Raw genomic sequence first — 72089 nt, 5'->3', positions numbered from 1 at the left:
ACATCCCATTTATTATTTCTTAAAGCCCATTTTCTTGTTAAGCCTAATGCATCCCTCCTAGGAAAGATTTGCAGCCCAGCGGGGCGGAGAATAACAACTTGACCTTGCCTGGGTATTCCTAAAAAAAGTATAGCTGGGCTAGCCATTTTCAGCTTGAAAAAAATTAATATCTGGGCTGGATATCTGGCCTAGGCTAGATGGGCCACAGCCCGCCCAGTTAATACTTGCAGTGATGTTTTCGTTGTTGTTGAGAGGAGAAAAATTAATATCTGGGCTAAACATCAAAAAACTCTGCAGTGCTCACACCTCAAAAAACACAAATACTGCTCGAGCTGCTTGGTCCCAGCTGTCGGGCGCTTCTTGTGCAATTCTCTCGTTTATTGACTACTACATAGGTTGACAATGGTGTGGGACCGTGATGTCAGGAAACCAGGAGGAAGCAAAATACGTGAGGCTATGGACCTGGTGGGTCCCCATTGTCATCCTCTCCAAGTAAAGTCATCTCCTCGCCCACACGCGCTTTCCGCCCGAAACAGTCAGCGCCGCCTGCCCCGCTTCCCGGTGCAGGCAATTGCTCCGCCTTCAAACGACACAAGCGCCGCTGTCCGTCCATCCATCTGCCGCCCATATTAATGATACACGGTTGCCGAGGCGGCTACTCCAGCGCCACACGTCCGTCCCTCCGCCCGCCCCCAATTGCTATATAAACTGCTGCGCCGGCCATAGCCGCAGTCATCCGCATCCGTTCCCTTTCTCCTGTCCACACCACTACTGCCCACCGTGGCTTCCTCGCGCTCCAGCGCTCTTCGGGACGGGCGGACGACGGATCACAAGGAGATGGCAGCCATTGCTGCCGACCGGCTGGCCGGCAGGCAGCCAGAGGACGACGACGTCCCAATGGAGAACATGGTAGTCGACGATCCGGCGCCAACCCCCTCCTCCGTGCCATCCTCGCCGGTGCATTGCACCATGACCATCGGCGAGGCTGGTGCCCAATATATGGATGGGGTGAGGCAGATGCGTGAGGAGCAGTTCCGGGAGGCGCAGGCCGACGCCGCCTACAACCACCATCTCCTCCAGGAGCACCTGCAGGCGGAGGAGCAGATCGCCGTGGAGTGGGCGGAGCAGGAGGCGCTGCTCGACTCGTACCGCTCCGCCCGCAAGGGCCGCCTCGAGCGCTGGCGGTACCGCATGTGGGTGGCAGAGGCTGCGGCCGCCTACAAAGAGGCTAGCACAGAGGGCGATGAAGCGGGCGAGGCGATGTTTGGCGAGACCAAGGACGAGGCAGAGGACAATGCCGGCTCCGACGAGTCCCCGCCCTGCTGGCGTCGACGAGGCCCTGCTCCGCCGAGGCCCCGCGGCGCCAACAACGAGGCAGAGGACACCGCCGGCTCCGCCGAGGCCCCGCCCCGCCAACAACGAGGCAGAGGACATCGCCGGCTCAGCCGAGGCCCCACCCTGCCGGCAACGTGGGGGAGGATTTCCACCGCTCCGCTGAGGCGCCGCCCGCCGGCAACGAGACAGAGGACATCGCCGGCTCCGCTGAGGCCCCGCCCCACTGCCAACGAGGCCACGCCACACAGAAAACGAGGAAGAGTAGAACACGGTAGGTCGTCGCCGCTCGGGTCCAAGTAAGGCCACCGCTGCTGCCCTCCGGTTGAAGCCAAGCTAGGCGGGTTGACCATTGACGACCAGTTAGCTTCTTGGCGGCGACGTGGAGTCGGAGAGCTGCGCTGGAGAAGAACGCTGCTTCTACTTAACTGCTGGTGTAGTTGGCTGACTGGCACGTCGGCCCAACAGGCAACATGTCAGTTACGCAACTGCACCTGCAGTTAAGTCACTGAAGCTTCTGTTCGGCTCAGCGGGATACAGGTGGGTAGCTTCGGTTAATTAATTATACCTCCAGCGCACCCCTTTTTATTTGAAGAATGTATGAAATGTAATGAAATCCGGCATGTTTATATGAAATCTGACCGTGTATGAATGAATTTATTTCGATTAGTTCCAATTCCTGTATCACTGGCATTGGATGAACATGCAAAACAATACGTACTAGCATTATTCCCAGGGTGATCACCTCGTTTGCAGCAGTTTCACATGTACTCCCTCCGGTCCTTTCTAGTCTACATACAAGTTTTGTCTGCAGTCAAAGTATCTCTACTTTGATCAATCTTATACAAAAAAGTATGCACTTTCACAATGTGCGAAGTAAAAAGGAACAAAAGGAGTACAAAGAGTTTGAGCAGCTTTTTAGTGTTTCTGTACATTGCAATCAAACACACAGGCCTGGCAATTCATAGAGAACATTCAAAACAATCGATGATTATGCATCTCAGTGACTCACATGTCAGAGGCAATATTTACTTCACAACTAAAGAATAAAGAAAAAATTGATCGACGCTGCTGATAGCAAAGGGCGTCCCATTCGAAAATATCAAACGCATGTCTTGCTAAAATCAATGAGCAAAATTTGACAAGGTTGTCCCATTCCAAAATACCAAATGCCTACGATTGTGGAATGGGCAGGGTTTCCCATCAGTTCGGACATTGACATGGCACCTCGTGCTAAATAAACCAGCTGTTCTTTTTGTGCAGTTCCACCAAAATCAACCAAATTTGCGCGTAGCTTGTATGATTTCGCCCTCATATGTTGCAACACCTTGAACTTATCGGCACCTCCTTTCTTGTGGTGGAAATGAATGATTTGATGTATTCATGAACATTTTGTGCAGTTCCCATTGAAATCAAGCTGAGCACCCCTGTTTGCACAAATACAAAAAAGTGATTAGTATAAAGCAAACTGTACTATGAATTGACAGTTTCAACAGGCACGTACATGGTCCATGTAGAGCACACTTTTAGAAAAACGGAACTCATCAGAAAGAATCCTAGAACAACATTATACTCGCGCATCACAGCAAAAAAATGGAGATTTGTCAGTCCTTCTGAGCTGAAGTTAGTTTGGTCTTGTCATCAAAAAATGGAGTAATGTAACCATCCTTCAACTGCTCCTTCTGATGAGAAGATAGACAGGGCTTCTTCATCCTGGCATAATTGGAACTAGTGACTTCACGTACTCCATATTGTTCTTCAGAGGAAGATGATCCTGTTGTGCAAAGACAAGAGGACTACTAAATGCTAGCATCCCTGTTTGCTCAAAAAAAAGGAAAGGAAATATTTAAAACATCACAGATGACGCACTTCTCAAGGACAATACCACTTTTTCATGACAGTATCTAAACAGTAGCACAACACCAATAGAGATGACAAAGCTCAATCATATGGATGAAATCAGTGGGCGAGTACCAACCTTTGTCTGGAGGCTTATTGTGTAGAGCATACAGATGAAGCACTTCTCCAGAACCATCTGTTGCTATCTACGGTGGTGGCCATGCTTACTATATACTCCTTTTCTTCGATTAGTTTAATGTTTCCAACATCTTCTTGTGCAGTTCCACTAAAATATATGGTATCTTCAAAGAAGATCCCTGTTTGCACAAGTAGAGATAATTACATATTACATTAAGAGTGGCATCAAATCAGTGGCAAAACAATTGCTCGTTCCAGCCATAGCAATAAATTAAGATGCAAAACTATATCATTACTTGTGTCATCACAGTTCCAGTGCTTCATTACAGCATCGGGAGTTGATTTTTGTTTTTCTTCCGCTTGTTCTTCCCCTTCATCACTTGGTTCAATAACAGACGAGCTTCGCCTTCAATGTAAGATTTGTCATGTCAATTAGGGAGCACAAGTATAGTACTAAACTTAACTTTCTGATGAAAGTGGCAAAATACAGGCCAGCAGTTGTGAAATATCCTTATCTTACCTTAATGGGATATTACAATGCACAAACAGATTGGAAGTCTTGTCTCCATTTGTGCAGTTCACTAAAATCAAGCAACATTATCGTACAAGTAGCACAACATATGAAAGCACACTGCAGAATCATGTGAAAGAAGGCTAGTACTGACCTCTCATGATGCGGAATTCAAACAACTCACAAGAAGAAGATCTGAACCAAATTCGCCTTAACGGATAGGAAGTAAGATCTCCTCTTGTGCGGTTCCACTAAGATCAAGCAATCAAGCAACGTTGTCGGTGTGACATTTTGGTTAAACTGCACAAAACACTCTTAAAACAAAAGTGTTTTGTGCAGTGCAACAAAAGGTCACAATGGCAACGAGGTGAAGTAGATAATCCTTTTTACATAGAGGTGCAAAGGAAACAATTAGTGGTCAATAACGGTGGATGACACAGAAGCCAACAAAAAGAAGCATCTACCTTATCTAAATGGGAAAGAAAGCAAGACAGTAGCATTTCTCAAACGGTGGCATTGATTAATATTAACATAGAGATTATATTAACAATAAAATTCGTTAAACATGTAATTTGCTTTTAACTGTGGCATTGCATTTTTCCAGTGGCATTATTAGAGGGTGTTTGTTTACAGGGACATTTTGGTGTAGGGACTAAAAAAACTCCGTGTCAGTCCCATCTAAACCAAAGAGGAGGGACTTTTAGGGACTAAAAGTGGGCATTTGGGACTAAAGAAAGAAGACCCCAAGGGAGTCTTTTTGGGACTTTTTCCAACAGTTGCCCCTGCCACGCATCGCACCTTGTCTATATTAGTTCATTACTAGGGGTAACATGGTCTTTTAGCATGTCATTTAATAACCTCTAGTCCATGTTTAGTCCCTGGAACCAAGCAGGTAGGGACTAGGGAGTTTTTAACCAAACAAGGCCTTAGATTAACAACAGCTAATGAGTTGCACGGGACAGTGGACGCACCAGCACCATGTGCATCTACCAATGTACTGTGGTCATGCACAGTCTGTTGCAACAAAGAACAAACAACCAAGGAGCATATTTGTGTTGGTCCCAGTTTTGTTATCTTTAGACACCTTTCCCTATGTGAGCGCAGCAAATCTAGTCCTGCTCAAACTCTACAGCCTTGTCCCTTCCTTTCCTTTTTGAACTAGTGCTTTCGCCCCTTCCTTTCCTCTTTGAACCACGTCCTAGATTTATGCGATACAACTTTCCCCACTACTTTCCCCCATTCCTTTCCTCTTTGAACCACGTCCTAGATTCATGCTATACAACTTTCCCCCTTCATTTCCTCTTTGAACCACGTCCTAGATTCAGGCTATATACAACTTTTCCCACTACTTTCCCCCACTCCTTTCCTCTTTGAACCACGTCCTAATTCATGGTATACATGCAGCTAGAGCAATGCATGCGGAGTAAGTAAATTATACCTTAAGGTTCTTGGGGCGTGGTTCGGTGGGCGATGGGACAGCGGCGAAGAAGAAGGGGTCGGAGGCCCTCCCGCGCCGCCGCTGGGTGGAAAGTGAACAGCTGCGCCGGTAGTCCCTCGCCGACGATGACAATGTTAAGCCTCCTTCCCTTCCCGGCAGACGGATCCTGTCGGCTCTTTGAGCAGCAGTGAGGGGAGAGAGACGCCAACAAAGTCTTGTTTAGATCTGGAGAGGGCGAGAGAGTGTGAAGAGATCAACTACAAGCGCTGAGGCTCCAGCGAGAGAGGGCGAGAGAGTGTGAAGAGAGCAACTACAAGCGTTGAGGCTCCAGCGTGTACATATATACTGGAGAGAGAGTGTGAAGAGAGCAACTACAAACATTTTGACCAGTCAAAGAATCCTCCTGGCACAAATTATGCTCAAGTGTAGTTATCGAACCCGAGACCTCAAGTTTGATGAGCGAACAGGCTAACCATCTACACAACCCACCCGTTATGTTCAACGAGAGGGAAATAACCTTTTATACATTCCTGCATTCGTGTGACAAGCATGCCGTGTTTTTTTGTGTGTGTGGGAGTCATTGGGATTTCAATCATAATCGTGTCATGTGGCTTTGGTGGTAAGACTATCCACAGTGGTGCAGAAATAATGCAGCCTTAGTCACCTTACCTCTGTCCACGTAGTACGTTGGGTCCCACCAGTCAGAGGGTGAAACAGACAAATTAATAAGAAAAATTAAAAGCGCCAGCGGTGTATCTTACCTCACACATCTCGTTACTGCTCGGGAACACTATCCAATTGATCCCTCTGTTCGCTCACGTACTATTTTAAGTGAATCCTTATTATAACATGCACACAAATTTTGGGCACTTGTATTCGACTTAAGTCAGTGTGCCACTGTATCTCATATACTTACTACTCCCTCCGTCTAGGTGTAATAAGTCACATTAGAAGGTGCAACGGGACCAAGGTGCGTGCGCGCGCGTGTGTGTGTTTAACAGCATGTGTGTGTTAGAGAGAGCGACAGATCGACCTACTCCTACAGAGAGATGTTGTGTAGTGTAGTACGATTTTAGCCGCGAGAGTCGGTGCAACCTCTCGTTTCCGGGCGTGTCCGGTAGGGACATGTGGACAGCTGCCATGCCCGCTCCTGACCAGCCTGGCCCACCCAAAGCCCCTCCATCGCCCGCGCGCGCTTCCTGCCCGAAACGGTCAGCGCCGCTCCAAAGAATCGGTGCCGCATTCATGCCCTGGCAGAGCGGACGCGGTCTCTCACTGGCGCAAGAGTGATGGTTGCTTCTCCGTCCAACTTACTGCTGGGTCTATGTGATTTGACGGCTCATTGGTCTTTATTACTGAGGTGGTAGGACTGCTGGATGTCCCACGCTTTCGGCGAAAGGAGGTACTACTACTAGATTACAATTTTCTCCATTCTTACAGCGGAGGTGTGCAAGAGCAGTGAAAACACACAGGCTCAGTGATTACATGGCCCACCTCACACTATCACCGTGCGACACCTAACTCTTTACATAGTACTCCCTCCGTTCCTAAATATTACTAGATGAGTCCCCGCGCGTTGCCGCGGAACGGCGGTATATCTCTCTGCGCAAAATTATCGATTTTATAGAACAAAAAAAACTCTATGACCACATGACAAATGTGGTAGCCAAACTAAATAAACTCCCATCATCACTTAGATCATCCCACGTAAGGAAAAAAGATCAGCCAACTCCTACTGCATAATGGGATTATATTTTTCTTTTGACATGTTAATGGGACTTAAAAGCTCACTTACATGCATGCTACCGGTGCATTCTTGCATGCAGACATGTTGATGTGATTTAAAACCCACTCACATGCATGTGCCACGGTATTTCTGCATGCTTGCATGTGGCTTAGTGCGGAGCCTCTCAACGTCTAGATCAGACGGCTATTATGGACTGATTTACTTCATCTAACAGCTACATCAATTTTGATGATGTGGCTCAAGGAGAGGATAGAGAATTCCTAGTAGTGGGGGCTAGCTATTACTAGTAGATAAGTCTTTGTAGAGATTCCACTACATACGGAACAAAATGAATGAATCTACACTTAAAATGCATCTATATACATCCGCATGTGGTTCATGGTGAAATCTCTACAAAGACTTAATTATATTTAGGAACAGAGGAAGTACTAGTATAGTACGTACTGTAATTTATCAGCGAGATAAATTTGTACAATGCTATGAAGCTTCCAGCTTCTGTTACATGTATCTTGCATCCAAGGTTGCCCGTTGCAACATTTCATCAAATACAAAGGAGACTAACATGCATGCTATTGCATCTCAATGATTGACAGATCATAGCAAATATGTACTCCCTCCGTTCCAAAATAAGTGTCTCAACTTTGTGCAAACTTTAGTACAAAGTTGTACTACTGCTAAGTTGACACTTATTTTGGAACAGAGGCAGCTAAAGAAAAAAACGATCCATGCAGTCCCTAGCCCTTGAACCGTGAACCCTGACCAGGCTTCAATTTGCTGGCAACGTTCGAGCTTCCTAGTAAATGAAGTTTGCAAACTTTTGACCATCGGATCATTTTGTGCAGTTTCACCAAAATCGAGATGAGCATCCCTGTGGCAAAGAAATTGAAGAAGCATGATTAGAATAAGATTACTGGGACTAGTTGATGAGACATAAACTCATCACAAATACAGTACGTAGAAGCCAGTAGAGGTATGTGCGGGGCAAAGAAGTAGAGAAATATCCACAGGGAGTGATGTGGGCAGCTGGAGCAGTGGTGCAAGCCGGCTGTAAAGGGAGTTGTACCTGAGGGACGTAGCTCAACCTTGAGGAGGGAGGCGGGAGGCGGCAACTGCCCACGTCGCGGCAGTGAGCAAGGGACGAAGGCAACCTCATCGGATATGTGAGAGAGAACGGCGGGGACCCCTGATCGGGACATGCCGACAGTGGGTTTTCGCCGTCGGCGACGGCCACCGCATCTACACTAAGCATCCACCCCTTCCCCAAGCGGACATGATCCGCCGGGATGTTAGAGATGTGGCCACAGTCGTTTTGTGCGAGAGAGTGTGAAGAGAGCAACCCCAGCAAGCAACCGTGTAGGGTGGCCCGTCCTGACTATGTATATAGTGGAGCGGTTTCCTTTTCTCTCCATATGAACCTATCATATTGCGTACGTGCCACTGAAGAAATTAAAACTTTATTTATAAATGACGCGGCACCTACTACTCGTTCTCCACCTTGCGCTTGGCATCTCCAAAATATTAACCTTGCAATTGGCTCTTCGCCTCTTCGGGAAGTCGAGCAATAATGGTAGTGCAATATATATCGTTCTGGCTATATGAGACCGAATGAATTGCTGCACGTCCACCACGTGGGCGAGGGTCGAGGAGCGAGGGAGAGTGCTACATACGGAGCAAAATGAGTGAATCTACACTCTGAAATACGTCTATATACATCAGTGTTTGGAGTATGTACTAGTAGTTCATATTGAAATCTACTAAAGGACATATATATTCCAAACAACATGATATAATCAGTGTTTGGAGTATGTACTAGTAGGGACGAGGAGTAAACGGAGGGAGTAGTAAATTTTTCTCCTCGTCCTGCGAGCCACCGCGCGCATGGGCGAGGGAGTGGGTGTAAGGCGGAGCAAGCTTCACCTCATCCTGCGAGCCACCGCGCCCATGGGCGGGGGAGACGGCGTACTAAGCAAACTTCTCCTCCTTCTACGAGTTGACGGGACACATCAAAAGTACTCCAGTGTATAGAGCCTTGCCTCTAAGGTAGCCCCCACAAGGTTTGCCTCTTTTTTTAACATAACACGTCAAGTCGCAATTTGTTTGTTCACTCATGGTAGACGATCCTCCCTCCACCAAGTGGACAACAAGTACACGTGCCAAATTACCATGTGGGCTGCCTTTTTCGTACAGAAATGAGCTCCAACGTGTACCCGCGCGGGTGTGGTTGGGAAAGAGACGGGAGTACGTGTGCCGTGCATGCACCACTTCTCTTCGTGCATGTCCCCCACCTACGTGGGTGTGTGTGAGAGATACAAACCGCGTTCGTGAGTGTTTTTTGTTTTGGGGTGGGGGTGGGGTGGGGTGGGGGGTTGATTTCGTGAATTATTTGTGGGAATATGTGTCGATGACATCTCAAACAAATTTTTGCATGCAATGTGTGTGAAATGGAGGCCTATCCATATCATACATAGAGGGTCGGGCAATCCACGAGAAGAGAGGGAGGGGTCATAGCTATCGATAGAGTCGAAGAGAGGATCAAGTGGGTGGGTGCGAGATCAATGAAGAGAGCCATCGAAATTGTGTGTGTGTGGAAGTCAAAGATATAGGGCGACTGGCCTATCGGAACGTTAGAGGGCACATGTCAAGTTTGTGTGTGGCAGGGAGACATGACTAGAGCGCTCGATGTATCGGCAGAGGCCTAACTATAGAGGTAGAACAACTCGTATATGTGTTGAGAAGGAGAGACCCAACTATGTCTTGAGGGAGATCGGTCGACATCCATACATAACTGAAGGACGGGAAATATGATGGGACAGAGAGAGAGAGAGAGAGAGAGAGAGGAGAGAGAGAGAGGGAGGGAGAGGGGTAGAGTGCTGGATGGGTGATGGAGTTGCTTCTCGAAGATGGTGGGAGAGGCCTACTAGACAAACTGAGGGTGGAACTGCAATGTTATCAATAAGAGTGGGGATGTGTTTCTGTGTGTGCCTGTGCGTGATAGATCTGTTGGGACGCATCCATGGATGATGAAGGGGAACCATGTGTTTGGTAAGCAAACCTAACTAGATCGGTAGGTCAATTGTTGTTTGGGAGGAAGGGAGAGACACAACTAATGAGGTAGATCGATTGACGTGTGGGTAAAAACGAGTTATAAGGACCTAGCTAGCTATATGTATAGCGAGAGATCGGTTAGTGTACGTCCATTTGTTAGAGGCAAATAAGGCCCAGCGAGATGGATAGACAGAGAGAATGGAGCTAGGAGGTGGTGCGAGAAGCCCAACTACTAGCTAGATAGGGGGAGGAGTGTGCGGTTGTGGGATCGATGAAAAGAGGGGCGAGAGTTTACACGTGTGTCTGACCGTATGAGAGACACGAGGCAAGGACACATAAAGGAGGAGATGGAAGGTGTGTGTGTATGTTGTAGGTAGGCATCGCCGGAGAGGTTTATCGATCGGTGTGTGTAGGAAAGGAGTTGTGGAGACTCTGGGAGAACGACCTAAAGAAAAAAATGAATGTGCCCGGTGGATAGAATGCCGAGGGAGGGGGAGGGCGAGGAGGGCGTGTGCATGCACGAGAGAAAGTTAGTGGTAGCTACAAAGGTTAGAGGATTGTGTGGGTGTAAGAGACTAACAAAGATCATAATTTGATATGAAAGCGGATTCATATATTTGAATAGGAGATCATAGTGTTTTAAACATTGCATGCATGAATATAGCGGTGATACACGTGATGTGCACATGTTATCCATAATGTGATAATGCATGGCATTTGCAACTCACAGCTAAATGCCGAACAATCTAAACCATACTATACATCAAACAATCTCACATTTTATTTGAATTTGTGATAATGTGTGGCGTTTGCAGCTTACAACTAAATATCGAACAATCCAAACAATACTATATATCAAACATTCTCACATTTTATTTGAATTTGTGGTAATGTGTGGTGTTTGCAACTCACATCCAAATACTTGTAGGCGTAGGGGGCGGGGCACCATACATAATGTGATAAACACATTATACATATGAGACATGGTTTAGATTATGAAGATCTAGCTAGAGCTAGAAATGTAATGTGATTTGATATCAAAATAAAGTGGATTCAAAAAATCTAGTTCGAGTTCATATAGTACACATAGTTCATATGTAACTCGAGACTAATCATGTGGTGTGCTGTGAAGATAATACACAAATGATGGTTTAACTTGACAATAATGATGATTGTAGATCTTATTAAAACAGAGAAATGAATTCAAATTCTTTGACTTCACAACAATCATTACTGTAGATCTTATTCAAATAGAGAAACGAATTCAAATTTAGTTCATATTGAAGCGGTAGTATGTACGTTTGGAATGCACTAAAACGTTCATTTGAGTAGTAGGTTGCATGCATTATACACGTAGCAAAATATTTTAATTGAACATAACATGAATTCAAAGTTTTGAATGACATTTGTAGTGCGCATTGATTTGGTACATTACACGCTAGGCTTGTCCGGAAATTTCAACCCGCGCCTTGTTAGCCCGAAATATTTAAGATATATCTTTGTCTCGTTGTGCTCCGACAACTCCCTCCATCTCAATCCGCGCCTTGCTATTCCGAAATTACAACGCGTGCGAAAACTCCCACCTCCTGTGAAATCCCGACACGCGAAATGCCCGTGGTACCCCTGAACCGAAAGAGCCGCCTCAAATCGGTGGGGGTACTTTCGTAACTTACCCCACATTTCGGACAAGCGCGTCTCTAAGCCATGGTTCCCCACTGCCATCCCATCCGCCCACCCATTCATACACTGAGGCCGCGAAAACCCGCGACGAAACCCCACACCCTGCTCCGTCCGCCACCCAGCCGGAGCCTCTTCCGCGATGACGTCGTCCACAGCAACACCTCGACGTCCCTCATCCACCGTACCGGATGAGGATCCGTCGTCGATCTCATCGTCCCACCGGTTCAGCCACCCCGTCCTCCACCTCCAAGGAGCTGCCCCGATGTTCCCCTTGTCTTTCGTGCCACCTCCATTCCCACACCGCCGTCTTCAGCCGCACCACCGGAAGAGCATCATCATCACCGTTTCCTCGGATGAAGCTGCGGCCTAATCGGCGCCACCAAAGAGGTTGTACACTAATCGCTGCATTTTCTTCTTGATTCGATCTCACGGTGCTGCCGGCGCTCGGTCCCGAGCCGACACGGCGCGGCTCCATCCACGGCGGCGTCGCCGGCCACTTCCTCCACGGCGTCGCTCCCTCGTGGCGACGTCCACATCAGTAGGAGCTGCTGCTGCTTTAGCTCTCGCTCGCGCTGCTGCTCTGCTCTTGCTCTCGGTCCCCTGCCTGGTCTGCTCTTGCTATTGCTCTTGCTTGCGCTGCTGCTCTCGCTCTTGCTCTTGCTCTTGCTTGCGATGCTGCTCCGATTTAGCAACACTTCAGTCGACTGAATCGACTTTTGGGTCAGTCGATTTTCAGGGGGTGGGGGGCTCTCCGGGGTGAAGGAAGAACCAGCCGTAGTGGGGAGGGGGGCTCGCTGGAGAGGTGCCCCACTATCTATCTTAGGGTTCAGGATGGGGGCGGTGGTCGCCGGCGGTGGCGGGGCGTTGGCGGGGCGGTGGCGTGGGGATCGCCGGAGAAAAAGCTCGGCACGGGGGGGGGGGCCTAGAGGGATGGCCGGGGCGGCGACAGACCAGCGGTGGGGAGTGTTATCGGGGCGGGCGGGGCGGCGCACTGCCGGCCGCGGGCGGCGGGGGGCTGCTGTTTGGTCGGTGGTGGCTGGCGGCTCAGGGGGTGGAGGTTGAAGATGAACTGCAGGCCCTTGATTTCGTATCCATCGGCTGCAAAATCGACTGACCAGAGATGAAAAAGTCAGTCGACCGACGTGTAGCCTCACCTTGCTAGTGCGTTCAGTTTCGACAGCAAAATTCAGTTTCGACAGCAAAATTCAGTTTCGACAGTTAAGTTCAGTTTCGACAGTTAAGTTCAGTTTCGACAGTTAAGTTCAGTTTCGACAGTTAAGTTCAGTTTCGCAGTTAAGTTCAGTTTCGATAGTTAAATTCAGAGATGAGCGGCTGATGTATTTTACATCTAGCACTTTTTGGTTATGTATTTTACGTCATGTATTGGAGATCCTATTAGAATTCCACTCAGGTTAACGTTGTTCGTTGTCTCTCTTGTCCTGCTTCAGCCTCGGCGTCGTACAACTCACCGTAGCTGCTCCAACGACGAAACCCTCCATCACAGTGGAACAGTACCTCGGGCTCCATCTCCAGACGCCTAAGATCTTCTTCCCCTCCTCCGAGAGCAAAGTCAGCCGGAGCATCCTCACCGGCCAACCCAATCACGCTGAGATCGACATGGCTTTGCCAAAGAGGTTGTACACTTGTTGCATCTCTTTTTTACTCTACATGTTATATATATTGTCCACTGAGCACACGGATTTGTTCCTTTAGTGTCTCCTTGAAAGAAAAAACGTAGGAATTTTAATTTTCACTTGTCCTCCTTTTCAAATTCCTATTCATGAAGCACAAGACTAAGAGATAGTAGCATAATAGCATTATAACTGTACATTTTCTTGTGGTTTGACTTAATCTCACCATGCTTCTTTGCATCCTGTGGTCTTCCAATTGTTGTGAATCAAACACCCAGATTGGCAGAAATCCTGTGTTTTTAAATTCTCTGTTTTGCACGTGCATTCCTATCCTATTCCTATCTATTTCCTATCCCTGCATTGTTGGAATCCTCCAATTCAAACGAGCCCTTACAGAATTACTTCTCTTACAGATAGTTGTTAAAGAAAACCTTGTGTGGTTTGTCCCGCTCCTGCTGCACCGTCGTCCACCCCAGCTCAGCTGCTCCAACGACAGAAGGGTCCAGCACAGCAGGGATCCAGCCTCCAGACTGTCTTTCGCCGCCTCAGATCTTCTTCCCCGCCGCTGGCAGCCATGAAAACTGCATTACCATCATCAACCGAGCAGATGACCTCGAGGACTACACGGGTCCGCAAGAGAGGTCGCACTCTTTCGTGTCTGCTTACGTTATGCATCGCTTAATATTACATGCTACTTTATCGTCCTGTTCACCGATTAGACTCTGAGTCAGCTCCAAACTAATGGTCAAACTTGAGTTTTTAAATGGTTGTGGGGTACATATCGGGGCCGCTATCAATAGTATCTATCTACTATCTGGTTAATCTCCGGTGTCTAGTATGAGTTTCATGTTGGGTGGGAAACAAACAGTAAAGAAGCCATTATCTGTATTTTTTAACTGAAGCCATTATCTGCCTGCTATTATTGGTTTTGGGTCTATCCACAGGTTGCTACCATCACTCTGGATTTCTGCATGCACTCCTTACATAATCTCACTATGTTTTATTCCTATGCATGACAGTTATTGTAAACAATGGAACTGAACATGTAGAGCAAAAGAGACGAGCCTTGCGTGGCAATAAAATTTCATGCAGGCATCGCTCCATGGTAGGCGCAAAGGCAGCCCCCTCCACGCATTTCAGATTGTAATCGAGAGGAAGATATCTGTTCTGAGGGGGATTCAGAAGGAGAAGACAACTCCTATTTACCCCCTGAGGTCTTCGCTCTAACTTGGCATGCTGATGTTGGTTATATCATGCATATGGTGTCTTGCATTCCTTACTTTATACATCAAATATGTCATCTGCTTAGTTTAGACATCCTTTGTGCGAATGCCATCTGTTTAGTTTATTCATCGTTTATGTGAATTATGCAACGCCATCTTGTTTAGCCAGGCATCATATATGTGAATTTTGCAATGCCATCAGGCTTAGCCAGTCATCTTATATGTAAATTATATCAGGCCATCCTTTTTTCCGTTACATATTACATTTGTCAACAATGTTAGTACATTCAACTGCTCTTCGTGTGCATCAGCCATTTGACATGGTGATGGCAAATTCTGGAGTGAAAACAAGGTCTTCATAGCAGACTATGCTATCTGACGAAGCGCATATCTCGCTGGTTACGGATAGCTCCTGAGAGGAGGATTCAGGGACAGATGACCAGTCCTATCCCCCCCCCCCCGAGGTGTATACTCTAACTTGGCAAGGTTATGTCGCTCATATCGTGTGTATGGTGTCTCGCATTGCTATGTCATTTGATTAGTTTAGACATGCTTTGTGTGAATGCCACCTGTTCAGTGTCTAATTACCATATATGTGAATTATGCATTGCCATCTTGTTGCAAGACATTATATATGTGAATTATACAATGCTATCTTGTTGCAAAGGGATTATGTATGTGAATTATGCAATGCCATGCTGTTTAGCCAATCATCATGTATGTGAATTATATCATGCTATCATTTTTTTGTATTACGTGTTCCATTTGTCGACGACGTTTGTATATTCAACTACTCTTCCTATGCATCAGCCATTTGAAGCGGTGATGGAAGTATCTGGAGTGAAAACAAGGTATTCAGAGCAGACAATGCTACCTGCTGAAGCAGACATCTTGCTGGTTACAGAGAGCTCCTCAGAGGAGGATTCAGAGACTGATGGCCAGTCCTATTTCCCCCCTGAGGTCTATGCTCAAACTTGGCAGGGTTATATTACCCATGTCATGCATGTTTTCTTGCATTGCTTAGTTTTTACATCATATATGGATTGCCATCTGCTTACTTGCTTACTATATAAATCATATATTTGAATTATATCATGCCATCATGTTTACATAGTACATACACATCATCTATCTGAATTATGGCATGGCAACCCATTTAATAAAGACATCATATAGTTATAGCATCTCATCCTGTTTAGTGCTTACAGTCATCATATTTTGAATTATGGCATTCTATCCGTGAATGTATGTGAATTATGGCATGCCAACCTATTTAATAAACACATTATATAGTTATGTCATGTCATCCTGTTTATGTAGTCTCATATTTTGAACTATGTCTTTCCATCTTTTTTAGTTAGCCATCATAATGTGAAATTGTGTCATGCTATCCTGTTTAGTTAGCCATCATATATGTGAAATTGTGTCATGCTATCCTGTTTGGTTAGACAACATAAATATGAATTATTTCATGCCCTCTTTTATTCCCCACTATCCATTGCACCTGTCTATCATACAATGTCTACACTTTCAATTACTTTTCTTGTTTATCAGCCATTTGAATTGGAGAGCGTGATGGCAGTATCTAAGGGAGTAACAACACGGTCTTCAGAAAAGATAGTGCTACCAGTTGATGCAGATAGAACCACGGTTGTACTTGCCCAAGGACCAGATCCACCACACATAACCCAGACTCTCGCAGATGTACCCCTACCTAGTTGGACAGAGAACCAGCTACACCCCTTCTAACCCCAACCCCGGCAGATAGTAACCCAGTTCCAGTTGACATAGCACCGTCTCCACCATAGAGCACCCAAACATGAGCAGTTAGTAAGGGAACTGCAGTGCCCAAAGCACGAGGACCACCACTCCGAATCCCAACTCAACGCTTAAAGGAGAAGAAGATTTGTTCTCAGGTCAGGTTCTGTAGCTATGGTTCATACTCCTTTGCTCTTGCATTACTGTATTTACTCATACCAACTATTTCAAATTTGAAGGATGGAATTGAAACTCCAATGGCGCAACAGGTGTGTTTTAAACCCGTTTCTTTCACTGGTTTGCTGTTGTAACCTGCTCTATGTTGATTTCAGTTTCAATTGAATAAATAGTTATGTTCTCATGTCATGCACATTGCAAGTGTTGTTATTGCTCTATAGTTACCCACACTTATATTCTATCTATTCTTCTTTGTCTTGAACAAATATTATTTGAACTGTGTCTCTATCTTGATTTGGCAACAAAAACTAGAATGATATAGACCATAAAGTGACCATGGTACATAGATATATGTTTGTTTCATGCTGTTATCCTGTCCACTTTACTACTGAACTCATTTACCAAAATGAGTTTCATATACAACATGGTAAACATGTGATGTGTCTGCTTGTTTCTCTTTTAGAATGTGGACAAAATATTGGAGAACAGTACCGCGTTATCCAATGGTAAAGGAAGTAATGCAGATAAGGTTCAAGATAGTGAGACATCCCTGTTGGTCTCGAAGAAAGCTGATAAAAACTATCTTGACGACAGTGAGGGAACCCAAAAGTCCTGTCTTGATGTAGTGTTCAAGTTACTGGCCACTACTGCTGGCACAAGCTCTTCGAACTCGCTGCCTAAATCAGTTCGTCTTCTTGAGTCTCAACTTCAAGTTGAAAGACATCAATCAGATGTGCTGCGACAGGAAGCTGAAGGACTGAGGAAGTCCCTGCAGAATTCAGATGCATATTTTCTGGTGCAACAGCAAGCGCTGGAGGATTTAAGCGCCAAACAAGAGAAAGTTAATAAGCTTGCTAAGCATCTTGCTAGCATTATGGGTACCCAGGATATTGTTTCTTGAGATCTTCTGAAGTGGTTTCAGTTCAGGATTTGTTTTGCTGCGGCGTTTATTTGCGCTGGTCGCGAACTTTGACAACCAGTGTATATGATATGCTGCTTTGTTCCCTATATTTGCACTGGTGGCGAACTTTGATGCCCAGTGGATGTAATATGTGTAATAGCCGTGATAGCCTAGCGTTAGTTGATTGCTTATTTATTTCCCTGTTGTCTTGTTTATTTGTTTGCTTGTAGTCATTGTAGTTCTTTTTCTGCGGTTAGCTAGTGGTTGCAATAACCTATTTTTTAAAACTAGGCCACAATAACCATGGGCTAATATTTACTATAGTGACACTGGGCCTCCTACTGGCCGTAGAAATAGTGGGCCTTCAACGGGCCGTAGAAACAATGGGCCTTTTACGGGCCATAGAAACAATGGGCCTTCTGCGGGCCGTATCATCAATGGGCCTTATACGTGCCGTATGATCGATTGGCCAAACATGGGCCAAACAGACCGCATTATGGCCGTAAACGGGCTAGAGTTGGAATCGTCCGTTCATGGGCCGACCACAACGGGCCATCGTTAATAGGCCGTATTTGATGACGCTATGAAAACGGCCCAACGTATTAACGGACCACAAATGGGCCGACTATAACCATGGGCTGAATTTGGCCCACAAGCAGAAAATGACAGTAATGGGCCGTAAGTAAACGAATGCTGGAAATGAGCCCAAGAATAAATGGGCTCTGAGAAGGCCGAAAGATAAGATGGGCTGGAAACGGCCCAACGGAATAATGGGCCGTTAATGGGTATAAAGTGATACACTGTTCATTGAGGGCCAGTTTCACCACGGGTCGTTAATGGGTGTAAAGTGATACACTGTTCACTACGGGACAGTTTCACCACGGGTCTTTAATAGGCCAAGAGTTACATAGGGCCTCGTATGGGCCGAAAGACGTCATGGGCCATACATGGGCCAGAAGTGAAAACGGGCTGGAATCATATTGGATGGCCCAGATGACGCTACTGGGCCTAATTCGGATAGGGCGTAATGGGCCTTGGGTTAGTGGGCTGTAAATGGGCTATATGCGAACAGGCCGTTAACAGGCTTTCCATGGGCCGGCCCGCCACCTTTTGACCAAGTCAAACGGGCCGGCCTTTCCACAGGAATGGGCCTCTGTTGGGCCATGCCACGTGTCGACGTATCATAGGCGCCTTCTGTCCAATGAGTGGATGACATCTGTCCCAACGATGAGCCGACACGTGTTTCCTCCAGCCAATGATGATTTTACACGTGGAAAATCCCCATTGGTCGGGGCTGTTAACGGGTTATCGGATCCAAAACCTGACCCGATAGCTTAATGGCGTTCCGTTATGGTGGATGCCACGTGTCGGTCACCCTTGACGAAAGCACTTCTGTGACGCGCGATTTATCGTCATGGAAGTGCACACTTCCGTGATAATAATTTTGGTAATGTCATGGAACACTTCTATGACAGCACAGGTATGACTATCTTGATTCTGTCATAAAATCGTCATGGATGTACATGCATGACAAAAAAGCGACCTACTGTGACAAACACGTATCATAACGGAAGTGTATCTTTTTTGTAGTGCAAGGTTTCTTGTGAGGCTTGCTCCCGAGCCTTGGAGGAGGCTCGCGAGGCTGACTGCCGTCGCCAGGTTGCAGAGAAGCGTGCGTGGGAGATCCAAGCCTGGAGTGCATCCCTCGAGCATCAAGTGGAGGCGCGTAGAGCTGGCCTTGCGTCGTTGAGGGGGACGCCTGCCGAGGAAGAGGAGGTCCGAAAGCGCGAGGAGGCGTTGGCTCTGGAAGCCGTGGAGCGCAGCCTCGAGCTTGAGCAACTGGAGACGAGGGAGCGTCAAGTTGCTCAAGCAGAAGACGCCATTGGGGCTCGCGAGGCCAAGGTCCTGGAGGAAGTCGACCGTCGGGTGGCCGAGGTTCGTGCGGATCTAGAGGGTAGGTATGACTTGAAGTTGAAGCTTGCGGGGAACAGAGGACGCAGGTAGGGCCGCCGCCCTCAGGCCCAAGCTGGCCGAAGTGGAGAGGCGCGAGGAGGCCACGGCAGCCGCCTTGGTTATCGCGCAGGCAGAACTGGCTTCCGCCCGTGCCGAGCTGCTCTCCCTTCAGAAGCGGGTTGATGACACCGAGTCCATTGCGCGCAGAGTCAGGAGGACTTGCTCCTGCGGCGGACACTGGAGCGTGAGCATGCCCCCATGCTCCAGGACCTCAGGGTCAAGGCCAACACGGCGTTGGGCCATGTCTGTGGCGAGAATGCACCGCAGCCGCATTCGAACGACTACGCCAGTCATCTGCGCTTCTTTTGTGACGTGGTGACGCGCCTGGAGGCCCGGTCCGATAGAGCTCGCCAGCTCGTGGAAGAGAGAAGCCATGGCCTGCTTGGGCACGCGCTCTCCCGCGTCTTCAGCCATCTCCGGAACTCCTTCCCCAACTTCGACTTTGACGCCGCCATTGCCCCAGTGCCGCAGGGCATTCGTGGTGACCTGGCGCGGTGGGTGGAGGACAACATGGACGCTCTGGTCAGGGCCTTCACTTCCGAAGACGAAGCGGTGGTAGTCGTGGCAGACGAAGGTGACGTGGTCAATGACGGTGATCTAGGCGTCGCCGAAGGCGACGATGCCGGCGAAGACGATGACAACGCGAGTGACGCGTCTGAAGGCGATGCAGCGAGCGACATATCTGGCTGATCCCAGGTTCCCCTTGTTGTTTTATCTTGTATGAAAAAACTTCGGGCATGGACCCTAAAAGATTGTGAGAGCATTTTGAGAGGGGGAGCCCCTCGTGTAAATAAACCGCCGCCTTCATTCTCTTATGTCAAACTGAGTGTGCGCCTTCGCGAAATCATGAATCTGGCGGCTAGTTCCCATCGTGGCTTACCTTAGCCGGGGCGGGTCGCGAACCGGATCGTGAGGTCATGAGCTTTTCGGGACTCCTGGGGAGCCCCTCGATCCACCCGAGGGGGCCTCGTGAGAGGCGAGCACCATCTGTGGCATCATCGTGCGTGCGCGGCACGTGTGTGCCCTGCCCAATCCAGCTCGTGAGGGGATCGTGAGTGGAAGGCGTGGTGCGTGAGTCCAAAACGAGGCACGAACCAGATGGCAAGAAATTGCTTGAACGAGAAAAGGCACCCCCCCCGGCGCATCGATAAAAACTCAACTTCAACTTAAACCCAAATCCAGAAGGCAAGGCTACAGAAAAAAGATCCAAAGCAAATGGCCGCGTCCGGCACCTAGTCTAGTCTTCTTGTCTTCAAGTCTTCTCACCAGCGCGGAGCTAAGTGCTGCCACTAGGCGTGGGAGGGAGCCCCCGAGGCCCGAGGGCGGCTTTCCGGAGACTCCGGGGCGTGTACAGCCCCACTCATTATTATGTGAGAGTGTCACGGGCGACGATCTTCACAGGCACTGGGCCTTCTTAACAGGTACCGGCCTTGCTTCATATCGCCAGACGAGGGCCCCGCCTTGCGCCGCCCTTGACTACCTTTGGACCGACCGGCAGCCAGGACGACACAAAGGGGGAAGAGGGGACGCCAGCGGCGACCACGGGTCCTCTGCCGGGGGTAGGCTTTTCAGCACCTCCCCGGCAGAGGGCCTACCTCCGGGGGGACCTTGCTCTGTGCGATGCGGCGAGGGATCTGGCTCCCGGCTTCTCTCCTGCTGCCCCCAGCGCGATCCTCCTGGCGGGAGGGGGTCGCAGTGCTAGGGCCGCCAGCTGCTGTGGTGGCCTGATTCTCCTGCGACACATGGTTAGCGTAAGCTTGCTCCTGAGGGATTAGTGGTACCCTGTATCTATTGTCGATGGCGCAGTTGGCGGGGCTCTCCGGAGACTCCTGGAAGGCTTCAGCTCCTAAGGCCTCCTCCCAACCTGGCCCGAGAAACGAGCCAGCGTCGTCCTCCGGCGTGTACTCCTGGTCCATCATGCGGGGCACATAGGCTTCCAGGGCTGTCACCCCAAACACCTCGCCGTAGTGCCCCACACTCCACGTCGCCCGGCCCAGCGCAGCGTCCTGAGGATGATAGCGCGACGCCTCGCTGGGGCCATGGGGGCAACGCTTGTGCCTGTGCTCATTGGAGGCGGCGCGGGGCCAACGGGGCCCCCGGCGCCGCCGGCAGTCCTGGTGTCGATGAAGCCCCCAGACGCACCCGAGGGCGCGTGATTGCGGCGAGGCCTGCCGTGAGATCCCGTAGTGGCCTGAGAAGGAAGCAGATAGCAGGAGGGCGGCGCTCCCGACGCTGCCACATCCAGCAGTTCGGCGATGCGTTCCAGCAGTGCATCCCGGCCGCTCTCCATCAATCGGCACCGTAGTAACTCCCGCGCCACCGTGAGCGCGGCTCACATGTTCGCCTGATCCCGCCGTGTATGCGGCGCCGTTGCTGCGGCGTGGCTTGCGGCCCTTGTAGCGGCTCGCGCTTGTCGCGGAGTGAGGGTGGATGGCGCCCCGCTACGCCGCCCGCGCCCTGCGGCGTTAGGCGGCGCTCGGGCCGCCTGGAGCGCGGGGTTGAGGTCTTCATGGGTAGGTGGCGCCGCCCGGGCTGGCCAGGCTGCCCAGTGGTCGGAATTGGCTTTCGGGTCGCCGGACATCGGGGCCGCGTAGCGTCGGCGGGTCGATTGGCGGGGAAGAGGCTCCGGCACACCCCTACCTGGCGCGCCAAATATCGGATCACGGGTTCAGGAAAAACCCTCAAGTTTCGAACATTGGGGTGCGCGCGGAGATTTCCTCCTTACCGATCTACGCCCTAGCTCGCAAGGATCTCGCGGACGAACTCGACGAACTCGCAACACAAAGACACAAGATTTATACTGGTTCGGGCCACCGTCGTGGTGTAATACCCTACACTAGTGTGGTGGTGGCGGATTGCCTCTTGGGCTGATGAAGAATAGTACAAGGGAAAGAACAGCCTCCCGAGGTTGAGGTGTTCTTGTGCCTGGAGAGCTTGTGTGGGTGAGATGCCTCTGATTGAGTTATCCCCTACGGTGGTGGCTAGCTCTACTGATATAGGCCCTGGTCCTCTCCCCAAATATTGAGCGGGAAGGGAGCCAACAACGGCCAATTTGAAAGGGGACAGCTAGTATAGCCTATCTTGACAAAAGTGGTCTTCGCCTGCAAAAGGCTCTGGTGGTGACGCCGTCTTGGGCTCCATGGTGACCTCTGTCCTGCCGTCCTGCTGGTCTTGGTCTCGTTGCACCAATATGGAAACCTTTGCGTGATGCCTCGGTACTCCGCGCATGCGCTTGCCTCCTTAGCACCAAAGAGGAAACAAGGACGCTGCGCGCGCTGGCGCCCGCCTGATCTTGATCGTCATGGCTCACGTCATGAGAGCCTCGCGAGGTTTGCCCCACCTTTATTTCTCCGCTCCTCGCTAGGCAGCCTGGTGAGGCAGATCCTGAGGAGGTCTTGCGCCGTCCGCCTCGCGAGGTTTGGCCCCTCGCGACGGTCTTGGATGCCTTGTTGATGAAGATGGGCCGTACTGGCCTGCTATCACAGCCACGCCATGGGCCGCAGGCAGGCAAGTCTGGGGACCCCCGTTCCTAGAATGTCGACAGAATCGATGAAATATTCATCCAGCCGCCACAGAGTCCAGAACCACCAGATCCAATCTAGACACCGTCACGGAGGGGTTCACCACTTCCATTGGTGCCTCTCCGATGATGCGTGAGTAGTTCTTTGTAGACCTACGGGTCCGTAGTTAGTAGCTAGATGGCTTTCTCTCTCTCTCTTTTGATTCTCAATACAATGGTCTCTTGGAGATCCATATGATGTAAGTCCTTTTGCGGTGTGTTTGTTGGGATCTGATGAACTTCGAGTTTATGATCAGTCATATATTTTTATATCCATGAAAATTATTTGAGTTTCTTTGATCTCTTATATGCGTGATCTCTTATAGCCTCGTATTTCTTCTTTGATATTTGGGTTTTGTTTGGCCAATTTCATCTATTTGTCTTGCAATGGGAAGAGGTGCCCGGTAGTGGGTTCGATCTTACAGTGCTTGATCCCAGCGACACAAAGGGAACCGACACGTATGTATCGTTGCTACTAAGGATAAAAAGACGAAATCTAATATCTGCCGCAATAGATAAATGGATCTTGTCTACATCATGTCATCGTTCTTATTGCATTACTCCGTTTTCCATGAACTTAATACACTAGATGCATGCTGGATAGCGGTCGATGTGTGGAGTAATAGTAGTAGATGCAGGCAAGAGTCGGTCTACTAATCTTGGACGTGATGCCTATGTAATGATTATTGCCTGGATATCGTCATAATTATTTGAAGTTCTATCAATTTCCCAACAGTAATTTGTTTACCCACCGTTTGCTATTTTTCTCGAGAGAAGCCACTAGTGAAACTTACTGCCCCCAGGTCCTCTTTCTCATATATTTGCCTTGCGATCTACTTTTCCTTTGCGTTTTTTATTCAGATCTATTAAACCAAAAGCACAAAAATACTTTGCTACACTTTATTTTATTTGCGATCTATTATTTCAATCTATTACAATTTTCTCCCGTCTCCTCGCCAATTTCTGGTGCCGTTACCCGAAAGGGATTGACAACCCCTTTAACACGTCGGGTTGCGAGTGGATGTTATTTGTGTGCAAGGGCTGTTTATGTTTTTTTTGCTTGGTTCTCCTACTGGTTCGATACCTTGGTTTCATAACTCAGGGAAATACCTACCTTCGCTGTGCTACATCATCCTCTCCTCTTGGGGGAAATACCGACGTAGTCCTAGTAGACATCATCAAGGTAATTTCTAGCGCCGTTGCCGGGGAGGATCTTCAAAACAACCAGGTTCCTAATCACAAATATCATCTCGCAATTTACATTATTTTCCTCTCGTTTTCCTCTCCCCCACTTCACAAAAAATTGTCGTTTTATTCGCCCCTCTTTTTCCGTTCGCCGTTTTCTTGCTGGATTTGTTTTCGTGTGCGATCTTGCTTGCCATTATTATCATCATGGATAGTTCCTCCTCTATTGCTTGCACTCCTTAGAACGACGTTCTCAACTTTAAACAAAGGGGAGGAGAAAATTTAAAAGATGCTTGGTACAGAATTTGCAATGCTCATAAAAGATCTATCCGTAAGCAATCTACCATAGTGTTTCTGCGTTATTTTTATGTTGGCATCACCACTTGGTATAGATTCGTCCTTGATACAATTACCGGTGGAAATTTCTGAATGAGTCCCCCTTCGGATGCTCTTAATGCTATGGGAAATTTAGTAGGCTCGCCACCTCTTGTGGTTAATGAAACAATTTTGACTCTTGCGCATGTTATGGAAAGACTAGATGCTATTGAAAAGAAAATGCTCACAGAAGATCATATGGAAATTATACATAAAAAGATGCATAATTTTGCTACTAATCTTGGGTCAAAAGCGGGCGAAATTTTTAAGTTGTTAAACGAAAGGGGTACTTTAATCCATGAAAGAATAGAAGAAAGTCCGTCTCGGATCGATAAATTGGAAGAAATCTTTAGTAATCTAAGAACGAATTTTACTACCACTAAAATTATTGAGGAAACTCTCGTAAAGAGTAGGAGATCCAAAGACAAGGGTGCAACTTCTAGTGATAGCAATAAAGGAGATCTTAAGATGATCAGTATCCACCCTGATTTTGTTGAAGTGATAAGAGATCCTTTTAGCAAGAATGAAATCTTTGAATTTATTCCTAGGAGTGTTGTTATTGAAAATCTCTATGCTAAATCTTTGAGGGATTCTAAGTGTTTGATTAAAGAGTTGAACAAAGATGACAAAACTTAGATCCTTGCCTTACGCCTAGCTAAGGGCGTAAAACTATAGCGCTTGTTGGCAGGCAACCCAATTAATAAAATTTATTTTTGCTTTTTACTTTCTGTACTTGTGTGTTTGCACAATTATGCTACTTGTATGATTGTGTTTTAATTAGTGTTTGTGCCAAGTAAAACTTTTAGGATCTTCTTGGGTGATAGTTGTTTGATCTTGCTGAAAAAGACAGAAACTTTGTGCTCACGAAAATAATTTTCATAAATCACAGGAAAGAGCTTCTACCCTAATTCTTTTTGCAGAAGATTAATATACAAATTTCCCTAGACTTCCTAATTTGGTAGAATTGTTGGAGTTCCAGAAGTTTTCGAAAGTTCCATATTACTACAGACTGTTCTGTTTTGACAGATTCTGTTTTCTTTGTGTTGTGTGCTTATTTTGATGGCTCTATGGTTTTCTTTGATGAGTTTTTTCCATAGAAAAGTTGGTATACAATAGATATAATACAAAAACAAAATATGGATTGGTTTGACACAACACTTATAGTAGTGGTTTGCTTTCTTTTACTAACGGATCTCACGAAGGTTTTGTTGAGTTTTGTGTGATTGAAGTTTTCAAGTTTTGGGTTATCTTACGATGGATGAAAGAAGGATAGAAGAGCCTAAGCTTGGGGATGCCCCAGCATCCCAAGCTATTATCTAGGAATGAGCAACCAACTAAGCTTGGGGATGCCCCCGAGTGGCATCCCCTCTTTCTACTAACGACCATCGGTATTTTACTCGAGGCTATATTTTTATTCATCACATGATATGTGTTTTGCTTGGAGCGTCTTGTATGATATGTATCTTTGCTTGTGTTATTTTGTGTTTTTAGTCTTGATCCCTTGCTGGACACACCTATTTGAGAGAGCCAAAATTATGTCATGACTTGTTAGAATTGCTCTCTATGCTTCACTTAAATCTTTTATGAGCTAGGACTTGCTCTAGTGCTTCACCTATATCTTTTTGAGCACGGTGTGCTTAGTACTTTTGAAGAAATGCTCTCTTGCTTCACTTAGATTTATTTGAGAGTTAGTAAAATTTTAAAGAAATTCTCTCTTGCTTCACTTAAACTATTTTGAGAGAAAGAAATTTTGTTATGCTCATGATCTTCACTTATATTTGTTTGAGCTTATGAAAAGCAACACATGAAAATTATCCCAAAGTGATAGATATCCAAGAAGGATAAAGTGAAGAAAAAATTTCATGATGATCATTGGACAAAATAAACTTGATTCTTAGTAATAGTTTTGAGATATGATGATGTGATATGTGAGTTATGTTGATGAGTAATTGTGCTCTAGTAAGAATATTGGTGTTAAGGTTGGTGATTCCCTATGCATGCACGAAAGTCAATAATCATGCAATGAAAATTATATCCTACTTGTGCTGCATTATTCGGTGTTAATTATGCTTAATTCTTGCTTTACGAAATTATTCATTTCTTGGTTGGTCGCTTCTCAATCTTTTTGCTAGCCTTCATTTTGCACCAAGTATGACCTCTACTTGTGCATCCGAAATCCTTTAAACCAATTTTGCCACATGAGTCCACTATATCTACCTATATGCGATATTCTTTTGCCGTTCTAAGCAAATTTTCATGTGCCATCTCTAATTTTCAAAATAAACTTCTCTTTTGTGTGTTTGTTTCGCTCGCGGAACGGTAATGGGTGGTTAATATTTTCCAAGTTGGATGTGTTATTCTCACGTGAGTGTTTATTCACTTGTCCTTACAGGACAGTAAGGCGAAGGTTTTAGGGATGCCCAGTCCCGAAATGCAAAAATGAATTTACTTTATGTTGTCTAATAATAAATTCCTTGGAAAGTGTTGGTATGGAAGGCAACCGTGGATTCAGCTAGCCATGGAAAGTGAAAGTATGGTGGAAAAAGGAATAAACTTTATTTTCTGTTTGGGAACCACCTATGGCATATCTAGCATGGAAAGTGTTCTAACTCTGCATCTTTTTCGTTGGTGGGATGGATACACCTCCCAAAATGTTTTTATCTCTATATTTTTTGTTTTGAGCTCTGGCACCTCTACAAATCCCTACTTCCCTCTGTGAAGGGCCTTTCTTTTTACTTTATGCAATTTTTACTTTTGAATTTGGGTCTCCATCTTCTCTTACAAAAGCACCAACTAGGTGGCAATATGATCATGAGTAAGTATTGGGTGTAGCTAATATGCGAGTGTGTTTCATGAATGGATCAATGTTTGAGCATGATGGGCTAGGGATAACTTATTTTAGCGTTGATATTTTGAAAGACATGGTTGCTTGCTGATATGCTTGAGTATCTAAATTATTATGTGAAAACTAGACTATTGCTTTGAATCACATAAAAGTCCAAATGTCCATGCTATAAAGAAAATAATATGATATGACTTAATGAACAACACTCCACATCAAAAATTCTGTTTTTATCACTTACCTACTCGAGGACGAGTAGGAGTTAAGCTTGAGGATGTTGATACGTCTCCAACGTATCTATAATTTTTGATTGTTCAATGTTGTTTTATTATCAATCTTGGATGTTTTATAATCATTTTATAGTCATTTTATATCATTTTTTGGTACTAACCTATTGACATAGTGCCAAGTGCCAGTTGCTATTTTTTCATTTTTTTTACATCACATGAAATCAATATCAAACGGAGTCCAAATGCCCCGAAACTTTACGGAGATTTTTATGGGCCAGAAGGAAGAAGATGGGCCCTGGTTGCACCTGGGGGGAGTCCCGAGGAGGGGACAACCCACTAATACGTCTCCAACGTATCTATAATTTTTGATTGTTCCATGCTATATTATATTCTATTTTGGATGATTAACGGGCTTTATTATACAGTTTTATACTATTTTTGGGACTAACCTATTAACCGTCGGCCTAGCCCAAATTGTTGTTTTTTTGCCTATTTCAGTGTTTCGCAGAAAAAGAATATCAAACGGAGTCCAAACGGAATGAAACCTTCGGGAACATGATTTTCGGAACGAACGTGATCCAGAGGACTTGGAGTCTACGTCAAGAAATCAACCAGGAGAGCACGAGGCAGGGGGCGCGCCCTCCACCCTCGTGGGGCCCACGTTGCTCCACCAACGTACTTCTTCCTCCTATATATACCTACGTACCCCCAAACTATCAGAGACGGAGCCAAAAACCTAATTCCACCGCCGCAACCTTCTGTACCCGTGAGATCCCATCTTGGGCCTTTTCCGGCGCTCCGCCGGAGGGGGCATTGATCATGGAGGGCTTCTACATCAACACCATAGCATCTCCGATGATGTGTGAGTAGTTTACCTCAGACCTTCGGGTCCATAGTTATTAGCTAGATGGCTTCTTCTCTCTCTTTGGATCACAATACAAAGTTCTCCACGATTCTTGTGCAGATCTATTCGATGTAATCTTCTTTTGCGGTGTGTTTGTTGAGACCGATGAATTGTGGGTTTATGATCAAGTTTATCTATGAACAATATTTGAATCTCCTTTGAATTCTTTTATGTATGATTGGTTATCTTTGCAAGTCTCTTCGAATTATGAGTTTGGTTTGGCCTACTAGATTGATCTTTCTTGCAATGGGAGAAGTGCTTAGCTTTGGGTTCAATCTTGCGGTGTCCTTTCCCAGTGACAGCAGGGGCAGCAAGGCACGTATTGTATTGTTGCCATCGAGGATAAAAGATGGGGTTTATATCATATTGCATGAGTTTATCCCTCTACATCATGTCATCTTACTTAAAGCATTACTCTGTTCTTATGAAATAATACTCTAGATGCATGCTGGATAGCGGTCGATGTGTGGAGTAATAGTAGTAGATGCAGGCAGGAGTCGGTCTACTTGTCGCGGACGTGATGCCTATATACATGATCATACCTAGATATTCTCATAACTATGCTCAATTCTATAATTTGCTCAACAGTAATTTGTTCACCCACCACAATACTTATGCTCTCGAGAGAAGCCACTAGTGAAACCTATGGCCCCCGGGTCTATTTTCCATCATATTAATCTTCCAACACTTAGCTATTTTTATTGTCTTTTATTTTACTTTGCATCTTTATTCTAAAAATACCAAAAATATTATCTTATCATATCTATCAGATCTCACTTTCGTAAGTGACCGTGAAGGGATTGACAACCCCTTTATTGCATTGGTTGCGAGGTTTTTATTTGTTTTTGTAGGTGCGAGGGACTTGGGCGTGGCCTCCTACTGGATTGATACCTTGGTTCTCAAAAACTAAGGGAAATACTTACGCTACTTTACTGCATCACCCTTTCCTCTTCAAGGGAAAACCAACGCAGTGCTCAAGAGGTAGCAAGAAGGATTTCTGGCGCCGTTGCCGGGGAGTCTATGCAAAAGTCAACATACCAAGTACCCATCACAAACTCTTATCTCCCGCATTACATTATTTGCCATTTGCCTCTCATTTTCCTCTCCCCCACTTCACCCTTGCCGTTTTATTCGCCCTCTCTTTTCTGTTCGCCTCTTTTTCGCTTGCTTCTTGTTTGCTCGTGTGTTGGGTTGCTTGTTTGTCACGATGGCTCAAGATAATGCTAAATTGTGTGACTTCACCAATACCAACAACAATGATTTTCTTAGCACTCCGATTGCTCCTCTTACCGATACTGAATCTTGTGAAATTAATGCTGCTTTGTTGAATCTTGTCATGAAAGATCAATTCGCCGGCCTTCCTAGTGAAGATGCCGCAAACCATCTAAATAGCTTCGTTGATTTGTGCGATATGCAAAAGAAGAAAGATGCGGACAATGATATTGTTAAATTGAAGCTATTTCCTTTTTCTCTTAGAGATCGTGCTAAAGCTTGGTTTTCATCTTTGCCTAAAAATAGTATTGATTCCTGGAATAAGTGCAAAGATGCTTTTATCTCTAAGTATTTTCCTCCCGCTAAGATCATCTCTCTTAGAAACGATATTATGAATTTTAAGCAACTTGATCATGAACATGTTGCACAATCTTGGGAGAGAATGAAATTAATGATACGTAATTGCCCTACACATGGTTTGAATTTGTGGATAATTTTAGTAACAACGCGTATAGAGGAAACTTTCATAGGACATTCCCTAGTAATTCCTCTAATAATTATGGTAATTCCTACAACAATTCTTATGGAAATTTTAATAAGAGGCCCTCTGAATTTGAGACTAGTGTTAAGGAGTTTATGAATTCACAAAAGAATTTCAATGCTTTGCTTGAAGAAAAGTTGCCTAAGATTGATGAATTGGCTAGGAACGTTGATACAATTTCTCTTGATGTTGATTCTTTGAAACTTAGATATATTCCACCTAAGCATGATATCAATGAGTCTCTCAAATCCATGAGAATTCCATTGATGAGTGCAAAGAAAGAACCGCTAGGATGCGTGCTAAGAAAGATTGCTTTGTGAAAGCGTGTTCTTCTAGTTTTTATGAGAATAAAGATGAAGATCTAAAAGTTATTGATGTGTCCCCTATTAAATCTTTGTTTTTCAATATGAATCTTGATGATGATGGTACTGAATATGATCCACCCTTACCTAGAAGGCGTTCCCAAAATTCGGAGTTTTAGATCTTGATGCTAAAATTGGTAAAAGTGGGATTGAAGAAGTTCAAACTTTAGATATCAATGAACCAACTATTTTGGATTTCAAGGAATTTAATTATCATAATTGCTCTTTGGTAGATTGTATTTCCTTGTTGCAATCCGTGTTAAATTCTCCGCATGCTTATAGTCAACATAGAGCTTTTACCAAACATATCGTTGATGCTTTGATGCAATCTTATGAAGAAAAACTTGAGTTGGAAGTTTCTATCCCTAGAAAACTTTATGATGAGTGGGAACCTACTATTAAAATTAAAATTAAAGATCATGAATGCTATGCTTTGTGTGATTTGGGTGCTAGTGTTTCCACGATTCCAAAAACTTTGTGTGATTTGTTAGGTTTCCGCGAATTTGATGATTGCTCTTTAAACTTACACCTTGCGGATTCCACTATCAAGAAACCTATGGGAAGGATTAATGATGTTCTTATTATTGCAAATAGGAATTATGTGCCCGTAGATTTTATTGTTCTTGATATAGATTGCAATCCTTCATGTCCTATTATTCTTGGTAGACCATTCCTTAGAACGATTGGTGCAATTATTGATATGAAGGAAGGGAATATTCGATTCCAATTTCCATTAAGGAAAGGCATGGAACACTTTCCTAGAAAGAAGATTAAATTACCTTATCAATCTATTATGAGAGCCACTTATGGATTGCCTTCCAGAGATGGCAATACCTAGATATATCCTTGCTTTTATGCCTAGCTAGTGGCGTTAAACGATGGCGCTTGTTGGGAGGCAACCCAATTTTATTTTTAGTTTTTTTGCTTTTTTCTTCTGTTTAGGAATAAATATTTGTTCTAGCCTCTAGTTAGATTTGTTTTTATGTTTTAATTAGTGTTTGTGCCAAGTTAAACCTATAGGATCCTCTTGGATGAGAGTTATTTCATCTTGCTGAAAATTCCAGAAACTTTCTGTTCACGAAAACAATTGTTAAAAATCACCAGAACGTGATAAAATACTGATTCCAATTTATTCTGATCAATAAACAAATTGTCTAGGTCTTCCTATTTTGGTAGATTTTTTTGAGTTCCAGAAGTTTGCGTTAGTTACAAATTACTACAGACTGTTCTGTTTTTGACAGATTCTGTTTTTCGTGTGTTGTTTGCTTATTTTGATGAAACTATGGCTAATAAAATAGTTTATAAACCATAGAGAAGTTGGAATACAGTAGGTTTAACACCAATATAAATAAATAATGAGTACAATACATTACCTTGAAGTGGTGTTTTGTTTTCTTTCGCTAACGGAGCTCACGAGATTTTCTGCTAAGTTTTGTGTTGTGAAGTTTTCAAGTTTTGGGTAAAAGATTTGATGGATTATGGAAGAAGGAGTGGAAAGAGCCTAAGCTTGGGGATGCCCATGGCACCCCAAGATAATCTAAATACACCAAAAAGCCAAAGCTTGGGGATGCCCCGGAAGGCATCCCCTCTTTCGTCTACTTCCATCGGTAACTTTCCTTGGAGCTATATTTTTATTCACCACATGATATGTGTTTTGATTGGAGCGTCTTGTATGATTTCAGTCTTTGATTTTTAGTTTACCACAATCATCCTTGCTGTACACACCTTTTGAGAGAGACACACATGATTCGGAATTTATTAGAATACTCTATGTGCTTCACTTATATCTTTTGAGCTATATAGTTTTTGCTCTAGTGCTTCACTTATATCTTTTAGAGCACGGTGGTGGATTTGTTTTATAAAAACTATTGTTCTCTCATGCTTCACTTATATTATTTTGAGAGTCCTACAAAACAGCATGGTAATTTGCTTAAATTGAAAAATTAGTCCTAAAGTGATAGGCATTCAAGATTAGTAATTTTTTTTCTTAGTAGTGTGTTGAATACTATGAGAAGGTTGATGCTTGATAATTGTTTTGAGATATGAAGATGGTGATATTAGAGTCATGCTAGTTGAGTAGTTGTGAATTTGAGGAATACTTGTGTTAAAGTTTGTGATTCCCGTAGCATGCACGTATGGTGAACCGTTATGTGATGAAGTCGGAGCATGATTTATTTATTGATTGTCTTCCTTATGAGTGGCGGTCGGGGACGAGCGATGGTCTTTTCCTACCAATCTATCCCCCTAGGAGCATGCCCGTAATACTTTGCTTTGATAACTTGTAGATTTTTGCAATAAGTATATGAGTTCTTTATGACTAATGTTGAGTCCATGGATTATACGCACTCTCTTCCTTCCACCATTGCTAGCCTCTCTAATACCGCGCACTTTTCACCGGTATCATACACCCACCATATACCTTCCTCAAAACAGCCACCATACCTAACTATCATGGCATTTCCATAGCATTCCGAGATATATTGCCATGCAACTTACCACCTTTCCGTTTACTATGACACGCTTCATCATTGTCATATTGCTTTGCATGATCATGTAGTTGACATCGTATTTGTGGCAAAGCCACCGTTCATAATTCTTTCATACATGTCACTCTTGATTCATTGCATATCCCGGTACTCCGCCGGAGGCATCACATGGAGTCATATTGTTGTTCTAAGTATTGAGTTGTAATTCTTGAGTTGTAAGTAAATAAAAGTGTGATGATCATCATTATTAGAGCATTGTCCCAAGTGAGGAAAGGATGATGGAGACTATGATTCCCCCACAAGTCGGGATGAGACTCTGGACGAAAAATAAAAAAATTAAAAATTAAAAAAAGAGGCCATAAGAAAAAGAAAAGGCCCAAATAAAAAAATGAGAAGAAAAAGAGAGAAGCGACAATGTTACTATCCTTTTACCACACTTGTTCTTCAAAGTAGCACCATGATCTTCATGATAGAGAGTCTCCTATGATATCACTTTCATATACTAGTAGGAATTTTTCATTATAGAACTTGGCTTGTATATTCCAATGATGGGCTTCCTCAAAATGCCCTAGGTCTTCGTGAGCAAGCGAGTTGGATGCACACCCACTTGGTTTCTTTTGTTGAGCTTTCATATACTTATAGCTCTAGTGCATCCATTGCATGGCAATCCCTACTCACTCACATTGATATCTATTGATGGGCATCTCCATAGCCCGTTGATACGCCTAGTTGATGTGAAACTATCTTCTCCTTTTTGTCTTCTCCACAACCACCATTCTATTCCACATATAGTGCTATGTCCATGGCTCACGCTCATGTATTGCGTGAAGATTGAAAAAGTTTGAGAACACCAAAAGTATGAAACAATTGCTTGGCTTGTCATTGGGGTTGTGCATGATTTAAATATTTTGTGTGGTAAAGATAGAGCATAGCCAGACTATATGATTTTGTAGGGATAACTTTCTTTGGCCATGTTATTTTGAGAAGACATAATTGCTTGGTTAGTATGCTTGAAGTATTATTATTTTTATGTCAATATTAAACTTTTATCTTGAATCTATCGGATCTGAATATTCATACCACAATTAAGAGAATTACATTGAAAATTATGCTAAGTAAGCATTCCACATCAAAAATTCTATTTTTATCATTTACCTACTCGAGGACGAGCAGGAATTAAGCTTGGGGATGCTTGATACGTCTCCAACGTATCTATAATTTTTGATTGTTCCATGCTATATTATATTCTGTTTTGGATGATTAACGGGCTTTATTATACACTTTTATATTATTTCTGGGACTAACCTATTAACTGGGGGCCCAGCCCGAATTGTTTTTTTGCCTATTTCAGTATTTCGCAGAAAAAGAATATCAAACGGAGTCCAAACGGAATGAAACCTTCGGGAACGTGATTTTCGGAACGAACATGATCCAGAGGACTTGGAGTCTACGTCAAGAAATCAACCAGGAGAGCACGAGGTAGGGGGCGCGCCTACCCCCCTGGGCGCGCCCTCCACCCTCGTGGGGCCCACGTTGCTCCACCGACGTACTTCTTCCTCCTATATATACCTACGTACCCCCAAACTATCAGAGACGGAGCCAAAAACCTAATTCCACCGCCGCAACCTTCTGTACCCGTGATATCCCATCTTGGGGCCTTTTCCGGCGCTCCGCCGGAGGGGGCATTGATCACGGAGGGCTTCTACATCAACACCATAGCCTCTCCGATGATGTGTGAGTAGTTTACCTCAGACCTTCGGGTCCATAGTTATTAGCTAGATGGTTTCTTCTCTCTCTTTGGATCTCAATACAAAGTTCTCCATGATTCTTGTGGAGATCTATTCGATGAAATCTTCTTTTGTGGTGTGTTTGTTGAGACCGATGAATTGTGGGTTTATGATCAAGTTTATCTATGAACAATATTTGAATCTCCTCTGAATTCTTTTATGTATGATTGGTTATCTTTGCAAGTCTCTTCGCATTATGAGTTTGGTTTGGCCTGCTAGATTGATCTTTCTTGCCATGGGAGAAGTGCTTAGCTTTGGGTTCAATCTTGCGGTGTCCTTTCCCAGTGACAGCAGGGGCAGCAAGGCATGTATTGTATTGTTGCCATCGAGGATAAAAAGATGGGGTTTATATCATATTGCATGAGTTTATCCCTCTACATCATGTCATCTTACTTAAAGCATTACCCTGTTCTTATGAACTTAATACTCTAGATGCATGCTGGATAGCGGTCGATGTGTGGAGTAATAGTAGTAGATGCAGGCAGGAGTCGGTCTACTTGTCGCAGACGTGATGCCTATATACATGATCATACCTAGATATTCTCATAACTATGCTCAATTCTATCAATTGCTCAACAGTAATTTGTTCAGCCACCGTAATACTTATGCTCTCGAGAGAAGCCACTAGTGAAACCTATGGCCCCGGGGTCTATTTTCCATCATATTAATCTTCCAACACTTAGCTATTTTTATTGTCTTTTATTTTACTTTGCATCTTTATTATAAAAATACCAAAAATATTATCTTATCATATCTATAAGATCTCACTTTCGTAAGTGACCGTGACGGGATTGACAACCCCTTTATTGCGTTGGTTGCGAGGTTTTTATTTGTTTGTGTAGGTGCGAGGGACTTGGGCGTGGCCTCCTACTTGATTCATACCTTGGTTCTCAAAAACTGGGGGAAATACTTACGCTACTTTACTGTATCACGCTTTCCTCTTCAAGGGAAAATCAACGCAGAGCTCAAGAGGTAGCACCCACGAGGGTGCGCCAGGATGCCCAGGCACGCCCTGGTGGGTTGTGCCCACCTCGCGTGCCCCCCGGACCGCCTCTTTGCTCTATAAATACCCCAAAAATACCAGAACCCTAGGGGAGTTGACGAAATATTCATCAAGCCGCCGCAGAGTCCAGAACCACCAGATCCAATCTAGACACCGTCACGGAGGGGTTCACCACTTCCATTGGTGCCTCTCCGATGATGCGTGAGTAGTTCTTTGTAGACCTACGGGTCCGTAGTTAGTAGCTAAATGGCATTCTCTCTCTCTCTTTTGATTCTCAATACAATGGTCTCTTGGAGATCCATATGATGTAAGTCCTTTTGCGGTGTGTTTGTTGGGATCTGATGAACTTCGAGTTTATGATCAGCCATATATTTCTATATCCATGAAAGTTATTTGAGTTTCTTTGATCTCTTATATGCGTGATCTCTTATAGCCTCGTATTTCTTCTCCGATATTTGAGTTTTGTTTGGCCAACTTGATCTATTTGTCTTGCAATGGGAAGAGGTGCCCGTTAGTGGGTTCGATCTTACGGTGCTTGATCCCAGTGACAGAAAGGGAACCAACACGTATGTATCGTTGCTACCAAGGATAAAAAGATGAGATCTAATATCTGCCGCAATAGATAAATGGATCTTGTCTACATCATGTCATCGTTCTTATTGCATTACTCCGTTTTCCATGAACTTAATACACTAGATGCATGCTGGATAGTGGTCGATGTGTGGAGCAATAGTAGTAGATGCAGGCAGGAGTCGGTCTACTAATCTTGGACGTGATGCCTACATAATGATCATTGCCTGGATATCGTCATGATTATTTGAAGTTCTATCAATTGCCCAACAGTAATTTGTTCACCCACCGTTTGCTATTTTTCTCGAGAGAAGCCACTAGTGAAGCCTACGGCCCCCGGGTCTTCTTTCTCATATATTTGCCTTGCGATCTACTTTTCCTTTGATTTTTTTATTCAGATCTATTAAACCAAAAACACAAAAATACTTTGCTGCACTTTATTTTATTTGCGATCTATTATTTCAATCTATTACAATTTTCTCCCATCTCCTCGCCAATTTCTGGCGCCATTACCCGAAAGGGATTGACAACCCCTTTAACACGTCGGATTGCGAGTGGCTATTATTTGTGTGTAGGGGCTGTTTACATTTTGTTGCTTGGTTCTCCTACTGGTTCGATACCTTGGTTTCATAACTGAGGGAAATACCTACCGTCGTTGTGCTACATCATCCTCTCCTCTTGGGAGAAATACCGACGTAGTCCTAGCAGACATCATCACCCCTCTTTCCTTCCCTCCACCTAGGAGGAAGGAAAGGGGGGCGCCACCTCCTCCTGCCTCCCCCCCCCCGCGCAGGCATACAAGGAAGGGGGCGCTGGAGAGAAGGAGCCCAAGGGGGCCGGCCAGCCACCCTTGGGGTGCCTCTTGGCTGCCTCCCCTCCCCCACTATATATATATATATATGAGGGAGGAGGCGCCACACAAGACGACGGCAATCTCTTAGCCGTGTGCGGCGCCCCTCTCCACAGTTTAGTCCTCCGTCCAGTTTTTCCATAGTGCTCGGCAAAGCCCGGCGGGAACAAGTTCGCCATCACCGTCACCACGCCGTTGTGATGCCGGAACTCATCTACTACTTTGCCCGTCTTGCTGGATCAAGAAGGCGAGGACATCATCGAGCTGAACGTGTGCTGAACGGAGAGGTGCCGTACGTTCGGTACTTGATCGGATGGATCGCGAAGGTGTTCGACTACATCAACCTCATTGATAAAAGCTTCCGCTTACAGTCTCCAAGGGTACGTAGACACACTCTTTCCTCTCATAGCTATGCATCTCCATGGATAGATCTTGCGTGTGCGTAGATTTTTTTTTGTTTTCCATGCAATGTTTCCCAACAATTCCACCATCGTCGTCCCCGCTGTCATATACCGCCATCATCATCGCCTCTAGCATATACCATATATCCGCAGCCATCACGCTAATCTGAGTCCACCTCCATCACAGATTCGCCACCATTCCGTGTTCCACCGACCTTCATATCTCCGCCACCAGTCCAAGCTCCACCAGATTCATCTTCGCCACCAGTCCTAGTCCGAGTCCAGTATATATTGCTTTGTTTTCGATTTCTAGATCACGCTATACTCCGAGTCGTGACAGAGTAGGACTCCCCAACTTTCGTGCCACCTGCAGAAGAAAAATAGTTCCAGTTTAAAAAACTAAGTCTGGAAATTTTGGCTAGGAAGTTTTTAGGCCATTTGTAGACTTTTTCGAAAAAATGTTGCCGAGCAAAAAAAGAGGAAAAAAGTGCAAAAAAAGTGAAAAGGGACAAAAAAGAGAGATTCAGAGTGTGCTCCACCCTTATTTACGTGCATCGCCGTGATTTTGGTAGTGTTCTAGGCTCGCGTCTCTAGCACAGTCTAGCCTAGGACCAGCACAGTACCGCCGTTGAGCGTTTATTCAACTTTACATCTCTGAATTAATTATTGCTGACATTTATGCTACCATATCATAAGCCTTCCCAGCTCCACAGACATCTACATGATGCATTTGACACCACCTGGCAATCGCTCTGTCCAAGCTTTGAGAGTTTTGACTACAATGGTTGCCGATAACCACCTGCTGCTGGGTAAGAACTGGTAAGAATTTGAGATTTGCTTGACGGATTTGTGACACCCCACCACCACCACTTTCTAGTAGTCTGTAGGATCATATTCTTGTGTGTTTCTATTGCTACTAACCATGGCAGGATCACAAGCCGATGAGATTGACTGGGAGAACATGACGAAGAAGGAGCTTCATGATAAATTTCAGCAAATGTTGGGTCAACAGGTGGAAGACGTGATGGCCAACTTTGGAAAGGCACTAGAGAGGATTGATGATATTGAGAAGACAACTGACACCAAGTTGGATGCCAAGTTCGATGAAATACTCACGCATCTACCATAACCTCCACCCGCATCTGCTGCACCATTGCAACAACATCAACAACCACCTCCATGTCGTGATCCAGCAGGGCGAGCGCAGCGTGTTCCTCTTGAGACATGACAGACTTCTGGTGTCGCTGCTACTGCTGTTGATGCTTCTGTAGCCCCTGCTGCTACTGCAGAGGAGCACTATTACGAGGATGAGATTGATCAAAATCAGAACTACGTGCAACCACCAGCACCACCACCACCAGGTCGTCCTCATGCATATAATCGCAATGGTAGGGCTGCACCACCACCTCAGCTACGCGATCTTGATCATATTACTAAACTAAAATTGAATATTCCGACTTTTGATGGGAGATACGTTCCTAATATATATCTTACTTGGGAATTAAAAACTAAACAATGTTTTACATGCTTACAATATCCCGAGGATAAACGTGTTGCTGCTGTTGTTTGTGCTTTCACTAGTTTTGCTTTTGCATGGTGGTCTGAACATTATAGATTATATCCTATTCCAGCTACTCGGGCTGCTTTGAAAACTGCTATGTGTACTTGCTGGGTTCTACCATATTATCAACGTGAATTACTTCAAAAATTGCAGCGTTTAAGACAAGGAAAAAATTCTGTAGAGGAATATTATCAGGAATTACAAACTGGCATGATTAGATGTGGTATTGTTGAGGATAATGAGGCTATGCTTGCATGTTTTATGGGTGGATTAAATAGAGAGATTCAGACTATTTAGAGTATAAGGAGTATAACAATATCACTCATTTTTTCCATTTTGCTTGCAAAGCTGACCGTGAAGTGCAGGATCGACAGGTATTGGTGCGGACTAACTATTTTGCAGGTCAACCTTCATCATGGACACCACATGCATCCTCTACTTCCACATGTTCTGCTGCATCGGCACCTCTGTCATCTGCCACCTCCAGTCGTGATACAGGAAAGCAGGCACTACCACCAGTCTTTGCCAAGAGCACACCTGTCGGGCCTGCACAAAGCTCTTTTTCATCCATGGCATCAACGGGGCACACACATGATATTATTTGTCGTTGTTGTAAGGGTAGGGGTCATTATGCGAGAGAATGCAAATATGAGCGTGTGATGATTGCTACTGAGGATGGTGGGTACGAATCCGCTAGTGACTATGATGTGGAGACTTTGGCTCTTATTATAAGTGAAGAACACGGTGGAGATGATTCAGAACATGAGACGCAATACATGACTGCTGAAGACGCTAACAGGTATGAAAGTTTAGTTGCTCAACGTGTTTTGAGTGTGCAGGTCACACAAGCTGAGCAAAATCAGAGGCACAATTTGTTCCATACAAAGGAAGTTGTGAAGGAACATTCTGTTCGCGTCATCATGGATGGAGGGAGCTGCAACTGTTGGGGAACGTAGCATGCAATTTCAAAAAAATTCCTACGATCACGCAAGATCTATCTAGGAGATGCATAGCAACGAGAAGGGGAGAGTGTGTCCACGTACCCTCGTAGACCGAAAGCGGAAGCGTTAGGTTAACGCGGTTGATGTAGTCGAACGTCTTCATGATCCAACCGATCTTAGTACCGAACGTAAGGGACCTCCGTGTTCAGCACACGTTCAGCTCGATGATGTCCCTCGAACTCTTGATCCAGCAGAGGGTCGAGGGAGAGTTCCTTCAGCACGACGGCGTGGCGACGGTGTCGGTGATGTGATCCATGGAGGGCTTTGCCTAAGCACTACGACACTATGACCGGAGGAGTAAACTATGGAGGGGGGCACCACACACGGCTAAGAGAACAATTGATGTGCCTTTGGGGTGCCCTTGCCCACGCATATAATGGAGGGGGGAGAGAGGCCGGCGGCTAGGAGGGGCGCGCCATGGGGGGAGTCCTACTTGGACTCCTAGTCCAAGTAGGATTCGCCCCCCCCTTTTCCTTTCTTCCATCGGAGGGAAAATGAAGGAGAGGGAGAGGAAAAGGGGAGCGCGGCCCCCTCCCCCTAGTCCAATTCAGACAGCCATGGGGGGGGGCCCGGCCACCCCTTGCGACCCTCCTCTCTCTCCACTGAGGCCCATATTTCCCCCGGGGGTTCTGGTAACCCCTCGGTACTCCGGTAAAATACCCGAATCACTCGAAACCATTCCTATGTCCGAATATAACCTTCGAATATATGAATCTTTACCTCTCGACTATTTCGAGACTCCTCGTCATGTCCGTGATCTCATCCCGGGCTCCGAACAAACTCCGGTAACCAAAACACATAACTCATAATACAAATCGTCATCGAACATTAAGCGCGCGGACCCTACGGGTTCGAGAACTATGTAGACATGACCGAGACACATCTCCGGTCAATAACCAATAGCGGAACCTGGATGCTCATATTGGCTCCAACATATTCTACGAAGATCTTTATCGGTCAAACCGCATAACAACATACGTTATTCCCTTTGTCATCGGTATGTTACTTGCCCGAGATTCGATCGTCGGTATCATCATACCTAGTTCAATCTCGTTACCGGCAAGTCTCTTTACTCGTTCCGTAATGCATCATCCCGCAATTAACTCATTAGTCACATTGCTCGCAAGGCTTATAGTGATGTGCATCACCGAGAGGGCCCAGAGATACCTCTCCGATACACGGAGTGACAAATCCTAATCTTGATCTATGCCAACCCAACAAACACCTTCGGAGACACCTGTAGAGCATCTTTATAATCACCCAGTTACGTTGTGATGTTTGATAGCACACAAGGTGTTCCCCGGTATTCGGGAGTTGCATAATCTCATAGTCAGAGGAACATGTACAAGTCATGAAGAAAGCAATAGCAATAAAACTAAACGATCATTATGCTAAGCTAATGAATGGGTGTTGTCCATCAAATCATTCTCTGATGACGTGATCCCGTTCATCAAATGACAACACATGTCTATGGTCAGGAAACATAACCACCTTTGATCAACGAGCTAGTTAAGTAGAGGCATACTAGGGACACTATGTTTTGTCTATGTATTCACACATGTACTAAGTTTCCGGTTAATACAATTCTAGCATGAATAATAAAGATTTATTATGATATAAGGAAATATAAATAACAACTTTATAATTGCCTCTAGGGCATATTTCCTTCAGTCTCCCACTTGCACTAGAGTTAATAATCCAGATTACATAGTAATGATTCTAACACCCATGGAGTCTTCATGCTGATCATGTTTTGCTCATGGAAGAGGCTTAGTCAACGGGTCTGCATCATTCAGATCCGTATGTATTTTGCAAATCTCTATGTCTCCCTCCTTGACTTGATCATGGATGGAATTGAAGCGTCTCTTGATGTGTTTGGTTCTCTTGTGAAATCTGGATTCCTTCACCAAGGCAATTTCTCCAGTATTGTCACAAAAGATTTTCATTGGCCCCGATGCACTAGGTATTACACCTAGATCGGATATGAACTCCTTCATCCAGACTCCTTCATTTGCTGTTTCTGAAGCAACTATGTACTCCGCTTCACACGTAGATCCCGCCACGACGCTATGCTTGGAACTACACCAACTAACAGCTCCACCATTCAATATAAATACGTATCCGGTTTGCGACTTAGAGTCATCCGGATCAGTGTCAAAGCTTGCATCGACGTAACCATTTACGACAAGCTCTTTGTCACCTCCATAAACGAGAAACATATCCTTAGTCCTTTTCAGGTATTTCAGGATGTTCTTGACCGCTGTCCAGTGATCCACTCCTGGATTACTTTGGTACCTCCTTGCTATACTTATAGCAAGGCACACATCAGGTCTGGTACATAGCATTGCATACATGATAGAACCTATGGCTTAGGCATAGGGAATGACTTTGATTTTCTCTCTATCTTCTGAAGTGGTCGGGCATTGAGTCTGACTCAACTTCACACCTTGTAACATAGGCAAGAACCCTTCCTTTGACTGATCCATTTTGAACTTCTTCAAAAATTTATCAAGGTATGTGCTTTGTGAAAGTCCAATTAAGCGTCTTGACCTATCTCTATAGATCTTGATGCCCAATATATGAGCAGCTTCACCGAGGTCTTTCATTGAAAAATTCTTATGCAAGTATCCTTTTATGCTATCCAGAAATTTTGCATTATTTCCAATCAACAATATGTCATCCACAGATAATATTAGAAATGCTAGAGAGCTCCCACTCACTTTCTTGTAAATACATGCTTCTCCAAAAGTCTGTATAAAACCATATGCTTTGATCACACTATCAAAGCGTATATTCCAACTCCGAGAGGCTTGCACCAGTCCATAAATGGATCGCTGGAGCTTGCACACTTTGTTAGCACCTTTTGGATAGACAAAACCTTCTGGTGGCATCATATACAACTCTTCTTTAAGATATCCATTAAGGAATGCAGTTTTGACATCCATTTGCCAAATTTCATAATCATAAAATGTGGCAATTGCTAACATGATTCGTACAGACTTAAGCATCGCTATGGGTGAGAAGGTCTCATCGTTGTCAACTCCTTGAACTTGTCGAAAACCTTTCGCAACAAGTCGAGCTTTGTAGACAGTAACATTACCATCAGCGTCAGTCTTCTTGAAGATCCATTTATTCTTTATGGATTGCCGATCATCGGGCAAGTCAACCAAAGTCCACACTTTGTTCTCATACATGGATCCCATCTTAGATTTCATGGCCTCAAGCCATTTTGCGGAATCTGGGTTCATCATCCCTTCCTCATAGTTTGTAGGTTCGTCATGGTCTAGTAACATGATTTCCAGAACGGGATTTGTTGGGAATCGTAGCATAATTTTAAAATTTTCCTACGCTCACCAAGATGCATCTATGGAGTCTACTAGCAACGAGGGGAAAGGAGTGCATCTACATACCCTTGTAGATCGCGAGCGGAAGCGTTCCAATGAACGTGGATGACGAAGTCGTACTCGCCGTGATCCAAATCACCGATGACCGAGTGCTGAACGGACGGCACCTCCGTGTTCAACACACGTACGGTGCAGCGACGTCTCCTCCTTCTTGATCCAGCAAGGGGGAAGGAGAGGTTGATGGAGATCCAGCAGCACGACGGCGTGGTGGTGGATGTAGCGGGTCTCGGCAGGGCTTTGCCAAGCTTCTGCGAGAGAGAGAGGTGTTGCAGGGGAGGAGGGAGGCGCCCAAGGCTGTGTGTTGCTGCCCTCCCTCCCCCCCTTTATATAGGCCCCTAGGGGGCGCCGGCCCAGGGAGATGGGATCTCCAAGGGGGGGCGGCGGCCAAAGGGGGGGAAGGGGTGCCTTGCCCCCCAAGGCAAGGGGGAAGCTCCCCCTAGGGTTCCCAACCCTAGGCGCATGGGGGAGGCCCAAGGGGGGGCGCCCCAGCCCACTAAGGGCTGGTTCCCTTCCACTTTCAGCCCACGGGGCCCTCCGGGATAGGTGGCCCCACCCGGTGGACTCCCGGGCCCTTCCGGTGGTCCCGGTACAATACCGGTAACCCCCGAAACTTTCCCGGTGGCCGAAATTGGACTTCCTATATATAATTCTTCACCTCTGGACCATTCCGGAACCTCTCGTGACGTCTGGGATCTCATCCGGGACTCCGAACAACTTTCGGGTTTCCGCATACATATATCTCTACAACCCTAGCGTCACCGAACCTTAAGTGTGTAGACCCTACGGGTTCGGGAGACATGCAGACATGACCGAGACGCCTCTCCGGTCAATAACCAACAGCGGGATCTGGATACCCATGTTGGCTCCCACATGTTCCATGATGATCTCATCGGATGAACCACGGTGTCGAGGATTCAATCAATCCGTATGCAATTCCCTTTGTCAATCGGTATGTTACTTGCCCGAGATTCGATCGTCGGTATCCCAATACCTTGTTCAATCTCGTTACCGGCAAGTCTCTTTACTCGTACCGCAATGCATGATCCCATGACTAAGTCCTTAGTCACATTGAGCTCATTATGATGATGCATTACCGAGTGGGCCCAGAGATACCTCTCCGTCACACGGAGTGACAAATCCCAGTCTTGATCCGTGCCAACCCAACAGACACTTTCGGAGATACCCGTAGTGCACCTTTATAGTCACCCAGTTACGTTGTGACGTTTGGCACACCCAAAGCACTCCTACGGTATCCGGGAGTTGCACGATCTCATGGTCTAAGGAAAAGATACTTGACATTGGAAAAGCTCTAGCAAACGAAACTACACGATCTTTTATGCTATGCTTAGGATTGGGTCTTGTCCATCACATCATTCTCCTAATGATGTGATCCCGTTATCAATGACATCCAATGTCCATAGTCAGGAAACCATGACTATCTGTTGATCAACGAGCTAGTCAACTAGAGGCTTACTAGGGACACGTTGTGGTCTATGTATTCACACATGTATTACGATTTCCGGACAATACAATTATAGCATGAACAATAGACAATTATCATGAACAAAGAAATATAATAATAACCATTTATTATTGCCTCTAGGGCATATTTCCAACAGTCTCCCACTTGCACTAGAGTCAATAATCTAGTTATATTGTGATGAATCGAACACCCATTGCGTCCTGGTGTTGATCATGTTTTGCCCTAGGGAGAGGTTTAGTCAACGGATCTGCTACATTCAGGTCCGTATGTACTTTACAAATATCTATGTCTCCATTTTGAACACTTTCATGAATGGAGTTGAAGCGATGCTTGATATGCCTGGTCTTCCTGTGAAACCTGGGCTCCTTCGCAAGGGCAATAGCTCCAGTGTTGTCACAGAAGAGAGTCATCGGGCCCGACGCATTGGGAATCACCCCTAGGTCGGTAATGAACTCCTTCATCCAGACTGCTTCCTGTGCTGCCTCCGAGGCTGCCATGTACTCCGCTTCACATGTAGATCCCGCCACGACGCTTTGCTTGCAACTGCACCAGCTTACTGCTCCTCCATTCAAAATATACACGTATCCGGTTTGTGACTTCGAGTCATCCAGATCCGTGTCGAAGCTAGCGTCAACGTAACTCTTTACGACGAGCTCTTCAGGTACTTCAGGATATTCTTGACCGCTGTCCAGTGTTCCATGCCGGGATTACTTTGGTACCTTCCTACCAAACTTACGGCAAGGTTCACATCAGGTCTGGTACACAGCATGGCATACATAATAGACCCTATGGCCAAGGCATAGGGGATGACACTCATCTTTTCTATATCTTCTGCCGTGGTCGGGCATTGAGCCTTGCTCAATTGCACACCTTGCTATACAGGCAAGAACCCCTTCTTGGACTGATCCATACTGAACTTCTTCAATATCTTGTCAAGGTATGTACTCTGTGAAAGACCAATGAGGCGTCTTGATCTATCTCTATAGATCTTGATGGCTAATATATAAGCAGCTTCTCCAAGGTCCTTCATTGAAAAACACTTATTCAAATAGGCCTTTATACTTTCCAAGAATTCTATATCATTTCCCATCAATAATATGTCATCCACATATAATATGAGAAATGCTACAGAGCTCCCACTCACTTTCTTGTAAACACAGGCTTCTCCATAAGTCTGTGTAAACCCAAACGCTTTGATCATCTCATCAAAGCGAATGTTCCAACTCTGAGATGCTTGCACCAGCCCATAGATTGAGCGTTGGAGCTTGCATACTTTGTTAGCATTCTTAGGATCGACAAAACCTTCCGGCTGCATCATATACAACTCTTCCTTAAGGTAGCCGTTAAGGAATGCCGTTTTGACGTCCATCTGCCATATCTCATAATCATAGTATGCGGCAATTACTAACATGATTCGGACGGACTTCAGCTTCGCTACGGGTGAGAAAGTCTCATCGTAGTCAACCCCTTGAACTTGTCGATGACCCTTAGCGACAAGTCGAGCTTTGTAGATGGTCACATTACCATCCACGTCCGTCTTCTTCTTAAAGATCCATTTGTTTTCTATGGCTCGCCGATCATCGGGCAAGTCAGTCAAAGTCCATACTTCGTTTTCATACATGGATCCTATCTCGGATTTCATGGCTTCTAGCCATTTGTCGGAATCCGGGCCCGCCATCGCTTCTTCATAGTTCGAAGGTTCACCGTTGTCTAACAACATGATTTCCAGGACAGGGTTACCGTACCACTCTGGTACGGAACGTGTCCTTGTGGACCTATGAAGTTCGGTAACTTGATCCGAAGCTTCATGATCATCATCATTAACTTCCTCCCCAGTCGGTGTAGGCACCACAGGAACAATTTCCCGCGCTGCGCTACTTTCCGGTTCGGGAGGGGTGACTATCACCTCATCAAGTTCCACTTTCCTCCCACTCAATTCTTTCGAGAGAAACTCCTTCTCCAGAAAGGACCCGTTCTTGGCAACGAAGATCTTGCCTTCGGATCTGAGGTAGAAGGTATACCCAATAGTTTCCTTAGGGTATCCTATGAAGACGCATTTTTCCAATTTGGGTTTGAGCTTTTCAGGTTGAAGTTTCTTGACATAAGCATCGCATCCCCAAACTTTTAGAAACGACAGCTTAGGTTTCTTCCCAAACCATAATTCATACGGTGTTGTCTCAGCGGATTTCGACGGAGCCCTATTTAAAGTGAATGCGGCAGTCTCTAAAGCATAGCCCCAAAATAAGAGCGGTAAATCGGTAAGAGACATCATAGATCGCACCATATCCAATAGAGTGCGATTACGACATTCGGACACACCATTTCTCTGAGGTGTTCCGGGCGGCGTGAGTTGTGAAACTATTCCACATTTCCTTAAGTGTGTACCAAATTCGTGACTTAAATATTCTCCACCACGATCTGATCGTAAGAATTTTATTTTTCTGTCACGTTGATTCTCAACTTCACTCTGAAATTCCTTGAACTTTTCAAAGGTTTCAGACTTGTGTTTCATCAGGTAGACATACCCATATCTACTTAAATCATCAGTGAGAGTGAGAACATAACGATATCCTCCGCAAGCCTCGACACTCATTGGACCACACACATCGGTATGTATGATTTCCAATAAGTTGGTTGCTCGCTCCATTGTTCCGGAGAACGGAGTCTTGGTCATCTTACCCATGAGGCATGGTTCGCACGTGTCAAATGATTCATAATCAAGAGAATCCAAAAGTCCATCTGCATGGAGCTTCTTCATGCGCTTGACACCAATGTGACCAAGGCGGCAGTGCCACAAGTATGTGGGACTATCGTTATCAACTTTACATCTTTTGGTATTCACACTATGAACATGTGTAACATCACGTTCGAGATTCATCAAAAATAAACCATTGACCAGCGGGGCATGACCATAAAACATATCTCTCAAATAAATAGAACAACCATTATTCTCGGATTTAAATGAGTAGCCATCTCGAATTAAACGAGATCCAAATACAATGTTCATGCTCAAAGCTGGCACTAAATAACAATTATTGAGGTTTAAAACTAATCCCGTGGGTAGATGCAGAGGTAGCGTGCCGACGGCGATCACATCGACCTTGGAACCATTCCCGACGCGCATCGTCACCTCGTCCTTCGCCAGTCTCCGTTTATTCCGTAGTTCCTGTTTTGAGTTACAAATATGAGCAACCGCATCGGTATCAAATACCCAGGAGCTACTACGAGTACTGGTAAGGTACACATCAATTACATGTATATCACATATACCTTTGGTGTTGCCGGCCTTCTTCTTGTCCGCTAAGTATTTGGGGCAGTTCCGCTTCCAGTGACCACTTCCCTTGCAATAAAAGCACTCAGTCTCGGGCTTGGGTCCATTCTTTGACTTCTTCCTGGTAACTGGTTTACCGGGCACGGCAACTCCCTTACCGTCCTTCTTGAAGTTCTTCTTACCCTTGCCCTTCTTGAACTTAGTGGTTTTATTCACCATCAACACTTGATGTTCTTTTCTGATCTCTACCTCAGCTGATTTCAGCATTGAATATACCTCAGGAATGGTCTTTTCCATCCCCTGCATATTGAAGTTCATCACAAAGCTCTTGTAGCTTGGTGGAAGTGACTGGAGGATTCTGTCAATGACCGCGTCATCCGAGAGATTGACTCCCAGCTGAGACAAGCGGTTGTGCAACCCAGACATTCTGAGTATGTGCTCACTAACAGAACTATTCTCCTCCATTTTACAGCTGAAGAACTTGTCGGAGACGTCATATCTCTCGACCCGGGCATGATCTTGAAAAACCAGTTTCAGCTCCTCGAACATCTCATATGCTCCATGTTTCTCAAAACGCTTTTGGAGACTCGGCTCTAAGCTGTAAAGCATGTCGCACTGAACGAGGGAGTAATCATCAGCACGCTGCTGCCAAGCGTTCATAACGTCTTGGTTCTCAGGGATTGGTGCTTCACCTAGCGGTGCTTATAAGACATAATCTTTCTTGGCTACTATGAGGATGATCCTCAGGTTCCGGACCCAGTCCGTATAGTTGCTGCCATCATCTTTCAGCTTGGTTTTCTCTAGGAACGCGTTGAAATTGAGGACAACGTTGGCCATTTGATCTACAATACATAGTGTAAAGATTTTAGACTAAGTTCATGATAATTGAGTTCATCTAATCAAATTTTTAATGAACTCCCACTCAGATAGACATCCCTCTAGTCATCTAAGTGAAACATGATCCAAATTCAACTAGGCCGTGTCCGATCATCACGTGAGACGGACTAGTCAAGATCGGTGAACATCTCCATGTTGATCGTATCTTCTATACGACTCATGCTCGACCTTTCGGTCCTCCGTGTTCCGAGGCCATGTCTGTACATGCTAGGCTCGTCAAGTCGACCTAAGTGTATTGCGTGTGTTCCGAGGCCATGTCTGTACATGCTAGGCTCGTCAACACCCGTTGTATTCGAACGTTAGAATCTATCACACCGATCATCACGTGGTGCTTCGAAACAACGAACCTTCGCAACGGTGCACAGTTAGTGTGAACACTTTCTTGAAATTATTATAAGGGATCGTCTTACTTACTACCGTTGTTCTAAGCAAATAAGATGCAAAAACATGATAAACATCACATGCAATCAAATAGTGACATGATATGGCCAATATCATCATGCTCCTTTGATCTCCATCTTCGGGGCACCATGATCATCTTCGTCACCGGCATGACACCATGATCTCCATTATCATGATCTCCATCATTGTGTCTTCATGAAGTCGTCACGCCAATGATTACTTCTACTTGTATGGCTAACGCGTTTAGCAACAAAGTAAAGTAAATTACATGGCGTTATTCAATGACACGCAGGTCATGCAAAATAATAAAGACAACTCCTATGGCTCCTGCCGGTTGTCATACTCATCGACATGCAAGTCGTGATTCCTATTACAAGAATATGATCAATCTCATACATCACATATATCATTCATCACATCTTCTGGCCATATCACATCACATAGCACTTGCTGCAAAAACAAGTTAGACGTCCTCTAATTGTTGTTGCAAGATTTTACGTGGTTTGTAGGTTTCTAGCAAGAACGTTCTCTTACCTACGTATGACCACAACGTGATTTGCCAATTTCTATTTACCCTTCATAAGGACCCTTTTCATCGAATCCGTTCCGACTAAAGTAGGAGAGACAGACACCCGCTAGCCACCTTATGCAACTAGTGCATGTCAGTCGGTGGAACCTGTCTCACGTAAGCGTACGTGTAAGGTCGGTCCGGGCCGCTTCATCCTACAATGCCGCCGAAACAAGAAACGACTAGTAGCGGCAAGAAGAATTGGCAAACTCAACGCCCACAACTGCTTTGTGTTCTACTCGTGCATAGTAACTACGCATAGGTCTGGCTCATGATGCCACTGTTGGGAATCGTAGCATAATTTTAAAATTTTCCTACGCTCACCAAGATGCATCTATGGAGTCTACTAGCAACGAGGGGAAAGTAGTGCATCTACATACCCTTGTAGATCGCGAGCGGAAGCGTTCCAATGAACGTGGATGACGGAGTCGTACTCGCCGTGATCCAAATCACCGATGACCGAGTGCCGAACGGACGGCACCTCCGCGTTCAACACACGTACGGTGCAGCGACGTCTCCTCCTTCTTGATCCAGCAAGGGGGAAGGAGAGGTTGATGGAGATCCAGCAGCACGACGGCGTGGTGGTGGATGTGGCGGGTCTCGGCAGGGCTTTGCCAAGCTTCTGCGAGAGAGAGAGAGAGAGAGAGGTGTTGCAGGGGAGGAGGGAGGCGCCCAAGGCTGTGTGTTGCTGCCCTCCCTCCCCCCCTTTATATAGGCCCCCTGGGGGGGCACCGGCCCAGGGAGATGGGATCTCCAAGGGGGGGCGGCGGCCAAAGGGGGGGAAGGGGTGCCTTGCCCCCCAAGGCAAGGGGGAAGCTCCCCCCTAGGGTTCCCAACCCTAGGCGCATGGGGGGAGGCCCAAGGGGGGGCGCCCCAGCCCACTAAGGGCTGGTTACCTTCCACTTTCAGCCCACGGGGCCCTCCGGGATAGGTGGCCCCACCCGGTGGACCCCCGGGACCCTTCCGGTGGTCCCGGTTCAATACCGGTAACCCCCGAAACTGTCCCGGTGGCCGAAACTGGACTTCCTATATATAATTCTTCACCTCTGGACCATTCTGGAACCTCTCGTGACGTCCGGGGTCTCATCCGGGACTCCGAACAACTTTCGGGTTTCCGCATACATATATCTCTACAACCCTAGCGTCACCGAACCTTAAGTGTGTAGACCCTACGGGTTCGGGAGACATGCAGACATGACCGAGACGCCTCTCCGGTCAATAACCAACAGCGGGATCTAGATACCCATGTTGGCTCCCGCATGTTCCATGATGATCTCATCGGATGAACCACGGTGTCGAGGATTCAATCAATCCGTATGCAATTCCCTTTGTCAATCGGTATGTTACTTGCCCGAGATTCGATCGTCGGTATCCCAATACCTTGTTCAATCTCGTTACCGGCAAGTCTCTTTACTCGTACCGCAATGCATGATCCCGTGACTAACGCCTTAGTCACATTGAGCTCATTATGATGATGCATTACCGAGTGGGCCCAGAGATACCTCTCCGTCACACGGAGTGACAAATCCCAGTCTCGATCCGTGCCAACCCAACAGACACTTTCGGAGATACCCGTAGTGCACCTTTATAGTCACCCAGTTACGTTGTGACGTTTGGCACACCCAAAGCACTCCTACGGTCTCCGGGAGTTGCACGATCTCATGGTCTAAGGAAAAGATACTTGACATTGGAAAAGCTCTAGCAAACGAAACTACACGATCTTTTATGCTATGCTTAGGATTGGGCCTTGTCCATCACATCATTCTCCTAATGATGTGATCCCGTTATCAATGACATCCAATGTCCATAGTCAGGAAACCATGACTATCTGTTGATCAACGAGCTAGTCAACTAGAGGCTTACTAGGGACATGTTGTGGTCTATGTATTCACACATGTATTACGATTTCCGGACAATACAATTATAGCATGAACAATAGACAATTATCATGAACAAAGAAATATAATAATAACCATTTATTATTGCCTCTAGGGCATATTTCCAACAGGATTGCCGTACCACTCTGGTGCGGAACGTGCTTTGGTTGACCTACGAAGTTCGGTAGTAACTTGATCCGAAGTTTCATGATCATTATCATTAGCTTCCTCACTAGTTGGTGTAGGCATCATGGGAACGGTTTTCTGTGATGAGCTACTTTCCAATTCCAGAGAAGGTACAATTACCTCATCAAGTTCTACTTTCCTCCCACTCACTTCTTTCGAGAGAAACTCCTTCTCTAGAAAGGATCCATTCTTAGCAACAAAGATCTTGCCTTCGGATCTCTGATAGAAGGTGTACCCAACAGTCTCTCTTGGGTATCCTATGAAGATGCACTTCTCCAATTTGGGTTCGAGCTTATCAGGCTGAAGCTTTTACACATAAGCATCGCAACCCCAAACTTTAAGAAACAATAGCTTAGGTTTCTTGCCAAACCACAGTTCATACGGTGTCGTCTCAACGGATTTAGACGGTGCCCTATTTAAAGTGAATGCAGCTGTCTCTAATGCATAACCCCAAAACGATAGTGGTAAATTGGTAAGAGGCATCATAGATCGCACCACATCTAATAAAGTATGGTTACGACGTTCGGACACACCATTACGTTGTGGTGTTCCAGGTGGCGTGAGTTGTGAAACTATTCCACATTGTTTTAAATGAAGGCCAAACTAGTAAGTCAAATATTCGCCTCCACGATCAGATCGTAGAAAACTTTATTTTCTTCTTACGATGATTCTCCACTTCACTCTGAAATTCTTTGAACTCTTCAAATGTTTCATACTTGTGTTTCATTAAGTAGATATACCCATATTTGCTCAAATCATCTGTGAAGGTCAGAAAATAACGATACCCGCCGCGAGCCTCAACACTCATTGGACCGCATACATCTGTATGTATTATTTCCAATAAGTCAGTAGCTCGCTCCATTGTTCCAGAGAACGGAGTTTTAGTCATCTTGCCCATGAGGCATGGTTCGCAAGTATCAAATGATTCATAATCAAGTGATTCCAAAAGTCCATACGCATGGAGTTTCTTCATGCGCTTTAAACCAATATGACCTAAACAGCAGTGCCACAAGTATGTTGCACTATCATTATCAACTTTGCATCTTTTGGCATCAATACTATGAATATGTGTATCACTACGATCAAGATTCAATAAACCATTTACATTGGATGTATGACCATAGAAGGTTTTATTCATGTAAACAGAACAACAATTATTCTCTCACTTAAATGAATAACCGTATTGCAATAAACATGATCAAATCATATTCATGCTCAACACAAACACCAAATAACATTTACTTAGGTTCAACACTAATCCTGAAAGTATAGGGAGTGTGCGATGATGATCATATCAATCTTGGAACCACTTCAAACACACATCATCGCTTCATCCTTAACTAGTCTCTGTTCATTCGGCAACTCCCATTTTGAGTTACTAATCTTAGCAACTGAACTGGTATCAAGTACCCAGGGGTTCCTACAAACACTAGTAAAGTACACATCAATAATCTGTATATCAAATATACCTTTGTTCACTTTGCCATCTTTCTTATCCGCCAAGTATTCGGGGTAGTTCCCCTTCTAGTGACCATTCCCTTTGCAGTAGAAGCACTCAGTTTCAGGCTTAGGTCCAGCTTTGGGCTTCCTCATGGGAGTGGCAACTTGCTTGCCATTCTTCTTGAAGTTCCCTTTCTTTCTCTTGCCCTTTTTCTTGAAACTAGTGGTATTGTTAATCATCAACACTTGATGCACTTTCTTGATTTCTACCTTCACCGATTTCAGCATCGCGAAGAGCTCGGGAATCATTTTCATCATTGATGCGTCTCCAACATATCTATGATTTTTTATTGTTTCATGCTGTTATATTATCATTCTTGGATGTTTTACAAGCATTTTACAATCATTTTATATCATTTTTGGGACTAACCTATTGACATAGTGCCAAGTGCCAGTTGTTGTTTTCTACTTGTTTTTTACATCGCAGAAAATCAATATTAAATGGAGTCGAAATGCAGCAAAACTTTTTAGAGAATTTGTATGGACCAGAACACCCAGGATGGGCCTGAGCAGCACCTGGGGGGGTGCCCCGAGGGGGGCACAACCCACCAGGGCACGCCTGGGCCCCCAGGCGCGCCCAGGTGGGTTGTGCCCACCTCGGTGGCCTCCCGCACCCCCTCTTCGCCCTATAAATTCACAAATATTCCAAAACCCTTTGGGGCAGCCCTAGATCAGAAGTTCCACCGCCGCAAGGCTCTGAAGCCACCGAAAACTAATCTAGACCCCGTTCCGGCACCCTGCCGGAGGGGGGAATCATCTCCGGTGGCCATCTTCATCATCCCGGCGTCCACCACGATGAGGAGGGACTAGTCCATCCTCGGGGCTGAGGGTTTGTACCAGTAGCTATGTGTTTAATCTCTCTCTCTCTCTCTCTCGTGTTCTTAATATGTCACGATCTTGATGTATCACGGGCTTTGTTAATGTAGTTGGATCATATGGTGTTTTCCCTCTCTATCTTTTTGTGATGAAATGAGTTTTCCCTTTGAGATTTCGTTGTTATCGGATTGAATACTTTTATGGATTTGAGAACACTTGATATATGTCTTGCAATTGAATACTCGTGGTGACAATGGGGTATCGTATTGATTCACTTGATATATGTTTTGGCACTCAACTCGTGGATTCCCGAGGTGACATTGGGGTAATCTATGCTTAGGGGTTGATGCACGTTCTTGTCTTTGTTTCTCCGGTAGAAATCTTGAGGCACTCTGTGAAGCTCTTTGTGTTGGATTGAGTATTATGAATGTCAATTTGCTTTGGTGTTATTTTAGTACGAACTCTAGGATAGATCAAACGGAAAGAATAGCTTTGTGTTATTTTAGTACGAACTCTTGAATAGATCGAACGGAAAGAATAGCTTTGAGGTGGTTTCATACCCTACAAACAATTTATTCTTATGTTCTCCGCTAGATAAGAACTTTGGAGTGATTCTTCGTTGCACGTTGAGGGATGGTTATGTGATCGAATGGTATTTGCATTGTTGAGAGATTGCACTAGCGAAAGTACAGACCCTAGGCCTTGTTTTCAAGCATTGCAATACCGTTTGTGCTCACTTTTGTTACTTGTTACCTTGCTATTTTTTATTGCTCCTACTAGAAAAACCAATATCTACTATCCATTTTAAAATTTTATCACCATCTCTTCGCCGAACTAGTGCACCTATACAATTTGCCATTGTATTTGGTGTGTTGGGGACACAAGAGACATTTTGTTATTTGGTTGCAGGGTTGTTTGAGAGACACCATCTTCATCCTACACCTCCCACGGATTGATAAACCTTAGGTCATCCACTTGAGGGAAAATTGCTACTGTCCTACAAAACTCTGCGCTTGGAGGCCCAACACGAGTCTACAAGAATAAAGTTGCGTCGTAGACATCAAGCTCTTTTCTGGCGCCGTTGCCGGGGAGGTGAGTCCATGAAGGTATATCTTTAGATCTTGCAATTGAATCTTTTAGTTTCTTGTTTTATCACTAGTTTGGTTTATAAAAATGGAATTGAGGTTGCATCATATTATTGATCATCTTTATAATATCTTTGTGCTCAGTTGTTAGAAGAAGAAGTCAATAAAATGTTTGGCACAAAATATTTGAATGATGATCATGATTGCAATGTTGTTAGTATGAATTCTTTGAATATCCATGATGCTAATGATATGCAAAGCCATAAGCTTGGGGATGCTATGTTTGATGAAGATGATATTTTTTGACCCCCAAGTTTTGATAAGAAAAATTATTATGATGATAGCATGCCTCCTATTTATGATGATTATATTGATGAAAGTGGATTTGGAGAGGTCATGACTTTATTTAATGATGATTCCACTATTTTGGAAGAGGTTACAATTGATTATGAGAACAAAGTTGCTATCTATGATGATTATGGTGATGACATGTATGCTATATTGAATAATGATAACCATGAAACTTGTCATCATGATTTTAATTTTCAATCTCATGATAGTTATTTTGTTGAGTTTGCTCCCACTACTATGAATGAGAAAATTTTTGCTTATGTGGAGAGTAATAAATTTTTTATGCATGTGGATCATGAAAAGAATGCTTTATGTGGTAGCTATATTGTTGAATTCATTCACGATGCTACTGAAAATTATTATGAGGGAGGAACTTATGCTTGTAGGAATTGCAATAATATCAAGTTTCCTCTCTATGTGTTGAAAATCTTGAAGTTTTGTTTGTTTTGCCTTCCTATGCTAGTTGATTCTTGTTCCCATAAATTATTTACTCACAAAATCCCTATGCATAGGAAGTGGGTTAGACTTAAATATGCTTGCCATGTGATTCATGATGCTCTTGTTATGTTTCACTTCTTATCTTTTATGCGAGCATCATTGAAATCATCATGCCTACCTAAAAGGCATTAAAGAAAAGCGCTTGTTGGGAGACAACCCAACATTTACCCTTACTGTTTTATGTGTTCACATGATAAAGATACTGTAGTAATCATGTTTTATTGCTTTTGTTTCAATAAAGTTCCTAGTAAAGCCTTTGGGATAGTGTGGATGATAGTTGACTTGAATCTGTGCAAAAACAAAAACTTTTGCGCTCAGTCCAAGAAATTTGAAAATTCACTGGAATGTGCTTTTGATCTGAAATTTTTACAGGTGATAGATATACAAATTATCTATGTTTTCCTAATTTTTCAGAATTTTTGGAGTAGCAGAAGTATGCTTGGAGTACAGATTACTACAGACTGTTCTGTTTTTGACAGATTCTGTTTTCAATGCATAGTTTGCTTGTTTTCTAGTTTCTATGGCTTATATTGCTCAATATAAACTGTGGAAATGATAGGCTACAGTAGGCATTGTGTGGAAACAATTATGAATCTTGTCTTTGACAGTACCAGAGTGAAATGGTTTGCTCTTTATTATACTAACCTATCTCACGAAGTTCCGTTAAGTTTTGTGTGATTGAAGTTTTCAAGTTTTGGGTGAGATATCGATATGAGGAGAATAAGGAGTGACAAGACCCTAAGCTTGGCGATGCCCAAGGCACCCCAAGGTAATATTGAAGGAAGATCTGAAAGTGCATTAAGTTGACTAGAGGGGGGGTGAATAGGCGATTTCTATGAATTCTTCACTTAGGAATTTCAGGGTGAGGAAATTCCTAAGCGAAGAACTACTTAGTAGCGGAATAAGTACTCAGATGCAAACATAACAGAACATAAGCACAGTCATCATAATGAAATGAAACAAGCACAGAGTACATGAAGCGTAAACACAGGATAAGTAAGATGAAGACAAACAGACTGAAGAAATTGAACTGAGGAAATTGAGAAAGTCTTCAGTCAAAGTCTTCAAACAGATATGAACAACTACACAACACAGTAATGAGCAAATGGAAGGGTTGAGGAAATACAACCAGTAGGCTTGGTGAAGACAATGATTTGGTAGACCAGTTCCAACTGCTGTGACAGTTGTGCGTCTGGTTGGAGCGGCTAGGTATTCAAACCTGAGGACACACAGTCCTCACCGTATTCTCCTTGAACTAAGGTCACACAGACAAAAGTCTTCAGAAGAACGAGAGTTGTAACTTAGCAAAAAAATGCCCATATATAGAGACCTGCATGAAGACTAACTCAAATTTCTCCCCCTTTGTCATCGAATGACAAAAAGGGACGAAAAATGAGGACTAACGCTCCTGAAGAATATCACGAAGTCGATGGAGGAGCGCCAGCGTTGTTGGGGTCGGTTGTTGAAGTAGGGTCTGCCGCAGTGTCGTCCAAATCTTCATGCTCATCAGTCTAGCGTGATGGAGAATATGAGCTGGCCGCCACTGAAGGAACTTTGACTTTCTTGAATTTCTTCGCCGGTGGCTGAGACCAGTCAAAGTCCTGCTTGAGACCCATTTGCTTTAGATCTTCTTCACCATAAAGATGAGATAGAACAGCCCAGGTGGGATTGAATACTTCATGGAGGTAGTAGTGGTTCTTCTTCACTGAATTGTGTGTAGCAGTCATGTTGTGAAGAATTGAACCAAACTGACGCTTAACCCATTTGTGGTTGCGATCGACCTTCTAGTGAAGACTGAGGAGAAGCTCACGATCAGTCAACACCCTTGGAGCTGTGGCTTTAGGATTTTGCTTTGAAGCATTGGCGGCAGAGTCATCATTGGTGGAGTAAGATGCAGCTTTGCGGAACTGATCATTCAATGGGGGGCAAGTAGCTGCCATGGTTGAGAGTGTCAGCCTTGTAATTGATTGAAGACCTTGATTGTGACACCCCAAAATTTTGGCCTTGTTTTATTTATTAAAATTTTGCCAGGAAATAAAACTTTTTCATTTTGTCAAGATTTACCCTTTTTGATTTTTGGATTTTTGCCTCTAGTGGAAAAACCTTCAAAGAGTATGGTTGGACTTATATGCCCTCTTTATAAAACAATTCTTTATCAGTGGATTTAAATTGCAAGATTTGTTTTCTCAGAGCTTTATTCTTTTAAAATGTTTTCTTTTGAATTTGGAGCCTGTTTTGCAGTACAACCATTTGACAAATGCATTTAAAATTTTCCACCAAAATTTGGGGATGTCATGTGATGTTTCCACATCACTTTTATGCAAAAATACCTTTTGGCCATTGGAGATTTTGAGCTCTACACCAACTTTTCCAATCTGGTCCAGTAGGCACTTTTGCACTACAACCCATTTAAATATTTCTTTAAAAATTCTTCCAAGTGTTTGGGGATGTCAGTGGATGCATACAGTTCATCTTCATGCAAAAACCCAGTGATGTTCTTTGAAAAATTTGAGTAAAACAACCTCTTTTTCATTCTGGTCCAGTTTGGTGATTTGAACTGCAACCTTATTTTATTTTGCTCTAATGACCCTGAGCTTTTTCCTACTTGTAGCCCTCCCTTCAAAACCCTTAAGTCTAGGAGAGTGGTCTCATTGGAGGTTTTTAAGTGCATGCATCAAACCCTTTTCTTTCTGTCCAAAACTGGAGTTTTGCAAAACTTGCACTAACAAGTTTCTGGTTTTACCCAAGTAATCTTGCCACCATCTTCCACACCTAAAGAGACCCTGATCTGGAGATTTTGGCCACTCCAAGAGTTGCCTAAGTGCACTTGGCATTCTGTCGAACACTTGGTATGCACAGTCTGTTTTGGGCATGTTTCCTAGTTTGCACTGTGAACTTGCTCCAATGACCCAACAACCATGTCCACTGAGCTCCTAGCCACCCCTACCCCTGTCCTGTTAATTGCCAGCCCCACCCTCGCGCTCTAGACCGCCCTGGCATTTCGTCGAGCAGGTTCCGTGCGTGCTCTGGGCGCGCCCAGAGCGCACGTTTTGCACGCGCGCGCACTGAGCCGCCGCGCCGCACTGCCGCACTCGACGCGACCCGTCCCTGGCCCCTGCTCCACCGCTGAACCGCGCACTAGCTCGCCCCCTCTCCACGCCATCTCTGGCACCCCCAGCGCCGTTGGCAGAGCTCTTGGCGGCACGCCGGCATCGGCAGTGAACCTCTGCCATGTTCGGCACCGCCCAAACCACCCCAGCGCGCCAGCTGCCCCTGTGAACAGCCCGGTCTTATCCCGAAGCTCGTCGGCACGCGCTCGTCGCCGCCACGTCGCCCTGCGGCTACAGCACGGCTGTCGCCGGCGATCTTATCCTCAGCCGCCGCGGCCCAGCCCCGAGCGCCTATTTAAAGGGTCCCCGAGCTCGTTCAAGACCCCCGGCGACCTCAGACTTCCCTCCAAGCGCTCCCCAAGCAGTGGATCGACCCGTAGAGGCTCTCTTCCCCAACTCCGGCCAGTTCGGCCGCCGCCAAGCTCCGGTGAAATACATCGCAGCCAGCCACTCTCTCGCCCAACCAGCGCCACCAGTAGCTTCCCCTTGTCCTTGCGGAGCTGCCCAGCAACCCAACCTCGATCGGAGACCACCGGAGCCCAAAAACCACTTCACCACCGTAGCCCCCTCCGCCGCGGAGCTCGCCGCCGGTGACTCCTTCCACCTCCGATGACCCAGCGACCACCAAGGGGACCGCCTCGGTCTGGCCAGTCCATCCCTGCCCTCAGATGCCCTCGAGGAGCCGCCGTTCGTCGCCGGCGATCGCCGGAGTCCCGCTCCCGTCGGGCAGAGAAGAGGAGGGAGAGGGAAGAACGGTCAAACCTGACCAGTGGGCCCTCTGGACCCACTGTCAGTGACCCGCGCGCCGTCCCCTCTGTTTAAGTGAAAGCGTATACCCACGGAGTACGTCTTCCCTACCCTGAAAGCGTATTCCCCTCGAAGCGTTTTCCTTTTTCTGGTTTTATTAAAAACAGAGTTTTGACCAAACTTTGACTGGCTATAACTTTTAAAATAAAACTCCAAATGAGTTGATTCTTTTTCCTACCTCTCTCAAATTCCACCTAGTTTATTTTAAGTATTATTTCAAAAAAAATTGAGACAACTTTTTGTACTGTGTTTGAATATTTGTTGTTTGGATATTTCTCAAAATAGGATTTTTGGAGAGAAGGGAAAAGCTTTCAAAAAGTGCATCCTTTGCATACTCTTGAAGGCAAGCATTTCTGAACTCTGGCATAATATTTTGTGTGGTGTTTTGATATGGTTACAGCACCATTTGACTTGGAGCATACATTATTTTTATGTGACGATAAAAATCATTTGCGTAAGTGCATAATGGAGATATTTTTGTTATTAGTACTGGATATGCTGGTGATGATGTTCACCCTCGTGAGATTCTCATGTATACCGGAAGGAAGCCGGGAAAGTCGTGGTCTTGGGTAGACACGAGCTTGTCCCTAGTTTCCTCGATGAGACGAGTATGTCCGGTATAGCATGGAAAGGCTTGATGAGTGGTGGGTTTATCTGTTAATGGTAATATTATTGGAGAATACCTGGACCACCTGAGTCCGTCGTAGATCGAGTCTTGATCAGTAACTTCCTTATTTGTTGGTACTACCACTTGTCCCTGTCGCAGACGGGGTATGGTTCAGTAAGTTGTCAACCCCTTACCAAAGCACACACCATACAGAGAGGCCATAGTGGAAGATACCGGAGGCCTCCGGTAGGCATGCCACTTGGTCCGGGGGCATGGGTGTTTCCGGTTGGGACCGAGAGGGGGGCACCCCTTAGAACGCGCATATAGAAATTTGATCCCATGCTACGTCGAGGTTGTAGCCTCCCCACTTAGAGTTTTTCTTGGCAGGTGTCGTGGGTGATTCCAGACACCGGTGAGTTGAGCTGGTGTGTGCAGGTCGGGCGTGTTTTCAATTAAAAGGCCGTGGGCGGAATTAGTCCCGATGGGCTAAATAAATCCGTTACTCGTGGGTAAAGAGTACACCCTCTGCAGAGGTCATATCTTTTTGGATAGCCATGTTCATGAGCAAGGACCACAGTCTGAGTGGAAATCTAGTAACGGTATTCGGATGGAGAACGAATTAGCTAGAACTCAGTGACGGTCTTCGGATGGAGAAACGACTAGACTAGACTTTTGTTTATGACCTGTGACATCTGAGGATCATATTTTAATTTTTTGTTATTATTATGGACTAACCATTTACATTTTGTAGTTTATCGAGTGTCCCTGGGATGGTTCTACCTCCTGGATACTCACTGTGATTATTCTTTTATAAGCCCTTTATGTGGTGTCGCTCAGACGCCCGACTGCGGCATGCGTGTTGTTTATTTATCTTTTCTAAGCCCTTTATGTGGTGTCGCCCGACACCCGACTGCGGCATTATTATTCTTGCAGTTTCCTCTCGAGGAGTCATTCAGACCCTCGTTTGGCACCGGCATTATTACTGCGGCATCGTTAAATTTATTTGCAACCTTTCGAGGAGTCATTTTAGACACTCGCTCAGTGCATTTTTTTACCCCCGTATTGCACGTCCATATTTTCTCTGCACACGTGCACCACAGATTTTTGTTTACTTCATGGCAGACTTATCATCATAAATGTTTCGGAGTATGATTATCTCCTGTTATATTATACCCGTGTTCTTAATGTTTGCGAGTACATTCAAACGTACTCACTGGCTTGTCCCTGGCTATTGTCTTGGCCAGATTTTGGCGCATGGGGATAAGCATCGCGGTGACAGCCTCGGAACCTACGTATTGACGATAGCAGCCCCGCGAAGATAGGGGTTATCCTGGTCAGCTGTTCTTGTGGGAAATGGAGTCCCATAGACGCAGATGTACCCAACCGCTTCCGCCCTCAACCATTAGAAACCAAATGTTGTACTCCTAGACCCCAATGGTCTTGTACTACATATTTTTGTAACTTGCTTGGAATTCTTGTATCAAGTTGGTGTCTCATCAGCTAACAGTAATCCTGGGGCTGGTGAGCACAAAGGCCGTTTTCTGGGAAATTATTATCCCGAAAATCCGGTCGTGACATTGATCTGAGGAATCTCATAATCCAGGGAGCGTAAGGCTTCAATTCAAATAGAGATAATGCAACATTGGCCAGAGTCCTCATAAAGAAATCATGGTAGTTGACAGGAACGCCATGAATGATGTTGAATAGTGGATTCTTCATGATGCCAACGACCTCTTCTTCATTAGAGTCGTGGCCCTTGATTGGACTCAAAGACTTGGTCAAGATTCGATAGACAGTCCGTGGCACAAACAGCAATTCCTTCACGAGGAATTTGGTCCTTGGGGCTTGACTGGGCTTCAACGGCTTCATCAACACTTGCATATAGTGGTCAGTAAGTTCAGGTTCATGATATATACAACGTGGACCTTCAAGGGGAGGACTGACAGGCAGGGCAAGAAGTAATTTAGACGTCGGTGCTTTGAAGTGAGTGTTTTCCGTCATCCAATCCAACACCCAAGAGTTCACATCTTCAGCATTGCCGGTGATGTGCAACGTTGCATAGAACTGAAGAATTAGTTCTTCATTCCAGTCACATATATCTGTGCAGAAGTTGAGCAGGCCAGCATCGTGAAGAACACTGAATACTTGCGTGAAGCAAGGCAGTGATTCCATGTCCACGTGAGGAATATGCTCATGGTCGAAGACTTTGTCCTTATCAAAAAGCAGTGAAGAATAGAAGTTTGCTTGGCTGGCAGTCCAGAAACGCTTCCTTCTAAGACGAGAAGAGTCATATGGGTTGTAATCTGTGAAGAACACATGCTCGTGGAAGAAGTCATCAGCCTTGAAGGTTTGCTTCTTAGAGAAGGGATTCTACGGCTTGGGCTGAGGAGTATCAGTCAATTGCATTACAACCTCAGGAATCACATTCTTCATCAATATTAACATCAGCTTCAGTTGCAGCCTGGGTCTTCATTTCTTCATCAATATTAACATCAGCACTAGTGGCTAGAATTTCTTCATGAATGGACGGAGGTGCGAGGTTCTTCAGAGCCCATTATAACTTCAGCGTGCGCTGGGGACTGAGGGATTTGTTGCAGTGGCATGAACAAAGGAGAGTTGGGGTGCTTACTTTCCCAAAAGTCATCATTCATCACATGTGTGGTGCTCCCAATGTCCACGTCTTCATCTTCTTCACTTAATTCTTCAACGCCTGCCTCTTCAACTGTGAACCGAGGCACTGGCGATGAAACAACTGGAGTTGAAGGGATATCATCCACTTCAATTTCTTCGTCCAACTGCTCTGAAGAAGCAGCAGAAGGAACGTCTTCATCAGATCCACTTGGGATCACATATTCTTCACCAAAAGGAATGATTTCCTTTGATGGCATGCTTGAGACGGGAATAGCATCAATGGGATTCTCAATAGGGCCTGCCAATTTCTTCATCTTCTTTGGGGTTTTCTTTGCTTCTAATGCAGAAGGAAGAACTGGACTTGGTGTTGGTGCAGGAGGAGCAGAGGAAATTGGTTGAGTTACCTCAGGCACAACTGTTTCAGTTTGCCTGGTCGGTTCTGCTTCTTCAGGCTCAGCGGTTGATGGTTCAGCTAGCTGTTGACACACGAACACGTCACGTGTACCCTCGACGCCGGGGGTGATGCACCGCAACTCACGTCAACGGAGACCCGACCGACAGAGCGATACGCAAGACAGTCGACGGGCGCTTTTGCACACCCGAAAACCCCACACCCCCGGGAGGGACCCCGTCAGGGAGTGCGGCGGCTATGGGCTGCCCTAGGTCGATTCGCTCGCCCCTAGAGCCTTGGGATTCGCAGCTCTCAAACACGAAGAACAGCGAAGAACGAGAGAGAAAAAATGGTGGAGAGATAAAACATAGATGAAAAAGTAGTATATTGATTTGTTCGATTGTGTGTTGTTCAATTGGCCATCACCCCCAATATATATAAGAGGTGGCTGGACTTCCCGTACAAGTAAAGGATTCATCTAGGCTTTCCTTACAAGAAATTACATCAATTCACGTCCTAGAGTCCTAGTTTTATTCCAACTCGGATTCAGTCTGAATCTGGCCCAACTTCTGTCTTCCTCCTTGTGCAGGCCGCCGAGCTCGCATATGATCTCCGATCAAGACGGCCCAAATATCAAACTGGTGCGCCTCGACGATACGAACAACCGTCATGTTTATCACTTTTTCAAATAAGGCCATCTTGAATACTTTTCGAGGTCATCTTTACCTTCCAGTCGGACTCGGTCTTGCAGTAGATTGGATAATCCGAGTCTCGTAGTAAATTTGCAGGCCATATACTATCTCTGGTGATGATGACTCCAAAACCAAAGTTTACCGTCTTGATGATACGCACAACTTCTGTATTGAACACTTCTTCATCCGAGGTCATCTTGATAAACTTTGGGGCACATGTTCAGTTTCACTCGGATTCGAGCTCATCCACCCGGATATTAGAGACTTTCGCTCGGATCGTCCGACTGGACTTTTTCACTCGGAAGACAATCTTTCACTCGGATGACTATATTTCCACTTGGATGACTATATTTCTACTCGGAAGGCAATATCTTACTCGATCGGCAAGTTTTCGTTCTGATGGTAATCTTTTCACTCGGAATATTTTCACCTGGAGGACAATTTCACTCGGATGACCATATTTGACTCGGATAATAATAAGTTCATCCGGTCAGCAAACTTTCACTCGACCGGTAAATTTTCACTCGGATGGTAAACTTTTTCACTTGGATTTCGGACTGAAAACACAGCCTGATCTTGTGTTGTCTCTCCAAGCCTCATACGACTTCGGATTGAGACGAATTATATATGAAAATCGATAGGCTCGACGAGACGAAACTTTTCTGTGTTGAAGGTTTTTCGATTCAAGGCCGTCTTGAGGGCTGAATTGCTCACGCATTGTATCAGACACTCATCAACATGTGTCTGGTGTCAAGCGTAATATTTCGGATTAAGATGATTTATATATGAAAATCAATTGCCTCAACGAGATGAAGACAATTCCTTTAGAGTGCTCCTTCATCTGAGGTCATAATGAGGGCATAATTGGCCGAAAAGCACCCATAACACTAAATTTTGTCACTCGGAGTACAGCTTCGGCCACTGAGATGAGGTCGAATGGCGATAGCCTAAACATCAAAGTTGTTCCACTCGACGATGTGAAACTTTCTCATGCTGAAAACCCTTTCACTCTATATCTTGCCAAAATCAGGTGTCAACACATGCCCCCCTGTTTTTCGGCAAAGCTTGCACGCCGAAAAATAATATGCATAGTGTTCGTTCTAAGGACGATGTCAACACTCCATCGGCCATTTATTTTTCTCAGGGCGATAATTATGTATCGGCCATGTTTGTGCTAAGGGCGATAATCATATATCGGCCATTGCCTACTTAGGCTTCCTGCCACACACTCGGGTGGTACTTCTTTGAATATTTGCCATTGAGAGCTCGAGGTAACAATGCCCCTTGTATTGATTCCACCAAATATGAATTTCCGGGAACAACTCTTGTAATCCTAAAAGGACCTTCCCAACTTGGAGACCACTTCCCGAATTTTCTATCTCTTGAACCAATCGGCAGAATCACTTTCCAGACGAGATCACCAACTTGAAAATTCTTCAACTTAACTTTCTTATTGTAAGCTCTTGCAACCCTCAACTTGTCTCTCTCTATGGACTTCAAAGCAACCAAACGTTTATCGGCAACCTCATCAATATTGTCCATCATCAAGTTATAAAAGTCTACTGCCGATAAATCATTTTGTTTGGCTATTCTCAAAGCATTCAAATTTACTTCCACTGGTAAAACGGCCTCTTGACCATATACTAGCTCATATGGGGTCACCTTCGTAGCACCATGCCTTGAAATTCTATGTGCCCACAAAGCTTCAGATAACAACTCATGCCATCTCCTTGGATTATCTTCAATCTTCTTCTTGATGAGTTTGATTAAAATTTTATTGCTAGACTCAGCTTGTCCATTAGCTTGGGCATAATATGGAGAGGAATTGAGCAACTTTATGTTATAAGATTCGGCAAACTCTCTGACTTGGTGTGACATGAAAGATGAACCTTGATCTGTTGTTAACGTTTGAGGAATACCGAATCTATGAATAATGTGCTCAGTTATGAATTGAATTACCTCTGTATGTGTCATGTTCTTGAGAGGTACTGCTTCAGACCATTTAGTGAAATAATCAGTTGCCACCAATACGAACCGATGCCCCTTTGAGGAAGATGGATGAATTTGCCCAATAAAGTCTAAACCCCATCCTCTGAAGGGCCACGGCTTGATAATAGGATGCAACATAGCAGCAGGAGCCAATTGAATATCACCAAATTTTTGACAAGCTTCACACCCTTTATAATATCTGAAGCAGTCATTAATCATAGTCGGCCAATAAAACCCAGCACGTCGCAATAACCATTTCATCTTGGGAGCCGACTGGTGAGTGCCACAAATGCCTTCATGTACCTCTCCCATAGCAACTCTTGCCTGGTCCTCATCCAAACACTTTAGAAGAACATCATCGACTGTTCGGCGATAAAGACCATCATCTCTCATTGTATACTTGAAAGCCATACGCCGAACAGCCCTGTCCACCCTTTCACTCGGATTGCACAAGTAATCAACAATGGGCTTCCTCCAGTCGGGATTGTCACCTGCACTAGATTTTTTGTTAATGACCGAATCAGTGGGTTCTGGTTCGGCCTCTTCTATACTGGTAAGACAAGACATCGGACTTTGAGAAATATGAAACATGCCATGATCAACATGGTATCCAGATGCTTGCTGTGCCAACTCATTTGCTTTCCAGTTGTCATGTCTAGATATATGTGCAATGCTAAAACAATCCAAAGTAGAGATTATATCTAGACATTTATCAAGATAAACATTAAGTGATTCGTCCAAACACTGAAAGACTTTGGATATTTGCTGCACCACTAGTAACGAATCACCATAAGCCTCAATATGTGTAACACCTATAGCAAGTAACATCTCCAGGCCGAATAACAATGCTTCATATTCGGCTTGATTGTTTGTGCAAAAATATTCTAAGCGGCATGAGGCTTCAAAAACAGCACCATGAGGAGATATATAAACAATACCAACACCTTGGCCATTGCTACAAACTGAACCATCAAAGTATAATCTCCATGGTACTAATGAAACAAGGTTCATATCAACATCATGCTTGTCATTAATCCGATGTTCAACAATGAAATTAGCAACAATTTGGCCTTTCATGGATTTTAGAGATTCATAAGCCAAATCATATTCAATCAAAGCATAAGCCCACTTGCCAATTCTACCACTAAGAATTGGCCTATGCAACATGTATTTAATGACATCGGTTTGACAAGCTACTACACAAGCACTCGGCACTAAATAATGTCTCAGTTTTGTGCAAGCATAATATAAGCATAGACATAATTTCTCAATAAATGTATACCTTGTCTCTGCGTCCAATAAGCGGCGGCTCAAATAAGTGATGGCATGCTCTTTTCCTTCGGTCTCTTGAGTTAGAACAGCACCAATAACTCCTTCCTCTGCTGCAATGTAAAGTCTGAAGGGTTCCCTATGCTTGGGTGCTTTCATCACCGGAGGAGTGCACAAATAATTCTTGATCATATCAAATGCTTCTTGCTGTTTTGCCCCCCAAGTGAAATCAGCATCATTCTTTAACCGAAGGATAGGAGTAAATGCATCAACTTTCCCTGATAGATTAGCTATGAACCTTCTCAAATAATTGACCTTGCCAAGGAACTTTTGCATATCTCTCTTGCATGTTGGAGCCTCCACTTTATGTATGGCCTCTATCTTTTTGGGATCAATCTCTATGCCATCTTCATGAATAATGAAACCCAAAAACTTGCCAGCTGATACGCCGAATGCACACTTTAAAGGATTCATCTTCAGTCCATACTTTTTCATTCTTTCGAAAGCTAAACGCAAATCGGCCAAGTGAGATTCAAAAGCATCCGATTTGACAACAATATCATCAATATAAACTTCAAGTATGACACCGAGTAAATCATGAAAAATTAAATTCATAGCCCTTTGATACGTGGCTCCAGCATTTTTTAATCCGAATGTCATCACTGTCCACTCGAATAAACCAAGGAAACCAGGACATCGGAAAGCCGTTTTGTACATGTCCTCTTCGGCCATAAAAATTTGATTGTATCCGGCATTACCATCTAGAAAGCTAATAACCTTATGTCCAGAAGCATCATTAATAAGCATATCGGCTATTGGCATAGGATACTCATCTTTGGGTGTAGCCCTATTCAAATCTCTGAAATCAATGCACACCCTCAACTTGCCGGATCCTTTCTTCTCCACTGGGACAATGTTAGAAATCCACTCGGCATACCTGCAAGGTCGAATGAAATTAGCTTCAAGTAGTCGACCGATCTCTTCCTTGATCCGGTCATATGTTTTCGGATTAAATTTTCTGGCCGACTGTTTATAAGGTCTAAAACCGGCCTTTATAGGCAACCGATGCTCCACTAGCTCTCGGCTTAACCCTGGCATCTCATGATATTCCCATGCAAAGCAACAAACATATTCTTTCAATAGCTCGATTAACTTAGCCTTACAATCGGCTTTCAAATTTTTGTTTATAAATGTCGGTCGAGTGACTGAACCATCTCCAATATCTACCTCTTCTAATGGATCGGCTGATGTAAAACCTTGTCCAAGTTTATCCATGTCATCCAACTCCTCTATAGACTCATACATATCGTTCTCACTGGACCGATACTTTACAAGACGTTTTTGTAACCACTCGGAATTAGGATCCATTTAAACATATCATACCTTGGAGCCGATTGCATTCAGTCGGCTTTAAAGAGACGGGCACAAAACCATTCTTGGTCGCGCTGAGAAAATCAAATTCTGATAAGTCACGTCCCGTCAAGCAAGTAGCATTGGGATGTTGCCAATCCACCGATGCATCGGCCAAAGCAACACAGGCCGAGTTATCCGCATGAATGACTTCCACTTCATCATCAACCCACTGAATCAAAAACTGGTGCATAGTGGATGGCACGCACTGGTTTGCATGAACCCAATCACGGCCTAGTATAACGTTGTAGTTACCTTGCACCTCAGCGACAAAGAATGCAGTAGCCAAAGTTTTGCTTCCGACTGTAAGCTCCACATACATTACACCTTTGGCTTCAGTTTTCTCTTTGCCTTCAAATCCGTTGAGCACCATATTGGTCTTGATCAATTCTTCATCAGGCAAACCCAATTTCTTGAAGACCGAATAGGGCATAAGATTTACCACAGCACCACCATCAACAAGCATCCGAGTGAGCGGCGACCCATTGATATGACCTCTGAGATATAATGGTTTCAGATGCGTTACTGGTTCTTTTGGCTTCTCGAATATTGCGTTTTTAGGGCCAAAATCCAGCTGAGCCACCTCCCCTTCCTCATCTACAGCACGAAACTCAGCAGGTAAGTAATACACCATATTGATATCCATACCTTCATGAACCGGCGTAGACTCATAGTCCAACATATCAGCCTCCTCCTCGAGTGCATCCACCGATTCTGAAATTTGTCCGAGTGAAGAGGAAGCAATAGGTAACATAGATGATGCAATGATTGCGTCGTCCTCTTTTGGTAATGTAGGTGCTGCTGTGATAGGTGTAGAAGCCACTGCATCTTGTATTTGTTTGGGCCTCCACACTTGTTTTGTAGGTACCATAGGCCGAGTGTCATTGAACAACTTATCCCTTTGCTTCTCGGCCTCTTGTTCTGCCATCTCTTGACTCCTTAACCTCTGTAGTTTCCTTTTTTGTGTCTTTGTTAGCCCTGGAGGACACCACTTTGGCTGAGTGTATTTAGGATCTCTCGTTTTTACTTGGCTGGTGCTTGCTTCATGGTCATTAGCCGAGTGCTTTGGCGCGATAGCAAGTATCGGCTCAGTCGGATTGCTATGCACAATCGGCTGCTGTATGGCGAATGTTTCGGTGCCCAAGATAAGTGAGTCGGCATCCATTTTCTCCTTGCCTTTTCCCGACTCAACTGCTGCAACACTTGGTGATTTAACACGCCATTCTTTTCGACTTTCCAGATGCATGAAATTTCCACTCGGGCGCACCTTTTTACTCTGATGGAATCCACTCGGATGGATGTCACTCGGATGGAATTCAGTCGGATGGAATCTACTTGGCCACATTTTTTCACTCGGATAGCTTCCACCTGGGTGCATTCTTACACTCGGATAATTTCCATCCGGTCGCATGTTTTGACCAGCCGACCGATAGTTACCGATGTTCAGTCGGCCATTATATGAGTATTCAAGTCGGTCCCAAACAGTTTGCCTCTGCTCTTCTGGAAATAGCGCCTTTGGTCTTCATATACTGACTAAACATATCATCTGATGGTGACCTTGGTCGCTTCAAGTATGATGGCCGGTTAGAGCCGGAACCAGCCGACTGATTGGCATATTTGGACAGCAACATATCAAAAGTTGGTTTGATCCGCTTGCGCTGCACTTTAACTTCATTCCTTTTCCACTTGCCAACTTCTGGACTCTTGGGCTTGACAAATCTCACACGAGCATTTTCTTGCACTTGTAGTTGCCCCCCGAGTGTAGGATTCTTGATGGTGATTTTGATCACTTCCTTGCCATCGGGTTGCTTACCAAGCACAACCTGTCTCCCCAAGACCTTGTTGTCCTCCTTGTCTTTCCTGGGCTCACCAACAATGACATTAGCTTTATTAGCAGATTCGGCTACCTCCGGCCGAATGAGTAGCTTCTTCCCTTCCAAATCCATGGTATTCATTGGAAAAGGCTGTTTATCAACTTGCATCTCAGAAAAGTTCAATCGCCCGTCATTAATGGCCGATTGTATCTGTCGTTGAAAAACATTGCAATCGTTAGTAGCATGAGAAAAAGAATTATGATACTTGCAATAAGCACGCCGTTTTAGCTCTTCAAACGGTGGTAAAGTATGAGATATTCTAATAATCTTAGCCTGCAGCAAAGCATCAAATATTCTATCACACTTAGCAATGTTAAAAGTAAACTTCATCTCTTCATCACGATTATTATGAATCGGTTTCAGATCATTGCAAGTAAATGGTTTGGCCTTAGATGGCCAAACAAATTCAGTAGCAAAAACATCACCCTCGTCGTCCGAGTGATCACTATCATATTCCACCATATTCATCTTTGGACGATCGGCTTTGTATCTATGCACTTCTTTGAGGTCTTTGCTTCGGCTTTCCTGAGCCAAAGCCCTTTGTAAGACTTGGTTAATATTTAAGAACTCATAGCCTTCTAGCTTTTCTCTAATGGGAGTTCTCAAACCACTCAGCACTAGGTCCGCCAAGTCCCTCTCGGTTATCACCAAACTAAAACACCGGTTTTT

Source organism: Triticum aestivum, chromosome 5D (genome assembly GCF_018294505.1).
Source record: "Triticum aestivum cultivar Chinese Spring chromosome 5D, IWGSC CS RefSeq v2.1, whole genome shotgun sequence".
NCBI classification, from domain to species: domain Eukaryota; kingdom Viridiplantae; phylum Streptophyta; class Magnoliopsida; order Poales; family Poaceae; genus Triticum; species Triticum aestivum.
The sequence above is the reverse complement of the archived record's forward strand: the minus strand, read 5'-3'. Positions refer to the sequence as shown.